Genomic DNA, 60,948 nt, shown 5'->3' on the forward strand with positions numbered 1-60,948 from the left:
TAATTAAAATATCCATTATAATAAGTAAATTAATTTTAATTATTTAATTAAAATTTCAGATTGTAAATAAAAGAAAGTGGTATAGGATTAGGAAGGGTTTCTAAGTATGTCTAGAAGAATCAATGAAGAACAACGAGTAAAAGTCGATTATGGGGATCAACCATGGATGATTTTTATGAGAAAGAGATTAAAAGAATAATGATTTAACCGAGAATAATTGTAGGGCGGTCAATGACCATGATCTGGCATCTATAGTAATAATAAAAAAATAGTTTTCAATAAAATAAATTATAATATTTTAATTAATTTATTTTAATGTAATTAAAAAAATTCAAAAAAAAAGTTAGACGAATGGGGTGAGGCAGGGCGAGCATAGGAAATTCGCATACTCATCTCACCTTGCCCCACCCCGTTAAATTTTTTTAGTCGGACGGTGATGAAAATTATTTTAAATAAACGAAACAAGGTTGGAATAAGGGCAACCCTTTCCGAATTCACGATATAACCATGATATAAAAGTATGTTTCGATCTTTAATATTATTATTCAATTACTCCAAACTTGCCTTGCATATAATTTGTGCATCTCCAAAAACATCATCTTAATAGGTCAACTTGGCGATAAAAAATAACAGTAATTTCTAGGGATTTCCCAAATGCATGTGTCTCATTCAAATGAGGTTGTAGGCAAAAGTGTAGGAAGTTTTCTGCCCTTTGATTCTTAATTTGGCTTCTCTAGGTTGGTTCAGTACATCAACTAAGAATATTATTCTACAAGCACCTTCATTTATAAAGCATAACAAGGTATTTGTTCTATATTTCCAAGTGATGCAGTTGTCAATGTGAACATTAATCATGAAAGATGTTCGCATTTGTGGAGCTGAGAAGTGTTGAAGTAAAGCTATGGCACTGGGTATGATCAGACTAAAATTATCTAAGATCTCAAGCCATTCTTTTGCTTCCTTGTTTGATAATTGACATTAGTATTCAACTCTATGACCACCAACTACATTTAGATAGAAGAACTGAACTGAACAGAACAGAGAGACTTATTAGAGTAAAATGACCATCTCAGCTCTACCTTACTCCTTTCAAACTCTAGTAACTTTTGGTTATGCGGTGTATCAAATAGGCTTCAACAAGAACAAGTATGAGAGTCAGGCTGCTTACAGATTATGCTCCAACAACTGGATCAACCCTTCAGCCAGGTCAAGAAACGTCTTCAGTTTTGGGCAATCAAACTTCATTTCAAGGCTGCTCCCAACCTCCAAAAATGGATCCACCAGCCCAACGAACCTCTCCAGCTTCCTCATCTCATCCAAAAGAGAACCCTCCTCAGGAAACCCCTCAATCACTAATTTCTTTTCAGACAAGGCGTCTAGCTTGGTGTTGTTCCCTGGAAGCATTTCTCTGAGTTTTTCACAGCAAGAGGTAACAAACTACCTGAGGCACAGAAGAGCTTTAGTGATGGATTCAGTGAAGAGCTTGAAGAGTGAATTTAATTTGGCTTTCATCCATGTGTAAGCTTCTACTATTTTGTTCCAGACACACACTACAATGCTTTGTTTTGCTAGGACTCCCTCTCCCTCCATTGCTAATCACACACACACACTTCTAACCTTCACTTTGTTCTCTCTCAGATTTGAGCTTGGTGAAGTTGATTGTGATGGCATCCAACCCTTTATATAAAGGCTGTTAATGAAAGTCTGGGAATGCCAAAAGGTGCCTTCAATTAATGGTCACACACATGGCATAACCAAAGGTTTGTGTTTCATTTTGTCCATGTAATTTGCTACAATTTTCTAGGCAAAGTTAGTGATTCCGAAAAAAATTGTCTAGGAAAAATGAAAGGATACAAGTATTGCAAACCCTGATGCAACCGAAAATTTATGATGAATTTCATTATCTACTAGGTTAAAATTAATGTTTCTCAAAACTTATTCTTTTAACCTAGGATTTTAGTTTTTTATTGTATCATAATGAAAACTATTCTACAAACCATGGTGAAGTTTTAATGATGATTTTAGTTTCTCATTCTTTTCCGCAAACCTCTCCCATTATATAACCATGGCATAAAACTAGGTTTCAATCTTATGGTAGCCCAATTGATCAGGGCAAATACTGGGAAATGTGATCCCAATAAGTGACACATGGTTTTGAGTTCAAATCCTAGCATATTTACCTGGTGCTAGTTGTTATGAGACGATAAATACCTCAAGTTTTAGGTTCCATGGAGAGTCATAAGGATTTGACCATGAAAAGTTCCTCAATTATTAAAAAAATATATATATTTCGATCTTTAGTATTTTTTTTCAGTTAGTCCAAACTTGTCTTGCATATTATTTTTGCATCTCCAAGTCAACTTGGAGATTTGTATTTTGTATTAATTTCTGTAAATTTCTCTTAATTCTCGCTTGCTAATGCAAGTTTTACTTTTCCCCCTTACTAAGAATATTTCTAATTCACAGGTCTAATCCCACATCCTCATGTAAGGCGCCTTCTATCAGGAACTGGATTGAGCAAGGGCCTCATGTTGGACAAATCTTCTTGTCTTTGTGCTTAGCCATTCATTATTGCAATAAGTTCTTTTAGATCCTTTTAACTGTTGGAATTAATTGATCTTTTGGCTATGATATATACTTTCAACTTGGGATTAAAACCTTGAAACTGAGCTATTGCAGGGTATGAGTTACACAAAATACAATTTCAGATGTATTTTTTTAAGAATGGGTTGAGCAAATAATACAGAAAATTAGATCAGGTAGAAATGAACATTTCATTGCTATGAGATTAATACTTACAGAGGATGAAAAATCCTTCTCAAGGTACACAATGTGTTGTACAAAATCTAATCAGAAGAAAGAAAGTCAGTCCACACAGCTCTAGAAATCAAAACTAACTGCACAAATGAAGATGGTTATGATGTCAATTCAAAAATCGCATTAGGGTTTAATGAAGGATATAGAAATGGAATAGTTGCCCTGAGCGTGACAATTGAGAAGCCAAGGCCAACTGGGTTGGCCACCTGAAAAAATTTTGGCCTAAAAATTTCCTTCACATCCTTCATTATGATTGATTCAGGAGTGTGCTTGTATTCAATACCCTCAAGCCCTCGATAAATGAAAGGATAAACTTAGTGAAGGCATAAGTGCCTGCATTTGGTGCAGCAGATCATCGTCAGAATTTACCTGGGCTTGGCCTCTTCAGTAGGTTCATTTGTCCTCATGCATCTGCCATGTAAACCAAATTAATCAAACTACAAAATGATTAAATGTACAGGAATATATGAGATTTAATGAACTAACAGTGTAATGTAGTTAATTTTTCTGAATTTAAGATCAGACCCAGTAACCATGTCAAACATCAAAGTATTAATCAACTGCTTGCATCCCAGTTCATGCATCAACGTAGTGAAGCTAAGACTGCTAATCTTGAGCTTTAAAGTACAGTCAAGCCGATTGCTTGGCCACTTGAAAACCCTCACTCTAAAAGTTGTGGGTTCCATGCCAAATTGCTTGCATACCATAACAAAACAAGGTAAAATCAATTGGGAACTAACCATAATAGCTGTTCCTATTGCAGGATATCTGTTTATTTCTCTTTTGCAGCAGCAGGGTTCCGACCAAACTGGATAATCATTGGCTTGCCTTTGAAAACGTATCCATTCACTACATTCTGAACCATAGATTAAAATTGCTAATAAATGAGCAGTTCACTACATTTTGAGACCAAAGATTATAATTGCATGATAAATGAGTACTTTATAACCACTACAGTCAAACTGGCAAAAAAGTACAGGGAATAGAGACATCTACTTTAATGGTCAAGACTTCAAACAAAACTTCATAAACTGCTCTTATTTAGCAAAATCTCATATCATTTCTGCAATCACTCAATAAGAAGAGGTTGGCATCAACGAGATGGAGGTGGATTAAGATAAATATTACAAGGGTGGACATGCTAAAAATACTAAAGAAGGGTTTGAACCACCATATCTCTTATGAGATCAAGAACAGTGAGCGGGTTCTATTGCACAAATATATTGCAAACAAACCCAGGATGTTACTGATTGATTAGCCTTTCTATGGCTTGAGTTTGGAATCTGAGTTGGCAGTTGGATCCAAATTTTATTGACAATAGGGATTCTGAGTACAGGGGAAGATCAGATAAGAAAGCTGTTAGCAAAGTAGAAAGAAGAAAAAAAATTCTGCTAAGAAAAGGGTAGTTTCACAGGTAAAAAGTTGCTAGCAAAGTCAGAGCAAAGATACTTAGATGTCATTGCTTCTTAACTACATCAATCTGGTTGTCATTCACGTACGGGGGATATAAAGCAATGAAAACATGGAAAGACCAATGGAGTAAAACAAAATTCGATTTATTTATCAATGATTGGACTAGCAAGATCCTCAGATGCAGTTTCCTGCTTGCAATTTTAGTCAAGAATAAAGCACATAAGAATGGACTAAGTTACTAACCACAACAAAGTACAGCACATCACAATTTGACATATTCTGAAAGATAGAATTGGCATATCCAGTTTCATTAGTGTAGACACATACCAAAGCATGATGAGCAAGTTCAACTGATGGAAATGTCACAAAAGCTTGGCCCCTCATTCTTCCCTCCTGAAATCCAAAAGGTGCAATTACTTCCAGATTCAAATATTACGCAATTATAGTATTTTGATTTGGCTGAAAATGTTGATCAACCAACAAATTGCAACTATTTGTCAATATGATCATATTTCATGCCCCAAGACTAGGTTTAATCAAATGAAATCTCTCAATGAAAAGGCTCTCTTAACATTGAATTCTTTTAATAGAGTCATACAGATGCTCAAGGTTCTCATTCATACACAATGATAGCAAATGAAACCATTCATTAGCAACCTCTGTTGTCTCGGCCTGACATATACCAAGGCACTCCCATATATCCTCCCAGTAGCATTCACAAAGTTAAAATAAGAGATGATTATTTTCCTTAGTTATAACACTGTAATTACAGAAGCCTATGTCTATGTATGACACTACTTGTAAATAATCACAATCTCCCCCTTCATACACTATCCATATAGGACTTTGATCACATCAAACTGTGTACAGAAAAAAAAGGCCTTCTTAACATGTGCTCCTTTTGATGTTTTCACCCATATACACCCACATAAACACAGTTCTTGAAAATGAAAGCTTCAAAATGTAATCATGTAACAACTACCAGCATTCTTCTCTCATCCTAACATATTAAATAAAACCATATACTAAGGCACTCTCACATATCCTCTCAGTAGCATTCACCGAGTTAGATGTTTGTTAGCATGCTAGTTTGCCTCGATCCAAAGTTACAGCACTGCTAGGACAGAAGCCTCATGTCTTATGTAGGAATCTATTCATGTAATCACAGTCTCTCATGGGCTTAGATGCATCTATATAGGATTTTTCTCAACTGTAATCATATCTAGAAAAGAAAAGCCCATCATTTGCAGGAAGACTTAACCTATCCCAATCCAGTACAATACTCTGTTTAGGCCTCCAAGGATGCTTACCTAACTGGAAAACACTTGCGATACAACCCAGGCTATATCCAGAGTGAAAAAGCATTATTTCTGTACAAGATTCTAATACCTATTATCTAGTCACCCATCTTCACTATGTTTGCCGAATCCATGGCTCCACTTGGCTATAGACCTCTGTGAAGGATGGTGGATCATGACCAGGACTGCCAATGCTAACATCCTTAGGTGAGTAGCTCCCCTTGTGTGCTTCAGTGCTTATGGAAGGAGGGAAACCATAAAAACTTTTAGGACAAGGTGTCACAGTCAGTAAGTTATCTCCTTGGAAGGATTTCAGAATGCATAGGGTTATCCTAGCTATTCTGGGGGAGAATTTTTGTTTTCTCATAATTCTCTCAATGTCCATCACCAACAACTTTTCTGGAATCACGCCATGCAATATTTTGAGGGACTGGATTTCATCATCCCCCAATATAAAAGTGATAGAGATTAGGGTGCAGCAGCCAACCCCTTTGAAGCTCAATTTCAACAGAGATTTGGATGCAGTAGACCCCCCTGCCTGAAGTACCCTGATGCTCGATTATGATGGCTGCTCCCTGGTTAACCCAAGTCAAATGGGGGACAGCAGCCTCATACAGGATCACCCTACCTTTTCTATCAAAGCAAGCACAGCTATCAATGAAAGATCCCTTCATAATCAGAGGGCTTGAAAATTGCAAGAGCTAGGAGTTAAGGGAAACTCAGCCAGTCTTTACTTAGGTGGCTAATGGATGGAGAGAATCACGGCAATACATTATTGGGTGCATAGGATTGCGAATCTCACAAGCGTGTTAGGTTGTTCAGCCTTCTACCAGTCACCAGATTGGTTCATCAATAGGCTGACAGACTAGCCAAGAGAGGAGTCATCTCTCCTTTTGTCTCCATGGGGGATCCTGTACCCCCATTGGGTTTTCAGTTTAGGGACATATGGGGATTGTACGTAACTACATTCTCTTTCTGAACAATATCTCATCCTTCTCTGCGAATCTATATAATATAATTACATTTATAATTTCCAACCAAGGGATAAAAATAAAGAGCTTCAATGACATGACAGTGATACTTTTTTAAGTTTTAAATGTGATTTTAAGAATAAACTCAAACATCAATTTCAAACAAAGATATAAAAAGCTTGATCTATGGTTAGAAATTAATCAAGAGACTTCACCTGCATCAACTTCACACTAAGACCAGATTTAGCAGCATCCACACTTCCAAATAATGATCCTGAAGTACATTACATTCAAGACAAATCAACCAGAACCATCTTTGTACGAAAAAATATGCAAAGAATAAAAAAGGACTTCAAAATTACAGTTTCATAGAACTTTTGGTCTCTTTTATAAGGACCAAAAAGATTTAGCTAAAATGGTCATACAAGATTTTTAAAAATAAATAAATAAATAAATAAAAATAAAAGAAGGGGTCAATCAGATTTAGCACAAGTCAATTTTGAAACTCACCAAATATGAAATAGAAGTCATCTACAACCACATCTTTTGCCAAGTTCTTTATGTACAACACAGGAGCAGGATTCCCAGCCGCATAGTTCTGTATGGTCCAAGAAAACATCTTATTAATTACTCAACAAGTATGATATATGCACCTAAACTGAATCTTGCTTTTTTCAAATATGCTTCATTCATAATTAATGATTCCTTAAAATGTTTTTTTTTTTTTTAATAAGCAAGAAAAAAAAGGTAAATGCATATTTGTGAGGTGGTTAGGCATCTTTTTAAAATTCCTGCAGCCAACCCACCCTCAAACAGTACAGGCATTGTTGTGTGCAAAAAGTACTGACATCCGCTAAGATTAGAAAATTTGAAAACACCAGAATTCATATCAATTTAGGAAAATTATCAAACAGAATAAACTCATAAGAAAAATGAACTTGAGCATTTCCAGATGATGCTAACAGAAAAGGAAATGGCAATGAATAACTACAATATTATGACAAAATCATGTAAAAGCTCCCAAAAACATGTTGAAAAACTATGTTAAGATCTTGCCATACTATCTTCTTTTAGGAACTTTATATCAAGTAAAGCATAAATAAGTTTCCTGCAATTACTTTTTGAAAAATTAAGTTGACAAAGTTTTGATCTAGCAAGCAAATGGGTTAGGTTTCAGAAAATCAGTAAATTTGATTCATGCTTTGTACGTATTTCTTTCAAGGGATAATTGCATTTAAACTTTTCAATTCCAATACCTTAAACATTGGAAGTGATAAGATTTCCTCTGGAGGCAACTTTCCACTTTTTAATTCTTCCAAGGTTGCATAATGTTTGAGATCAAAATCCTCTTTCTCAGAATCCTCCGATTCTTTCATGATGCTACATTCATCTTTATGTTCAGTGATTACCTTGGGGGCAATTTTGATCTGCAACCAACCAAAGAGACATCAAAAAATGGTAAAGAGAAAAGACCATCTGGCAACTCACTTCTCTCAAAAGGGAAGGGTTATAACCTGCAACACAGGGTTCTTCTTTTTTATCATTGGAATCTCTTTAGGGACCAAGGTGGCAGGTTTCACTCCAACAGCCTCATGAGCCACATCTTTATCAACTCCAGGGCCTGCAATAGCTTCTCGTTTGACACGCTTTCGACCAGGTTTTGTTTCTCTTGGAGGCCCAGGAGAATAGGCTTTGCCATCAACCTCCTGAAAACATGTGGACAAGAAAGTATCAAAATCGGCTAGAATCTTGGAAGAGATATTAAAAAACACTCAATTAATTTTTGTTTACTAGATAAATAATATCCTATACAAGCATGATGATCATGCAATAAGAATACAAAGGAGAAGGAAATTCAAACAGAACACCACCAGCCACTGAATCTCATAAAATGTGGCCAAGAAAAATAAACACGCTTCCAGTTCTAAAGCTCTAGTGTTTGGATGGAGTAATTTATTTTGTATACATACAAAAAAAAAAAATATATATATATATATATATATGTGTGTGTGTGTGTGTGTGTGTGTGTGTGTGTGTGTGTGTGTGTGCACGAGTGTAACTAAGGCATGTCCCTTGTGAATCTTAGCAATGAAGCAGCAAGAGATCACCTCATCTGATGATTCCATTTCAGACTCGCCACTAGATAGGTCTTCCAAGTTAGGTCTTGCAGCTTCAGGGGGTGGAGGTGGTGTTGGCGGGGCAGGTACTGGAGGTGGTATAGGTGGGGTGGGCAAGGCCATACGAAATGGAGCTGGAATGTTCATTTTATTCATCAAGTGCAACACCTACAATTAAAAAGCTCGGTAATATAAAGAAAAAATAATTAATATATATATTTGTAGATGATTATATTAAAACCAACTAATGGATAATGATTATTTAACAAGGAAGAGAATTTCCATTCCATTTTTTTAGTAGCTTTTGTGTGAGATTAGAGCCAACCTGTACATAGAAGCGAGGAACAGCAATTAGAGCATTTACAATGTTGGTCAGAATATTTCCATCTGGATGGCTTTACCTTAGCAGTTTATCAAGAGTGTTGGGATGTGATAAAAGAGGATCTTATGAGGGTGTTTTTTGAGTTCCACACTAAAGGGGTAATAAATCAAAGCACAAATGCGACTTTCATTGCTATGGTGCCTAAGAAAAGCCAAACTTTCAAAATCTCAGATTATAGACCTATTAGTTTGGTTACAAGTTTATATAAGATAATTGCTAAGGTCTTATCAGGGCGGTTACGTAAAGTTCTTCATGAAACAATCTTTGGCTCGCAAGGAGCCTTTGTGGAAGGGAGACAAATATTGGATGCTGTATTGATAGCCAATGAAGTGGTGGATGAGAAAAGAAGGTCAGGAGAGGAAGGGGTAGTTTTCAAAATTGATTTTGAGAAGGCCTATGATCATGTGGAGTGGGGCTTTTTAGATCATGTGCTTCAAAGGAAGGGGTTTAGCCAGAAATGGAGAGCTTGGATGAGGGGTTGTTTATCTTCTTCTAGTTTTGCTATCCTAGTTAATGGGAATGCAAAGGGTTGGGTTAAGGCCTCTAGAGGATTGAGACAGGGAGATCCTCTTTCTCCTTTCCTTTTTACTCTAGTAGCAGATGTTCTAAGTAGGTTGATGATTAGAGCTGAGGAAGCTGGGATAACTGAGGGTTTCCTTGTGGGGAGGGATAGGACTAGAGTGTCCTTGCTACAGTTTGCTGATGATACCATATTTTTCTCTAAAGCCTCTTTGGATCTTCTTCAAAACCTTAAGATTATCCTTTTGGTTTTTGGGCAAGTATCTGGTTTAAAAATCAACTTAGAAAAAAGCACCATTTCAGGTATCAACACTAGGCAGGAAATGTTGTCCAGTTTGGCTTTGGTTTTGGAGTGCAGAGTGTCAGAGTGGCCTTTGTCTTATTTAGGCCTCCCTTTAGGAGGGAACCCAAAGACAATAGGATTTTGGGATCCAGTGGTTGAGAGAATTTCGAGGAGGCTGGATGGGTGGAAAAAGACCTATTTGTCTTTGGGTGGGAGGATTACTCTAATTCAGTCTTGTCTGTCTCATATCCCTAGCTATTTCCTTTCCCTCTTCAAAATCCCTGTATCTATAGCTTCAAAGATTGAGAAGATGCAAAGGGATTTTCTTTGGTCTGGGGTCGGGGAAGGGAAGAGAGATCACCTTATCAGATGGGAGGTTGTCAGTAGACCAAGGGAGATGGGAGGTTTGGGCTTTGGGAAGACTTCTATGAGAAATAGTGCCCTCTTAGGGAAATGGCTTTGGAGGTTTCCTAGAGAAAGGAGCGGTCTTTGGCATAAGGTTATTGCGAGTATATATGGGACACATCCTAATGGATGGGACGCCAACATGGTGGTTAGATGGTCTCACAGATGTCCTTGGAAGGCTATTGCTCAAGTTTTTCAAGAGTTCTCCCCTTTTGTTCGCCTAGTGGTGGGCAATGGGGAGAGAATTCAGTTTTGGGAAGATCTTTGGTGGGGAAACCAAACTTTGTGTGCTCAATTTGCTGAACTCTACAGAGTTAGTTCTGTGAGAAACCTTACTGTCTCAAATGTCCTTGGCAACTCCTTTCCATTGTCTTGGAATTTTAACTTTCGCCGCAATCTAACGGATTCAGAAATTGATCTCCTTCAGAGATTAATGTCCTCCCTTCATTCTGTGCTTCTTTCCCCTTCCTCATCAGACTCAAGAGCGTGGTCTTTGTCTTCGTCAGGTTCGTTTTCAGTGAAATCTTTTTTCTATGCCTTGTCAAAAGATTCAAATCCTTTAATGTTCCTTCCGGCCAAGTTTTTATGGAGCTCAAAAGTCCCTTCAAAGGTTAAGGCCCTCGCTTGGTTAGTAGCACATGGGAAGGTAAACACTAATGACAAGTTGCAATTGAGAAGACCCTACAAAGCCCTCTGTCCTCAATGGTGCATTCTTTGCAAAAGAAATGGAGAGTCGATTGATCATCTTTTTCTTCATTGTCCCGTCACCATTGGACTTTGGCACAGGTTGTTCAATCTAGTAGGTGTGATTTGGGTCCCTCCAAGGAGCATTGAGGATATGTTGGTTATTTCCTTTAGAGGCTTGGGGAACTCAGTAAGAGGCAAGATTCTTTGGCAAATTGCTTGCCTTACTTTGATTTGGATGGTGTGGCAAGAAAGGAATAATAGAATCTTTGAGGATAAAGGGAGAACGGAAGAGGTGGTGTGGGATTTGATTTGGTTTTACTCTTCTCTATGGGCTTCTTGTACTGAAGCTTTTAGAGGAGTTCCTCTAAGCATCCTTCAAATCAATTGGATTGGGGTTTGCGTTTAAAGAGTTTGAAGTTTGTTGGGTTTTCTCTTGTTTTTAGATTACTATTGTTGGGTGTTCTCCTTGGTTATTGTGTAGGAAGGACCTCTCATCCTTCCCTTGGTTTTTTTTTTCTCTTTCTTTTGTCTCTTTTTTCTCTTCTGTATTTGTTCTTTTATTAATATAATCTTCTTCGTTTCTGATAAAAAAAAAGAATATTTCCATCTGGTGGGGGGTAAGCGTACCTATAAGATAAGCATGTCACTTCATTTTTTTATCAGATACAAGCAGGTTACTTTATGTAAACCAGACAGGAAATCTCTGTGCCAACGAAGAAGGAATTATTGCCAAACAAGAACGAGAAGATAAACAACACAGATAGTCTTTTATTTGTAAAAAATAAAAATAAAAATAAAAAATATATAGAAACACCGGATGGTAAATTTTGGCAACCCAAAATTTGAGGTAATTGAATTACAAAACAGCTCGTACTTCAAAAGCCTAGGGCATCCCTCACCCACTCTCATGGATCACTCTTAGTAGAGCTTTTTCTTATTTTATTTTGTTACCAAACACTGCACTAATGCTTCTCATGTTAATATAAAGTAGAACAGGACCTACTACAGTTCTCACAAAAAAATATGTAGAGGAAGAATTTAGAATATATATATATATATATATATATATATATATAGAGAGAGAGAGAGAGAGAGAGAGAGAGAGATTACTCTCTTTTACTTTTTAACATAATCCCTCTGCTAATGGTGTTCATCAGTTATGCCCTTTTATGTTGATTTTTTCACGTGATAAAATATACTTGCGTTTGCATATGAAATTTCACATGAAGCACACACATGGGTCTCTACCAACCAGAAAGATGACGCCCCAGTTGATATCCTAAAAAGGTACATCCAAGATGAAGAAAGAGCTCATGGAGAACATATAAGAATTCTCTATTTATAACCCCATTTCACGTATTATAGATAAGGGTGCTAAAAAGAAATAGACACTAAAAATAGTGAGAGAAAAAAACACATACTCAAGGTGGGGAGGAAATGGGTAATCAATGCCGAGTCTTGCAGCGATGGGTTCACTAGCAGGTAAGGAGCTTGACTTCAATCCTTCACCGAGATCTCTGGCCATGGTAAAATCCTTTATTAAAGATGCAGGTTTAGTAAGATCCTTGCCAAATAGAGCTTCACTTTTTTGTTTATCATCCTCAGTTGGCTTATTTGCTCTCTCCACTAACAAAACTTTACCAAGAAACCTCAGCCTAGCCAAACATAAGAAGACAATACAAGATATACAAAATAAGGCTCTTGTGATTAAAGAACAAGGAAATCTAATAAAAAGAACTGTGAGATAAGTACCCATTTAATTGGCGTAGTGCTTGAGAAGCCAACATTTCACTCTTGAAATCCACAAATGCACAGTTCCTCAATCTGCACCAAAACAAGAAAGATTATGAAAGCTGCATATACTCTCTCTCTCGCATACACACACACGCACATACATGCATACATACACAAAAGAATTCTTGAAGAATACAAAACCAGAGCCTATTACTCACCACATAAAAAAAAAAAATTACTTATAGTATGCTTGGCCCGAATCAGTAATTTTTTTTTTTTTTTTTTGTTTTACACCGCACAACTCTTCCTCAACCAGGTTTGGGCAGAATAGTAGAGCAAGAAAAATATTAGTAGGATAGCAAAAATTTGCTCCTTAGTCCTTATCATTAATTGACTAGTTGTAAATAGCTCTAAGGCTATGGAATAAAGGATTATCTCAAAGCTACACCAAGGTATTAACAGTGATTCTCAAATATTGCAAGATAGAATGCAATACAATGAGATAGAACGCAAGAGGAACTAAGACATGGGGCAAGTTACCTAATGTTAACAGTCGAAGCAAGTCCTTTCAATCTAAACTAAAGAAATTAAAATAAATTAAATCTCCCCAAGTAGAACTCAAACCTACAACCAATTAATAGTAGACCACTAAGTTACCAAGGAACAACAGGAGATTAGATCTCATACAGTTCAATTCCAATTCTCAACCCCTGATGAATATCAGCATGAAGGTTCCTTCGAAACTCTCGGAACTTCTTTGTTGTGGCCCCATTCCATGCCTTATTTCATAGGAAACCTCAAAGTGGCTCTAATTCATATATTCCAATCTCATTCATTTAATATCCCTTTGGTGTAATTGACATAAGAGATGTCATTTCTACTAGAAATTGCAATAGAAAAGAAAAAAAGGGGAAGGTTTGCAACGATTTTGAAATTTTTTTCCAATAGTTAAGTTGGCATCATGGTTCAAAGTCGCGGAATCAGCCATCAACTTGGAGGGTCTCAAGACACATCGATCTCGACTTCTCGGCTCAATATCGGGTGATATGCAAAATAAGATTGTTAAAAAGTTTTTAAAATTATAAAAATATTATGAAAATTTTTAGAAAAAATAATATAATTAAATAAGCTTTAAAAAAGTAATAAAATAAAATTTTCTCATATTTAACATTATTTAAATCGTTATAAAGTTTTCGTAGAATGTGATTTATGATAATGATAAGAATTGAAAATTAGTTTATTTCAAATACAATGATATTTTTACTAAAAGACATATAATTCAATTATTAATTCCATTTTTAGTTTCAATTAAATGATTACAACACTTTCTATTTAAATATAAATAGAAAACTATATTTATCAAACAAAGTAGAATATATTATTAATTAAATGATTTTAATATATTATTATAATAATAAATTAAATGGTATCAATATATTGTTAATGATAAATCAATACACCATATATGCTACCATTACGATATAAAATAATACATTACTTAAACTAATATAATTTATACCACACCATTAACATATAAAATAATTAAACTATTATCATATAAAATAATAGATTATAAAATATGATAATATATTACCTCAAACTAATGCAATTCATACTACACTTTTTCTTTTTTTTTGATAGGCAAATAAGAGGATGTACTATAAAAGCCTAGAAAGGCGAGAATAGTACACACGAAGTACACAAAACGCCCAAGGAACTAGGCCAAAAAGAAAAACCTTTCTTCTATCTAGACAAAAGCCATTCTATAAAGTCAAACAAGGACAAAGAATGAGACTCTAAATATACCCTACCCCAATTCACAAAAGTGTACAAAAAAAAAGAGTTTTAGACTACACTTAATCACTTAATGATTCATACCACATTAACATATAAAATGATAAACAATTCATACAAAATGACACATCTCTACCCTTTCTTTAAATCACCAATTCACACAATGCACACCTACTCACCCACACCATAGGGGGATAGACACACCATAGGAAGAGAGACGAGGGCAAATAAAAGAGAAAGGAGGAAATCACCATGACACCAAAGACCAAAAACAGAGAGAGGAGAGGGCAGATGCAGCAATTGCCATGCATGTTAATGGAGGAAATCAATATCATGTTGAGAGAGACTCAGTCATGGGTAAGGTCGATTTCTTTCCTCTTCATCATGCGTCAAGGGTCTTGAATCTTGAAAAGCTTTTATTTTTGAAGGCAATCTCTAATTTTTCAGAGATTTCTTAGCTTTGGTGAGAAACAGTATTTTCAAAGGCATTGGTGAGGCTCGCTTCAGGGTGCGCCTTGAGGCAAAGCGTTCCCAAAACAAGTTGAAATGTTCACAAAAGTGCTAGACTCCTAAAAGGTGCACACCTTGGAGTCGAAGAGTATCTAAGGTGCATTTCCAATGCCCCTTCAACGCATTAGTGCTTGAAGCATAGGCCTCGGACGTGCTTTTGTTGCTGCGACAAAACCAAAAAAAAAAAAATACAAAAAGGGTTGTCTTCAACCAAAAGAGCCTATGGAAAGTGCAATCAATGGAGAAAACACAAAAAAAAAAAAAAAAAAAAAAACCCTAATTCTTAATTCACTGTCGGTGAACTGTGGCAATAGCTCAATCTCGTGTAGATAACTTCGACATCTCTCCATTGATCCAACGAGATCTCCCGATATGGTCCTCGACTCTTTCTTTCCTTCGTTCTCAGCTCTTCCTTCTTCTCCCTTTTCCTTCTCCATTCGTTTCTTCTCTCCAATTCCAATATCTTTTCTTCTCCCAAATTAGTTTTATATTTTATTTTTCATTTTATATTGCACTTTTTTTTTTTTTGTTTCACACATATTAGTTTTTTCCTTATCTTTTTGTTTTGGTTTGGTTTTTCAAAAAGCATTCTTGATCTCTTTGTTTAATGAAGTTGGCCTCCTCCCCCCCCCCCCCCCCCTTTTTCTATTTAAAAAATTAGAAAAACACTATTTTCTTTTTCTATAATTGATTTTATAGTAAATAGTAAAAAAATTTAGATAATTGATTTTTCGAAATAGTAAAAAAAATTAGATAATTGAATTTATTTTACTTTGTAATTTTCTTTAGTTATTAATTTTTTTCAAACAACAAAAAAATTAGCAAAAAAAATTAGACAATCAATTTAATATTTAAATTATTTAGAATATGAATTTGTAGACTTTGAACTTCATTATATAATTGAAATTTTATTATTTTATATTCTAAAAAAGGATATGAAATTAATTTGAGATTTAATAGCAAAAATTTGCATAATTCAATTATAATTTAAAATTTTTATACATTTTAAATTATATTTTAATATTTATTAATTCTGAAAATGATGGTCTCAAAAGGCTTATACCTCGCCTCAAGGATACGAAAACACTTCGCCTTACGCTTTTGCCTTTAAAAACTTTGGTGAGAAAAATAATTTATTTGGGTAACTCAGACGGTTCAACAAAGTCAACTTAGAATATGGATCGAGTCAACCGAGTTTAAACGAGTCTTGATCGAGTTTGAGTTTGAGTTTGAGATGGTATTGGGTATCGTACTCGACACCGAAAGGGTTGAGGCAAATATGACTCAGCCAAGTCTTACTTTGAACCATGGCTAGTATCCTCATGCATGAGATGCACAATTAGTCACTATGGTTGGACTCTATTCTACATTTTTTAGCACATTCTCAATAGGACCCTCTTATCTCTTCCTTCTCCATGTTCAACTTATGGAAGAAGGAAAAGAAGAAATGCAAGATGCAGTGACCAATATTTTACCACAGCTCAAGCTCTAGCATATCAATAGGGACTGATATACAACTGCAATGGTACAATACTATGCCCTGCTTGGGCTTTGTGTAAATTTTTACAAAATGATTGGAAACCACCCCCATCCAACTTAATTAAATCTATAAGTTCTAAATTGGTGCTACCCCATAAACCTGAAAATGAAAATAATCACAGGACTGTGGTTTTGTAGCAGAAATGAGAACTACTTTATCCGTCATTCTTGAGGCATTAAAAAAGGGCAAACACTTCAACTACTGAAATGATCTAAAACTAAAAGTTTCGTTGTTTTCATTTTCTAAAAAAAGAAAACTTCTCTGAATTTCAGTCTCCACTACCAAGTAACAACCCCGTACTTTCATATACACAAACCCATTAAATATTTCCCTAGAAAATTTAAAAACTCGAATATTTCACTAAAAACCCATGAATAATAAACTATAAAATCAAAAAAATCAAACTTGCTCATAATTTTTTTTCATTCATTCCTTGTTTATATTTTCAAATTCGAAGAAATGCTAAAAAGGAACTAGAAAATTAGCGGGAAACATATGAAAACTCATACATGGAAAACGATTCGTACCTTCCAGAAGTGGAAGGACGGACAGAAGAAGCGCCATAGCTGGAGAAGAGGCGAGACAGGGTGTCCTGAGGAATGGCTTCGGGGAGATGCCGAATCAAAAGCGTCGCCGCCGATTTTTCTGCTTCAAAACTCTGCGTTCTAGGGCCTAACATGGGTTGCGAAGCCATTAGAGCTTCAATAGCACTTGCTTCCCTTCTTCAAACCTAGGGTTTCGGACTGGTGCTCAAAACGCTGCGTTTTGGACAATTTACAGATCTTGTGATGGAGCAACGGAGAAGACTAGTTAAACCATATTTTCAGAAAAATAAATAAATAAATACATTAGGTCATGTTTGGTTCAAGAAATATTATGGAAAGAAAAAAAAATATTAAAGAAAATTGATTTTTGTTTGATTGTTTTATGAAAAAACAGTAAAGAAAATTAAATATAAGTAAAATTAATTTGAAATTTATATCTTTTAAAATTATTTAATTTTTATATAATAGATAAAAATAAATGAAATTAATATAAAAATAATTTATTAACTTTTTTTTTTTTTCTATTTTTCTTCCCCGTATTTTCTTGATTTCCCATTGCCCTTTTTGAATATCATTATTTTTATAAGATTATTTTATTGAAATCATGAAATAATCCCGAATTTGTAAAAATAACTTCTCAAATATTTAAACTTTGAAAGTAATTTATTTTTTACATAAATATTCTTCTATATTCATATTATTTTCATATAAATTTTAAAAATAAATTTATAAAAAAAAAGTCATTTTTTATGCTAAAATACAAGAATGAATCCATTTGTAATTTTTGAATTATTTTCTCTCTTTTAATCAATTAACTCTTATTTATATCTAATTTCATTATTTTATATCTTAAATTATATTGATATATGCTATTGTTCAACAATTTAGGACTTGTTCTGTTTTTTGGAACAGTGTTTTGTTCTCTAGAACAAATGAACAAGAAAACACATTTGATAACAAAAAACTATTTTTTATTTTAAAAAATAAAAAATAAAGTGTTTTCAGATAACATCTTTTAAATTTCTTTTTATTGTTTTCACTTTAAAAAATTATTATAATTATCCAAGTATATAGAATAATTAAAAATAAAGCATTAGATATAAATTTTATTTTTAAAAATTTTAAAAATAAATTTTAAAAAAATATTTAAAGTTCCTAAACAAACTTTTATTTTACAAAATATTATAAAACAATTTTTAAAAACCATTTTTAAAAATTGATTTTCATGATTCTTTTCAAAAACAATTATCAAATACGACCTAAGATTTCACCAGTGACTTGAATAGACCAAATTCAAAATTTGATATAATATTAAATTTAATGTCATTGTTCTTTAATGTTTTGTATGTAACAAAACACCAAAAAACAATTTTTAAAAAACTATCATCAAAAACGGTTTTTTAGAACTGTTTTAAAAAACAGTTACCAAATAGAACCTTAGACTTCACCAATAATTTGAATGAACCAAATTCAAAATTTTAAAGTTTAATTAGGAATTGAAAGTCAAGTACAAACTATAATATTAAATTCAATATAATCTTTTCTCACATATAAATTATAATTTCTACTTGACTTTCAACATCTAACTAAACTTTAAAAACAAGGCTTCTTATCACAATGGTCTTTCCATTTTTTGTAATTTGGAAAGTTCTTTTCCTCTCTTTGAAATTTTGAAATTTCCATCCTTGATGAAGAAAGTGTTTTGGCCATAAATTTCTTCTACTCCAAACATAATTGATTTAGGACTCTTTCCCATTATTCCTTGGCTTATAAGTCTTTTATCATAAATTTTTTTATATTAAAAAAATATCTTTTTAATAGTATCTTGACAGGTGACATAAAAATAAAAAAAGGAAGTTTCATTGTGTTACGTTAGAAGTCACCAATAAACCTAAAGAAGCAACATCCTCCACCATACCAAACCATGATCTAGATATGAGTCATGGGGCCAAGCCAATCAACATGCCCTCAAAAAGAATCACCTATAGGAAGAACAGGGATAGGAACCCTGAATTTACACCATTCTGGAATATAGAAAATAATTTAATCTCAAAGTATCAAATTATAATAAATAAATTAAAATTAAAGAGTTGCAGAAACAACCTACTACAACCAAGTCCCCTGATCAGGCAAGCCAGTTGAGGGGGAGGATCATCAGCCTTCATGGTCTTGTTCTGAGAAGCAACCCAAAGCTCCATAGACTAAGTCGAAACCATATCAATTCTCTGCAGTTTCGTGTTTTCTTCTGGGTACACCAACCTGAAAAGTCAAAATGTATAATATTAAAGACTTCTTTAAGAAACCAACCAAAGCTCCAAAAAGAAATATAGAACCACATATATAAATTATGACTTGTTCAAGTATTTAACCAAAGCCCCAGAATCAAATCTCAAGTCTAAAAAAAAGCCTAAACTCCATTGTTGCACCTTTCATTGGTTTCTGCTGCTTGCTGTTCTCTGGAACTTCTGAATGGTGATGATTTTGATCTTCATCTTTGAAGCTTTGATATACCTCTCATATGTCATTGCTCACAATACCGTTTATGGTTTGCTTAAGATCATAATTTGGTTTTCTGGTCCTGTTTTCCGTCTTCTCTTCTCCATAGTCACTAAGTACCCAAGCTTGGCGCTTCTCCTAGTCACATTTTGGATTCATCGAAAACCAGTGTGGATTTTTCTAGTTCAATCATGGGTTTCAGTTAAATCACTTATTAGGCAGCCATTGAGCTTCACATCTACGCGTCTTTCTAAACGGGTGGTTCCTTGCTTGATCTGGTTGTGGCATCTTTTCGTTTGTCTAAGCTTCTATCCACGTTTTGGTCAGGGAAGGAAGGTTCCCAAACAGATCAAGTTAAAGCTTGCAGTTGACAAGGAAAGGAACCGGGTTTTATTTGCAGAATCAGATAAAGATTTCGTAGACATTCTCTTTAGTTTTCTCACCTTGCCAATTGGGACTATCATAAGATTGGCTGAGAGAAGATCGGGTATTGGATGCATGGATTACTTGTATAAAAGTGTTGAGGCTCTAGATGAACAGTTTCTCGAAACAAAAGCATGCAAGACTATGCTGCTCAATCCCAGAAGTGCCTATGAAGTTCACTGTAGGAACTTGGCTCTCAAGATTGATGGTACAGAGCCTGCTAAGCACTACACATGCTCAAAGATGTTTTGCTCAACCAAAGCTCAGAAAATGGAAGGTTTCCGTTTGGCAAGTATGGTCAAGAATTCAGTATGCAGTTGCGGACGAGCAATGGATAAGGAAGTATTTCTAGAATACCAAGAGAATGTCACAGATGGAGATGGGGTATTCATGAAGGGAACAAGAAGGTTTACAATAACGGACAATTTGCACATCACACCCATTTCTATGTCACATAGCCTTGCAATGTTTCAGAAGCTCAGACTGGAAAGTGGAAATGGCATTGAAGCACTGACTGTGACTGTTGATGAGGAAGAGGTACTTCTAAAACTCAGCACCTAACTATATATCCTGAAAAAGAGTAAACTAATTGGCTTTTTAAACTATGTTTGGTTCCTGAAAAGTATTAAGGAAGCAAAAAAATGTTTTTCTTATGTTTTGATGTCATTGAATAATGTGAGAAAAAAAAAATACTAAAAAAAGATGAGGGAAAATGTTAAAAGATTTCTCCCCATTTTCCTTAGATAAAGGTGGGGAAAGTTTGGAAAAAATTCATTCTTTTAACAATTTAATCTTCTTTCTTTCAACTTTTCCATAGAAAACCTAACAAGCTTACTGTTTTCTTTCCTTCCTTCAAAATTTTTGAAAACCAAACCTAGCCTTAATGTTCCAAACAGAACCTTAGAGGTTACTGAAGCTTAATCTACACTCAGATTCTAACTCATGGATGATTGAATTTTTCATTATCACTTATTCTAATAAATCTTTTTTCACCCAAGTCCTATAAATGAGATTTGATTGTAACTCTCTCTTATAATTGGTATGATATATGTTCTTTTGTTGTTTATCTTGAATTAGGTTTTGTATCTACTCAAGCGTTCACTAGTATCCAAGACCCCAATGACAGAGTCATTCTTGTCCAATGAAGAGAACACAGAAAATGCAGCATCATCCAGCAGATCTAACCACCATGAAACAAGATCACAAAGACCATCTCATAAGTTTAGGAAGATGAAGGTAAAGCTCCTTATAGACAAGTCCAGCAGGAGGGTGTTATGCCTAGAAGCTAAAGAAGACTTTGTGAACCTGGTTCTGAGCTTCCTCACGTTCCCTCTAGGTTCTATAATTAAACTGTTAAGGGGACATTCTTCATTGGGTTGCATGGACAACTTGTATAGAAGTGTGGGAAGCTCAAAATTGGAGGATTGTTTCAAGTCTACCAAATGCAAGGAGATGCTTCTTAGTCCCAAGCTTCCAATGGATTTCAGTTTGAATCAATCGCTACCAATCAGAGAGGAGGATCCAGCAACCTACAGAAGTTATAAGTGTTCTGATTGCTTCAGGAAAAATATGGTTTGTTTGTATCCCTGGCATGAAAAACTCTGCTTTATGAATCCTAAACTTCCTGGTCAGGCAGTAAGTGGAGGAGGATTCATAAAGAAGGAAACCTTACTACTGATCAACGATGACCTAACAATTCAACCACTATCACCTATCAATGGCATCCTTGATCTTGACAAGCTTAGAGTCCTTGTGAGCAACTCAGAGGAGCATGAGGTTGAAGTAGGAGAAGAGGAGGTAAATCTAAATCTCTTTTCTCCACAAACATTCATATATACATATAAGCATCTCCATCAGGCCAAGTCAGGTCAGGCTTCCTTTGCATTGAAAGCCCATGGGGCCAGCCTCCTTTCAAAATTCATAATCTAATTTGTGCTTTGTGGGACTCAACCCATGCCTATCCCTTGGAAAGGTACGAATCAGCCTCTTTTTTTGTTTTTGTTTTTGTTTTATTTCTTCCATTAATTTATATCTATACATATTCTGTCTAGACTTTTTTTTTTTAAAAAAAGACGCTTTTGCAGACCTAGGCTTACATGTAGGCTTGAATGCAGGCCTCAGTCTGTTTTTCTTCCTCAAGTCCAACATTCAAAAAAAATAGTTACTATTCACAATGGTAACTTGCCAATGTATATATATATATAGACACACACACACATCACTTTCTTCCAAAATTTTCACCAAAACATCCACAAATCAATTCTCATTACTTTGCTTTTGCATTAAATTTGTTGGCAATACAAGTAATGGAAAAAACTGGAAGAAATTGAATTATCGATGGTTTCAGAGCACCAAATTTGCTTGGAGCTTTTGCTTTGATTTAGGATTAGGTGTTGAATATAATATTGATAGCCGCCTTTTGAAGGTCCATCTAAATCACAACAAACAAGTCATACTTCTACATGTGGCTCAACTAATGAAATGCAACAAAATAGGAAGTTTACTTCAAATATAAGAAACTATATGAACAGGGTAGAGATTCCTCAAGAAAACAACAAAAAGGAAATGAAAGCAAAATGTAAAATTTGTAATAAACTTCTTGGCGGTGCCTCATGATGATTGAATTAAATAAAATAAATAATGATGATTTTATTTCTTCTACAACTTTTTTAGTCTTTTTTCATTATTAAAATGAATAATAGCTAACCATTCATTTATAGCTTCTAGTTTAATAGGCCAAAAAATTAAAGATATTTCACCCTGATATTTTGTCAATTTTTCTATCATCACAAATATTATATCATCGGATATTTCTCATTACACGAGATGAATATTAGTTATTTGGATAACGACTTGATGAAATGTTGGATAATATATACTACAAAAAAATACCCATTGAAATATGAAAAACTTCAAAAAGATCTCTTAAAAGGTTGGCAATGTACCAATCAAATTCAGATAATGCATCAATGACCTTCACAATCTTTGCTAACCAATTTGATTTCAAAAAAGTTCTACCACTTATATATTTTGTAATTACCTTTTAAAGTTTATACATAGAATTCTACATTGTAGGCATGTCTAAGTTTATATTTTTTCTTCTCATATTTAACATTTTACAACATTCAAAGTATAATTCATGTCTTGCTTGAGAGCTATTAACACTTTATATAATGCCTCTAATTTTTTTTGTAAAAAATCATCTACAACCACTTTTATTTCATCTTTCACATGTAAATTTAAAATACGCATACAATAGACATGAAATAATTTAGCATGGTCAACTAGTAATTGCAAATAACGTTTCAGTCTTTCTACTGCCGTGTCATTGTTAGCAGCTTTATTGAAGGTTATTGTAAATATAATAATTAAAATATAATAACTAAATAAAAAGAAAGATGTTCTTAAATTGGAGAAATCAAAGAAGAAATTCCAAGCAAATTCAATACTCTGAAACCACCGGTAATTCAATTTCTTCAATCACGCTACACTTGTAACACCAACAAATTGAATATAAAAACAAAGCAATGAGAATTGATTTATGGATGTTTTAGTGAAAATTTTGGAAGAAAGTGATATAGGTGTGTGTGCATATGTATAGACAGAGAGAGAATTTTTTGCCTTCAATCGCATTACACTTGTGTCACCGGCAAGTTGAATACAAAAACAAAGCAATGAGAATTGATTTGTGAATGTTTTTATGAGAATTTTGGAAGAAAGTGATGTATGTATGCATATAAGTAGACAGATAGATTGACAGAAGAATTTTTTAACATTGGCAAGAATTTTTTAAAATATTTTTTGAATGTTAGACTTGAGGAAGAACAAGAAGTTGGGTCCTGCATTTAAGCCTGCATGTACACCTGCAAAAGTAGGCCTTTTTTTTTTCTTAAAAGTCTAGACAGAATATGTGTATATATATATATATATATATTCTGATAATAAAAAAAAAAAACATGTACATACATAGACTAATGGAAGACATATTAAAAAGGAAAAAAATCAAGCCATCTCTAGAAGATAGGCATGGGTTCAAGTCCCACAAAGCCAAAATTTTTGAAATGTTATAAATTTGGAAAGTGGGGCTAGGTTGAGGCTGGGATTGTCAATGAGCCCTACATCAAAGGAAGCCTGGCCCAACTCATTGACCATTGAACCTGGGATTCAGGATTTCAAGCCGACCCAGCCTGATGGAGATGCTTATAGGTGATAGCCTGCTAACAAACATTCTATTGCTTATAATATTTTTAGTAAGACACTTTTACGATACTTGCTGTGGAAAGAAATACTTTAATGATATCAACTAATATTGGGTCATTCACTGTGAATGACAGAAAATAAGACTGTAAAATCTTAGTTTTAAAACTCTATTCATAACGAACCTTGGTCTTCTATCTTTACATTTATACATGTCAAAGAAAACCTCAAGATTACACGTAGACATCCTTTATGGGCTTATTAAAATTATGCATTAAGCTAACTAAAACCTTTAAAATTTTAATTTTATCATGGATAGCCTAGTGTTTAATATCATAAAATTATTTTTTTGTTCTAATAGTATAAAGCAAAGTAATAACACAAAGCTCAACTTCTAAGTTTTAGGATCATTACTATTGATTATAGTAACAGATAGTAATAAACAATAAAATGATGGTTTTTGTAGTATTTACGAGGCTTTACCTGTTAGAACTAATTTTTGTGAATTCAAGAACCAATTTTTTTAGATGTCATTAATTTTTGGCATTGATAACTTTATAAACAATTTATTCAACAAGAAGCCAATGGATAGAGTGGTAGAGCCAGGCCCTAGGAGGGATGGGTTGGATAGGGTTCCTACCTCCAACATTCTTGGACAAAATGGCTACTTTGGAACATCAAGCCTATACATGCATAGTTTGATATAATAAATATAAATTTAAACAATAATTGTATGAAAAAAGATAATAAAACTACAAATCAATAAGCTTCTCTTTTATTCCAATAGTGTAAAACTAAAATCAAAGTTCAGTTTGATTCATAGCCCTTCTCAGGATCAAACCAGTGCATTCATTGGTACAATACATATAAATTTTTAAGAATTACATGTAAAAAGATTCATAATGAAAACAAAGATTACTAAATTCACCTTAATTCATAACATGCAAGGTTTGAACAATAATCACATAAAAAAGGGTCTAAGTTAAAATTATAAACCCATAACTTCACCTCAATTTATGTGTGTGTGTGTGCCCTTATTGTCGATCACAAAGTTGTGGTTAATGATAATATGCAAGGGTGCATTTACAGTCCATAGTCCAAAAACTTCTATCAAATTTGCTACATAAACACCTACTACTCTAGCAGGTTACCATTGAAATAGTGTTTGCTACTATACTCCAACAATTCGATCCTAACAAACACTCTTGTTTTTTTGTTTGTGAGTGAGTCTTTAAGTTCTTCTTTGTTATAATATGAGTAATATTTTTAAAACAGAAAACCTTCCATTTTAAATCATAATACTTGACAACTATGAGCAATAAAATAATATAGTGATTATAGCAGCATATGTAGATATGTCCATAGCCCAAGAAAAGAAAGCAAGACAGAACAAAAGAAAACAAAAACATAAACACAAACATAAACCAAAAAAAAAGGAAGAATTAGCCAAAAACACTAAATTTTGCATCCACTTAAAGAGAGGATCACTGGATTCCCCAATAAATCATGGTCCGTTAACATCCTGTTCCTTTTAAAGACTAATTTGAAGATTGGTTATGCAGGCTTTAATTCTCCTCAAGGCTGCTTTAATCTCCAAAAGTGTTCTGAATCATGTCTTCAAACCAAATGACCTGGAATAAATGGTAGGCTAATGCTGCTCAAGTGTATCCCAGCATGGAAAAGGCCAGCATTATTTGGGATTGGCTGGGTGTCTTCAGCTCTGTCTGGTTGACAACCTAGAGAATAAAGATTGGGAGCTCATTTTTTGAATTTCATTGATAATTCCGGAGGTTGACCATTGATCCTTGTTAGGGCTTTTGTTGGTTTTTAGCTGGGTTCTACTTGTTGGTTTTTCTCTTCTTTTTTTTTTTTCTGTTTTTCCCTCAGGGTTTTTCTGTACATTTTTGGTGTTCTCAAATTGTGCCCTGACTTGATTAGACAAGTTCAAACTCATTATTTCTTACTAAATATTTTGTATTTTATTAATGTAATTGTGGACTCGCATTTTCACGTGCATCCCCACTCGTCGGCGAGACTCATTTTTATTGGTGAAAAATTAGTTTTGGAAAAGTTGGAGTCGCCACTTATTTTATTTTATTTTAAAAGGGAAAATAAAACAAGAAAGAAAACCCTAAAGAAGCGACTTCATAGTTTTTGGAAAAACGTGTCTTTGAAAAACCCAAGTTTAGGTCCGGGGATCAGGTTACCTATTAGGAAGGTACCTTTAAAAAGTAGCACCCCTCTAAGCCCTCCAAAGGTCTCTACTAACTAAGTTGAGGGAAATGGAGCAATTAATTGGTTGATTATAGATACCTAGGTTGGCTAAGGTGATTTCAGTACTGGCATACCGAAAAAGAGAAATCAGATCACAATTGCAAAGGAAAGTTTGAATGTGTACCTGGACTGCTTTTCAAGCGCTATCATAAAACATCAAAGTTAATATAGAAATATAGTACACAACATGCATTTTATCCAAGCAAATCTAACATACATCTAAGCACCCAAGGATGGAATCAGACATAGATATGGCTCACAACAACATGCAAGTTCATAAAATTCCAAAAAGCAAATGATAAAGAGCATACCTGAATAGCAAGCATAATTTATAAAATTCCTCCAAAAATGCTAGAGTGGTTAGGATAAGCATAAATTATATAACATATTCATTATGTCTAATATACAATACCAAAGTCAAAATTGAGCCAAGATAAGTCAAATGACCCCAAAAATAAATAACAAATTCAGGCAAAATACAAGATCATCAGCATACAGTTAGTAAAGAGAGCATCATAAAACAATTTCTAAAAAAATATCTTGGAGTGGAATTTAATCACAAAAAATTTCAGGAAACAACTCCTACACATCTAGAACAAGATACCAAAAGCCAAACACTCATTCGAATGACAAATTTCAGCAAAGACACCCAAAAGTTCCAAAAGGTCCAGATTAGGTAAAAATAAATAGTGACATGCATAAATGAATTTTTAAAAAATAATAAGTGATCACAAAAAATCATACAAAAAATCACACACATAGTTCAAAGTGTTTATATCACATAAAAAATGAATCTAGGATCGGATAGTATTCAAAAAAAATTTTAGAACACTCAAGCTAATCAGATGTCAAGAATCCAACATGTACAGTAGGTACGAATTTGAAAAATCATATCTCCCTCAAAGAAGCATATTTTTTAATAGTTTATAAATCTAAGATCAATTTCAAGAAGCCTAGAATTAAGGAAAAATATAGAATCAAATTTAAAAAGTCATCTGTTATTTTATTTCTGCAAAAAGATCTTGGGTGTCCAGAACTGGGTGAAAATAGAGCCCCCTTAAAGACTCATTTATATCTTCTATTCCAGAATTGTTTTCTAACTCAAATGAAACTTTAAATTCAAGTTCAAGGAATGAAGAAAGTCATACAAGTTTTGAAATTTTTTAAAAAAATATTCTGAAGTTGCTGAAATGAATTTTGAAACTAAATGGTCAATGGTTGAGTGAAAACTGGCAACAAGGAAAAAAAAGTTTTGAATTTTTTTTTGTGTGGGGGTTCCATCAAGTTTTTGTTCATGCAATGTAATCAAATTCCCCACTGCTATACCTCTTTGAGTATCTGAACTTGGAGAAGGGCAATGTCACTATAGATGGTGCTGAATCATCTTCAGTCTTTAACCGGTATCAATTCCAATCAAAACCATGCGATCTACTCGTGTAGTGCTTTCAAAATCATTTTCCGGCTCTCCTCTGCAAACTATTGTTTGACTATGGTAATGCTGCTTGTGTCCTAGAACCATTTGCATAGGCAAAAATAAAGCCCGATGCAGTTCCAGTGTACAGGTGGCTAATTCATCTCTAGTTTCTCACTCACTGTCACCAACTTTTAGACAATGAATGAATGACAGCGAATGCATTTCATGATGCTCTGTACATCTGGACTATCAAAGGATGCCAGATCTGGGGATTCAGAATTGATAAAACTTGAAAGGAAGACCAATACGGACTGAGGAAACCAAACCTACAGCCAAGGAAATAGGGGCAAACCAGATAGATAATGCATGGTTTCCTGACTGAGCTGTGGATGCCATTGTGGGTGTCTTCCCAAGCATGCATGTTGTTTGTTTATCTCTCACCTGTTTTGACTGATAAAGATCCCACCTTGCAAGAATAGAATGGGCGTCTGGGTGGAAAACAGAAAGAACACTCATTATGTTGACAAGTACACCCATTGGGTGAGCAGCATGGACCATGGTCTGTATGATATCTAAAATTACCCGTGGAACAGCTGAGAACTCTAAGAAGATGCAAAATGAAAGGTCCCCTCTATTCTCCTTCTCTGCTCCTCATGGCCCTCGCTTTCCTGTTTCCCTCTCTCTCTTTGTTCCCCTTCAATATGTGCTGAAAGTCCTTGCTTTGAAAACTTCTCCTATATCTTTTAGCCTCCTGACAAACCCATCTGCCCGTGCTTTTTGTAGCAATTGGCAGCCCTTCTACCTGAGGAGTCTTCCTCCTTCTCTGCCTCATCGGCCAAAAAATTCCTTTTAAATTTCAAAAAAAAAAAAAACCAATTCATGCCTATCACGTAAAGAGTCCTACATTTTCCAAAAACTTCTCCATTGGTAGATTTTTCTATAAAAACTTCAAATTATTAAATTAAATAAATGATAAATAAAATAATAAATAAATCGAAGAATGATAAAATAATAATCATAGATAAATGAATAAATAACAAGATAATGAACAAAATAATAATAAAAATAACTAAATAACTAAATAACTAAATAAATAAAAGTGATTTATAACAATAAAAATAAATAAATAAATAATATAACAACTGATTAAATAAAAGTGATTGATAATAATAATAAAAACAAAAATAAATAAATAAGTAAATGAGATAAATGAGCCATGCAACCATACAAGTCACGCTAAGAATGTCTAATGAGTCAAGTGTGCCTAAGTGAACCTAGACGGGCCTAAGGTGTCTAAATGGGCCTAAGGTAGTGCCTAATGGGCCGGGTATACCTATACGGGCCTAGGGTGGGACTAGGTGGGCCTAACTAAATCTAACCTAAAGTGCACCTAAGTGAAGCCTAATCTAAACTTGAAGGGTAGCCAAGGTCATAATGTGGAGTCGGATAAACCCCTCAACAAAAGTCTCCAAAGTGGCTCAGAAAAGATAAGCTACATGAGTAGTATTGGGTCATCAAAGAACTACTGTGGAGCATTGGCAGTGAACTTAAAAAAAAAAAAATGTACTAAAGGGACAAAATAGAGGGTCTACAGTAATTTATGTTATACCTTATACATCCTTCACTCATTGGCTTAGTAACTCTATATGTTAAATAATTTTTTGTCCATAAACCAAATAAGTTGTGTTGTTCTGTGTTTGGGCTGAGCAGGAATTGCTTGACTCAAGATGACAAGGTTTAGATGATAAGCCCAGGACCAATAAAAACTCCATATTTTAAAATTAAACAGTTTATTTTATTTTATTTTATTATATATTGCATACACTTTACCTCCGATACAAAAGACTTCATTGGCTTGATAAGATGTATGGTCTTTCACGATTCAGAGAACCATTTTACAAGCTATTATTCTTAAAGACTATCATTTAGTCTCCTCTGAAGGAAAAATTTTAGCAAAATGTGAAATTTGATCCAAAAGAAATTCAATGTCTACAAATTCACCAGCAACAACTCTCTTTAACTAGGTTCCCGGTTCCACCTTGAGGACCTTGCTCTACTGATGAGGAATAAAACCCTGGGATTTATTCACAAAAATGAAAGACAATGGTAGGTGGTTTCATTGTTTTCTTCCTAAATGTGGTTCTATAAGAAACCCAAGGGATGATTACCAAGGATTTATCTTTTTCTTTTATCTTCATTGATCTCTCATAGCATTATATAACACCCAAAAATAAAAACCTCTTACATAATGCTGGAAATCTAAAGGTCATCACCTTAAAACCCAATTAAGCATTTTACATATTGTCATTGCAGAATATGACCTCTAATTTGTCTTGATTTTGATGGTAAGGTCTAGGGTTGGAGTAAATCTAGAGTTCAAACATCCAAATATTTTGCATCTATAGCAGAGACAAAAAAATGTTGAAATAAATACTACTATTCGAGCACATATTCTTGTTTATGAAAAAATGTTGAACTTTTATGTTATACATAAGTGGATAATTCCTTGACAAAGAATTTTTCTTGGGAAACAATTGGAAACTATTTTATTAAAATATTGTTTTTTGAAAATATTGCCAAACAGACCCTTAGTATTTAACAATTGCAAGTTTAATACAACTATTCGAGCGCATATTATTGTTTATGAAATAAATAATAAATTAGACATATACATAGTGTTTGAAAAATCGGAATTTATCGCCAAACTATCAGTGAAAAATCGGTTATAGGTGATGGCCGAAATGAAATCGGCCACCAATAATCAATTGGGCGAAAAATCTGCAAAATCATCAATATATTAGCAGCAAAGCGAAATATCGAGGATAAAATTGAGAGTGGGACAACATGCGCATGGGGGATTGGGGACAGCGACATCAAAAGATCTTGAATAGTTTCATATTTTTAAGAAGCAAAAATGACAAAAACACATTTGATTATCAATTATTTTCAAAACAAGTTGTTCAAGATCTTGGATCACTTTTCCTGCTCTAAATCTTTATATCCTTCTCCTTCAAGTTGCTCTGAAATGCAAGTTAAAAGTCAAAAAATTCACAAAGTGTTTGAGCTATAAATTTATGGGATCTTTGTTAGAACTCTGATTGTCATTTCAATGAGTTACTACAATTTTGTTGATTGTTAGCTTCATTTATACCACATTTCCATATGACGAGATAAAAAAAATATTACAAATAGGGATCAACTATTAGGGTTATTGAAGATAATCCAGTTTTGACCCGCTTAATATCTAATAAGGTTTTTGGGTTCTCGATGATAAGGGGTTGAATGTGAATTCAATTATGAAAGATAGTTTTTTGTTTTTGGCCCTTTTATTTTTTATTTTTAACGTATATTTATGCACAAAAATAGTATAATATTCTTAGTTTTCTTTATATCAGAAACAAAAGATATATTAATTATGAAGATTTCAAGAGAAGAACAAGGAATCCTCCTCACAAATACAAAAATCTAATCAAAAGCCACAATGAACTACTCCACCATATAAGGAGATCTATCTAAAAAAAATATAGACCACACACAGATGTCATCTCCTCAAGTTCGGGCTACGCTCCTCTCATTGCTCATCCAACCCTTTTTGCCTATATACATATTGCAAATTGAGAAGAAGACAATATTCTTAGTTGATGAACTGAACCAACCTAGAGAATCATCTTGTAAAATTAACAAAGAAACAGAAGATGACATCTCAGAATTGTAATGAAACATTTGATACTGCAACTATAACAAGTAGCTCGAGGAATAGCTGAAATTCATCAGGTGTAGGTCGTGTTTGGAACAAAAGAATCAGGAAGGATGCAGTAACCCAGTACCTGGAAGGTGCTTTACATAAGGATGTAGAGGATCGTGAAGGATACAGTAACCCAGTACCTGATAGAAGGCGCCTTACACAAGGATGTTTGGAATCATGAAGTTTGTTCATGCTTGTGGAAAATCGAGAAAATCAAGAAGATGGTTGAAAGTCAAAGGAAATAGTGGAAATGCACGCCAAAAGGAAAAATGGCAACAAAAGATTATTGAAATCTGGATTCTATTGCCTAAAGAAAGTCCGAAGATGATTCTTTAAAATCCGAGTTATTTGGATGAAGGTGATTTTGAAAACATAATTCAAAACATGTAAAATCACGGGGAAAACAAGAGGGGTGCAGAAGGAATAGGGTAGTGTGCACCAGAGTGGCCATGTCGGAATGAGGCTTGGGGGTCTGGCTGTGACTGCATTGCTGGTGGTTGTGTGAAGAGACCTCTGTGCATTGCAGACATGACTGGAAAAGAACTGACCGTATTCATTTCAGAGTCCATGTTCATTGGGTTTGAGTGTATAATTTTGATCAGTAAAGGCATTCCAACCCAACTCTAGCTTCCCAGAATCACAACTTGCATTGCTAGCAGGAAATTGTGGTGAAGCAATTAAAACCCAGTTCCAGATCTGATTCCCTTACTGCCACTCATTCTGGAGTTTCAAGTCTTTGCTCAGAAGTTCAACTGATTCATCTATTTTCTCACAGTTCACTTCTGGATTCTTCTGTAGCTTAGTTTCTATGTTTTCCTGCTCATCATGAGCTCCATCTTTTACCTCTTCAGCAGTCTTAACCAGTTATCTGCAGCCTGCATAAGGGAGCTCTCTGATTGATGCTCACTTCCATTAATCAAAGATGTAATTGTGGCAAGAGCGTCAGTTTCTGATCCTGGATACCACTGTATTCAAACAGAGCTCTCAACTCTATCTAGCGTTGTTGATGTCGTCATTAAAACCGACTTGATGGCAGCAAGGCTCCATTAAAGATGCTTTTCTTGACGTCTCTAGCGCTACACGGTGCCCCAAGTTGTAGCTCAAAAGGCCCGGGTTCAAAGACCTTACTGCCACTGGTAGCTACTTGGTTCAAGGGTTCCAATAGATTTAGAGTCATCAGTACCGTTTTTGGTAGTTCCCAATTTTATGAAGGAAATGCCATCTGGCCAGAGAAAATCTTGGACCTACAGAATTCCTTGAGCAACTTCTCCCCCTTGACTGAGTAATTGAATTTGCCTCAAAAGCCAGTTATCAATAGCCATTTCCATTATTGGCTGCAAGGATTCTCATTAAACACAAATGGCTTTCTCCCAAATTCAGAATGAAGACCCTTTTCTGAGAATGGTTTTTCTGCTTTCTCTAGATTATTATCAGTATGGGAAGAACTATTCTGTATTATATGGCCATCAACATTGCTTGACCCTCCACAAGGACTAGCTTGGGTTGCATTAAAACCATTCTGGATATCTCCCATTGTGGCAAGAAGTGGCACCTAACGAAAAATCAGAGCCAAAAGGTCCTTGTGCAGTCCAGAAAATCAGCTTCTTTATTTGCTTTCAGACCATAGGAAAGTGACATCTGGTCGTCTGTCACACCCCAGGACAGAGATGTTTGATAGAGCTGAGTTTGCCATGAGTAAGGAGGTCTCATTGCTATAAAACGATTGGGAACATCACCAAATTCAGACTCTGATGTATCAATACTGAGAGAAAGTGCATTACTAGTCCTTTCTGCTAAAGTGGCTTCCTTATTTGCAGCAGAACCAGAGGAAGTACAGTCTGGATCAAATTCTGTCCTGAATATGAGCCTAATCATTTGGGTCAACATTGCCTTTGATGCTGCTCGGTTTATAGGACTTTTGAGAATAGTGCTATCAGATGATGAATTATCAACTCAACTGCATACCGTATTCAGAATGCCTATAAACAGTGGTGCATTTCTACAGGTAATTAGATGCTTCATTATTTCTACTGATGAATATAGTTGGAAATAGGACAGCTTCTTATCCTGAGTAACACTTCCAGAAAAAGTTCAGGCTCCTGTAATTATCTACTTCTTCACCTTTTCAAACAACAACAAAGTTAATTCTTCTACTTCGCCTTCATCTAATATAAAAGCCACCGTATCATGTTCAGAAGAAAAATCCACTGCCACAACAATCAATCCAAAGCTAGCACTACCATCCCCAGTTTCTCTGCTGCATTCGCCAATAGGCAAGGATCCACCAATCTCATGTTCCATATTACTCAAATCAGTACTCAACTTCACATTCCCCTCCTCAACAACAGGAACAACTGAATCAAAGTTATGAATACCACTCTGCCTGGAGACTGCATTTTAAATGTGTATTTGAGTAGACTCGGATGGAGTGGAAATTGGAACACAGTCTCCAGCATTTATATCTTCTCCATGAACTCCAATTGCACAGTTTACATTTTCAGTTGTATGTGATTCCCCATGAAATTCAGCTGAAGAAGATACCCCAAGCTTACTAGAAATATCTCCCTCGTGATGGCTTCCACTTCCATCACAATTACCTTCAGAAAGTTTATTGGTTTCCTCAGATAACAGAGACGTGTCCAAGTGACTGGTTGAAATCTCACTATTCAATTGGTTCCCACTTTCCAACAAATCATCCTTTTTCTTCACAAAACTGCTCTTTCCATAAGTCAGCTGCACATGAGAATCTATCTTCTGCTCTAATATGGCACAATTTTCTGCATTTCTGTTGCTGACCTCAACAGCATGCCCTGAAAAACTACTCTCACCTTTTGAAGCAATGGGTGAGCCCCCATGCATATTACCTGTAAATTGATTAACCATTTCTGTGTCTTTTGACAAGACCAATTCTTCACATTTGCTCTCCTGAACAGATTCCTTTACACCCTCGCTGCATCCTTCCACAACATTCAGTTCAGAATCACCCTTCACGATCATACTAGAAGGTCCCTCCACATTACTAGTACAAGTTTCAACAGCATTTCCTTCTCCCCTAGATTCTTCGGAGTCCAAATAGAGAGGGAGCTCCAAGTTACCAGCACCACTGTCAACTAAATTTCCCTCCAGAACTTTATCATTCATTTGGTCCTCCTTGCTCAAAACATTGTGCTCCTCTCCATCCACATCATTATCTTTTGATAAGGCATCTCCACTACCATGACTAATATCATTTATATGATCTGGAGGAGCCTTTTGATTGTTCAACTCCTCAGCACTTGTGATGACATCATGCATAGAGGTGATTATATTATCAACTTGCATCCCAGAAGCAGAAAAATCGTCCTGAGTATTGTTATTCAGGGATTCATTAACCAAAGTATCAATTTCCCTTTGATTTGCATCATCATCTTTGCTTTCAATTAACATATTTCCCTCAGTGACAGGTAAGTCAGTTGAACTTCTGTAAGCCAATGAGTCACTTTCATGAGTTTGTGACGTATCCTCAATCTGAGGTAGTTCTTTTCCTGCATCGTTTAGAACAGAAAAACTTCCCAGAAACTCATCTGGGCATATTGTAGGTCCTGAATCTATAACATTACCCATGTTAGAAAGATTGCTATTATCTGGTTTCAGATTATGCTCCATTTGCTTGGTTATGCTTCCCAACTCATCACAGGCACCTGAGTCCTTGACAGTAGTTTGACCTGGAATAATTTCTTCCTCCCCAACAGATTTTAATAGCATTTCAACAGATTCCGAGGATGTGGCCTCAGACCAAACATTGGTCCGCCTGGAAATAGAGCAAGATTCTGCAGCACTTGAACTAAACTCTATCCCACTACTTCCCTGAGAGAAATCCTCAATCCACTGGTTGTCTTCTTCACTTTCAATGCCAAGAAAAAACCTCAGTTTCAACCAAACTATCAAACCTTAGATGCCCCTGGAGGCTGTCATCAAAATCAAACTTGGGAAGAGCATATGGCCCTAAAACAGGAGGAAATTTGGCACTCCCTTCACCAGCTAACCAAAGATTTTGGCTTTGAAAATCATTGTCATCATAATCCATGGGTGTATCCCAGAAGTAAGTCTAGGACGCTACCTCCAGTTTCCCCAGTTCACTACAATACCTCGGAATCAACTATCCAATATTTGAGCTTTCATCCATTAACACAAAAAAATCCTTAGAAAATTAGATAGGTTGTAGTGGAATTCACGGAGACATAAAAGTAGAATCACCAGAAACACCGAACATACTGAGATTGCTGCACACTTCATCCCTCATATCAACACTTCCATCATTCCCCAATGTACACCCAAATACAAAGACAAAGATTCGAACACCGTGCAGGAAAAGGAATAAAGAACAAATAAAAGCGAAGTAAAACTTGGAGAAGGAAAGAGCAGAAGATGTCAATCAGTAAACATAAATAGATCCACTTCAAATATTAATCCATGGGCTAAGAATAGAGGGAACAATGCAGAATAGGATTTAAATGAAAACAGAGCATGATCAAATTCAGGCATGGAGTCATAAATTTCAGAAAACATCAATGACACATTAAAGAATCAAAATCAAAATAGGGTAAAGAAGTAAACGACCAATCTCAACAGGACAACTTGTGGCCCTTAACGTCCACACCAAATGGCAAAATCTAAACATTCAGAAACGGCCAAATGGAGGAATTGAATATGGGTAAGAACACCGAGAGTAACAAGAAGTGTACCTGGATAGTCTTGGCTGCAATCACTCCTTTCCCACTCCTGCTGAAGGGGGGGGGGGGGGATGTGGGGTGTTCAAGGTGGGTGAGGGAAGGTTATGGAGTGGGGGCATGGAAAGCTATTAAGAAAGGGTGGGAGGGTATTAAAAGCAGGTTTTGTTTCATAGTTAGGAATGAGAAAAGGATAAAATTTTGAAAAGATATTTGGTGCAACAATTTACCCTTGGAAGAAGCCTTCCTAAGTTTATAGCTTCAAACAAAGATAGTTGGGTAGCATACACATGAGGGGCAAGTGAGGGAATGGGGTGATTTGAGTTCCTGTTTTTCTAGGCAGCTCAATGATTGGGGTCTTATGTAGGTGGAGTCATTCTTTCGAAAGCTCCTTGCCTTGTACTTCCTCATTTATCACATCCCAACACTTCTAACACATTGCAATGGTGAAACCATCCAGCTTGAGGGCTTTTTCGTTATCCAACTGAAAAACGGAAAAATGTACTTCCTCTTCTGAGAAGGGGCAGTCCAGCCAAGCAACACTCTCTCCTGATATGAGAGACCAATCGAAACCTTTTATTCTCCAAAAGTCGCCTGGGGGCTTGGAGTATAGCTTTCTAAAAAGATGCATTATCTTCTTTGAAATGTGCTATTAAAATTTATGAAATACACAACCATGATATTCATTTTCTAGCTAACATCCAACATGCTCTTAAAATGTAGAATACACACCATAAAAGATGTCAATTCACACTGCTAGTTGCATCATACTAAAAGCAAGTTTCTTAATCATTCTCACTTCTCACTCATAACTACCTCCATTGTTGGTGTTGTCAACTCGAGTACATTAAGAATGTCTAGAAGGTGGAACGGGAAACTTGGCAAAGAAACACTGATATATTACTATCATGAACCTGCTGCCCCCACTTTCAAAGGCCTTGAAGCAACAAGAGCTTTGTTGGTAAAAATAATTGGGAGAAATATTATCCTCCTAATAATCTTGTAGCCATTTTAACTAAAAATATCCATTGTTGAATGGGGAAAGAAGGATGAATAAGTCTCAATGAATTAAGGCCCAACAAAGGGTTTTGAAAACAACTTCAGCTTTTATATAAAGCTATGAGCCTAGAGTAGAACTATATAAGGCTGCTTTACTTGAAAAGCAAAAGAATAATTTCAAAATGTTGTGCAGAAGAATGCAATGAAAAGTAAGGATGATGATGCTAAACAAACAAAATCCTACCTTTTGAGGAAACAGGGGAGGAGAGGCAGTTTATAATTTTTCCTTTCTTACCTTTTTCTTAGCAACCAAACAGATTATGAATGGATCATAATATGAAATATTTCCTAAGGTAATGTCCCTGCTCTCTCACATGAGGCCTGGGAGGCCCTCGAGATCGCTGAAGGAACCGATGCTCACATCCGTGGAAGCCACCAAATGAAAAAAAGTTAAAACAAACAACACCAACAACAACAAAGCCGATTCTCTCACCATTTCATCCAATAAAAACAATAAAATAAAAAATAAAAAATGGAAAGAGTAACCTTACCAATATCAGTATCGTTGCTGAGGAGGACTTCAAGAGAGTTCTGGAGAACGACTATTCTTTACTCTCATGTGTCTACGCAAGGCTTCACTATCTCAACCTGTTCCTTCTCCATTGCCAATTTTCCCATTCTTGGAAAGAATCAGAAAGATTATTCAAAAATCAGAATAATTGTTTTGGAGATCAAACCAAGAACAAATGAATATCATAAAAACAAAATGCCCTCATTCCATAAATTTGTTTTTTATTTGTTACAGAAATCTATTTATCAAAACCCTAATTAAGAAATGTAATTGAAAAAGAAATAACTCTATAAAGACTAGCAAATTGAGAGCACAAAGTTTGGTTACCCCACCAAAGATCTTCCCAAAAACGAATTCTCTCCCCATTCCCCACCACTAGGCGGATAAAAGGGGAGAAATCCTAGAAAACTTGAGCAATAGCCTTCCAAGGACATCTATGTGACCATCTAACCACCATGTTGGCATCCCATCCATTAGGATGTGTTCTATAAATACTTGCAATAACCTTATGCCAAAGACCTTTTCTTTCTCTAGGGAACCTCCAGAGCCATTTCCCTAAGAGAGCAATATTTCTCAAAGAAGTCTTCTCGAAACCTAAACCTCCCAACTCCTTTGGCCTACAAACAACATCCCATCTGATAAGATGATCTTTCTTCCCTTGGAAGGCTATTAGATTCAAAGTGGTAAAATTAAAAATATAAAAACAAAGATCTTTACAGGATGATCAACACTGCAGGAACATCACAATGTAGTCAACCCCTTTGGTATGGCAATAAATAAAAAGTAATTGACAACACGAAATTGAGTTTCAAGATAAAAAGGCCAAACCCATCAACAGCCATTGTGAAGGATCATCACCCTATATATGATTCTTCTGAAAAGCAACCTGAAGCTCTAAAGTCTGAGTCAAACTACATCATTTCTTTGCAGTTTAATGCTTTTTTGGTAATCCAATGCTCCTGACTTCTTCAAGACAGATCACAAGGCTATAAAGTCAAACTTATATCATTGATGACTTCTTCAAGAAAGCAACCAAAACTCCAAACGAAAACTATATAAACCCTAAAGAAATATGTATTATATAAATATATATATATATATATATATATATATATTATAACTCTTGACTTCTTCCGATTTCTAACCTAAGCACCAAAATCAAATAAAAATCATCGTTTATTAATTATTTCATTTTTTGGTACATCTCTCATGAGCTCACATTGGTGGGTGATTTTCAGAAACTTCAGAATGATGATAATTTTGATGTTCGTCTTCGAAATTTTTAAACCCTTCCTTTATCTTTTTCCATTCCTCATGATATTTTTATATGTTATTCTGAACGTTATTATTGTTGGTTCAGCTCAGATAATAATTTGGTTTTGTGGTTTCATTTTACATCTTCTGTTCTCCCTAATTACTAAGCACCTGATCGTGACCTTTCTCATAGTCACATTTTGTCTTCTGCACAAACTGGTTTGGGATTTTCTAGTTCAATCGTGTTTGGATTGAATCAATCATCAGGCAACCACTAGTCTGCCCATCCAAGCTTTGTGAATGGATTGGCCCTTTCTTATTCTGGTTCTGGCATCATTTCAGTTGCATAAGCTCCAATCCAAGGCTTCATCGGGCAAGAGAGACTCCTAAACAGATTAGTCTCAAGATAGCAATTGACAAGGAAAAGAACCAAGTTTTATTTGCAGAATCTGATATAGATTTTGTAGATGTTCTCTTCAGTTTTCTCACCTTGCCAATGGGAACTATTCTAAGATTGGCTGACAAGAAATCAGGTGTGGGATGCATGGATTACTTATAACGTTGAGGCTCTTGATGAACAATTTCTACAATCAAAAGAATGCAAGACCATGTTGCTCAATCCCAGAAGTGCTCACGACATTCATTGTAAGAACTTGGTTCTGAAGATTGATGATACAGAGCCTACTAAAATCTACATGTGCTCAAAACTGTTCTGCCCTATTAAAACTCCAAATAAGAAAGCTTACTGTTTGTCTAGTATGGTTGAGAATTCTAAATGTAGTTGTGGACAAGAAATGGATAAGGAAGTATTTCTAGAATACCAAGAGGGGATCATAGATGGAAATGGGGCATTCATGAAAGGAACATCAAGAATGTTTATGATCACAGATGATTTGCATATCACACCCGTTTCCATGTCAGATAGCCTTGCAGCGTTTCGGAAACTCAGATTGGAAAGCGGCAATGGCATTGAAGTAAGGACTGTAACAGTCGATGAAGAAGAGGTACTTTTAGAATGCACCACCTAAATGAATATTTACTAGAAAGGGTACATCGACTGGCTTCTTTTTGTCACCTTTTGAAAAAAGGCTGAAAATAGCTACCACAGAGGAATCTTATTTTAAATATTTTTCAGCATTTTCTTCATTAATTATATTCTAATTTATGGATGATTGAGTTTCTGATTATCACTAAGTCCAAAAAATTTATTTTCACCAAAATAAACGAGATTTGATAGCAACCATGTCCTCTTATAATCCTTACTATATATGTTCCTTTTGTTGTTTGTCTTGAGCTAGGTTTTGCATCTACTCAAGCATTCACTACTATCCAAGACTCCTATGACAGATACATTCTTATCGAATGAAGAGAATACAGAAAATGCAGCACCTTTTGAACCACTAAGCAGACCCAATCACCTTGAAAATAGGTTTAGGAAGATGAAGGTAAAGCTCCTTATCAACAAATCCAGCAGGAGGGTTTTATGCCTAGAAGCTAAAGAAGACTTTATGAACCTGGTGCTTAGCTTTCTTACATTGCCTCTTGGTTCTACAATAAGACTGTTAAGGGGACATTCTTCCCTGGGGAGTGTAGACAACTTGTATAAAAGTGTGGGAAGCTCGAAGATGGAGGATTTTTTCAATTCTACCAAAAGTAAGGATTTGCTTCTTAATCCTAAACTTCCACTGCATTTCAGTTTGAATGAACAGCTACCACTCAAAGATGAGGACCCAATAACCCATGAAAGCCGTAGATGTGCTGATTGCTTCAGGAAAAATATGGTTTACTTATATCCATGGGGTGAAAAGCTTTGCTTTTTGAACCCTAAACTTTCTGGTCAGGAAGCACGTGGAGGAGGATTCATTAAGAAGGAAACATTACTACTGATTAATGATGACCTAACAATTCAACCTTTATCTCCTATCAATGGCATCCTTGACCTTGACAAACTTAAAGTCCTTGTAAGCAACTCAGAGGAGCATGAGGTTGAAGTAGGGGAAAAGGAGGTACATCTGAATCTCTTTCTCCATAGACACCACACACACATATATATGCATTCAATTGTGTCTATCAAGATATATATATGCATTCAATTGCTAAACATTCCTCTATATACAATTCGTTTTTTTTTTTGATAAGCAAGCCTGGAATTTAATAACAAGAGGCTCTATATACAATTAGTTATTAAGAAAGTTTTACAATATTTACTTTGGAGAGATTTTAATAATACTAAATAATATCAGGTTCTTCATTCTTAATGATAGAAAAAAAGATTGTAGAAACTTAGATTGAAAATTCCATTCATAAAAACCTTGGCCTTCTATCTTTACCTTTAGTTTTATAATTGGATAATATATTGTGTTCAACATCTGAAAATAATTTTCCTTATTTTAAGCAGTATAAAGAAATGTTACAAAGATCAACTTCCGAGTTTTATGATTGTTAACTATTTATTTAGTAATTATAATAAAAGGTAGTAAGATACAATTAAATTATGATTATTGTAGATTTTATGAGGTTTTCCTTTGCTTGTTCAAAAACCAATTTTTTTTATTTATTTTTTTCATTTTTGGCTGTAGTAACTTAATCAGTAGTTTATTTCAATGTGAACCCAAAGCATATAGTGGCAAAACAGGGCCCTAGGAAGTGCACTTTGGATAGGTCCCCTACCTCCAATAATGTTGGGCAAAATGGCTACTCTGAAGAATCACACCTATGCATACACCTATTGATAAAATATAAATTTTTACTAATAATGCAGGTAGTAATTAAGAAATTAAAATCAGTAAGGTTCTTTTTCATTCCAATAGCTTAAAACTATAATCGAAGTTCGCTTTGGTTCATAGATGACCCTTTTTTTTTCTTGTTTCCGATAAGCATTTGGGTTCATGGCTGACTTAAAGAGAGAGGATTATGGATTCCCCAACAAATCCTGGTTCATTAATGAACAAATAAATATCCAGAAAGCACTAACTTTTCCCGAATTAACTGACAATACACCACAATTTACTATATCACTCTCATGTTTCTAGGGAATCTAGCTCATATAAATGCAATATAATGTAAATTTAGGTTTTGAAATTCAACCATCCACTCATTCCTATTGCAGACTAATTTGTACTTTTATTATGCAAGATTTAACTCTTCTCAAGGCTTCTTTAATCTTCAGGAGTGTTCTGAATCATGTGTTCAAACCAAATGATCTGGGACAAATGCTTGGCTAGTGAGTGCCCAAACGCTTCCCAGCATGTAAAAGGCCAGCATTGGCCTCACTCACTTGGGCTGTGTGCAGTCAACACCCTCAAGACTAATGAGAGGGAGTTTGTTGTCTTTTGGATCTTATAGATAATCTAAGGCAGTTAAGCCTCGGATCCTCATCAGTACTGTTTTTATTGGTTTTTTTGTTGGGTTCTATTTGTCTGTTTTTATTCTTTTTCCTTCTTCTCTGGGTTTTCTTTACACTTCTCATGCACTCAGGTTGTGCCTTCTGTTGCACTTCATCTTTGATTTCTTAGTTACTGAAACTTAACCTCTGGCTCAGACTAGCATGGACTCTATATTCCCAATAATATAATATAAGTATGCTTCTACATCCATCACTGAATTTGGCCTTGTGTTCAACGTTGAATTTTTTTTGCTCAAAACCAACCAACTGTTTTATTCCGAAGGCTCAATCTCTGAGCTGGAATTACCTAACTAAAGATGACACTTTTTCTGCCTGTAAGCCCTATACCAACAGGCAACAGAAACTCAATACTCTTCATCAACTAGTTTTGGTTTTATAATATACCATGTAACCATTTTACCTTCTATGAACATGGTTACATTGGTTCTATGATTATGTATATTCTTTTTGAAAACAGATAGATCTTATACATACTACTATAATTAAAGACTTTCTTAATATCCTCCAATGGGACAATTTTTAAATTTAGAAAATTCAGTATAAGTGAAATTTGAAGCAAAAGAAATTCACCATCAACAAGTTCACAAGCAGTAGCTTTGTTCAACTATGCTAACCCTGAACCTCTTGCTTAAGAGCCAATTAAGAATTTAGAAACTGACATTGCAGTGAGCTCTAATTGGTCATAATGTAGATGGTAAAGTGCTAGGAACTGTCAGGTAGGGGGTAAGCCTAGGGTTCAAATATCCAAATATTTGTGCATAACAAAGAAAAAATAAAAAGCTGAGGAGATATATCATTCGGCAATAAGGGCTTGTTAGGCAAGATGGTTCTAAAGCCAACTATTCCTCTGGTGTGTGCTCTGTGCTTGATCATTGGAGGCAATAAACAATTTAAGAAGGAAAGATGAAAAGCAGAAAATTCTGGTTTAGGGTTGAGGTTGAAGTCTTTTGAAATCTCAGTAGAGGTTGTCAAAGGTAGGGTGGAAGCTTAAGCTTGGAAAGGGGACATGGGTTCTCTAGTTGGATTAGATTTGGAGAAAGGTGTCTTTCGTTTGAGAGGCCATTTCCAAAGAGGAATGGAAAGAAGGGGGAAGTGGTACAGAGTCTACAGACTGCTGCTCCATAGTAATGAGCAGGGCAGTATCAGCTGTACTCGGTTTGCTTTGTGGAGGCATGGAGGTTCGCTTTGGGGTTCTCAGAAGGCAGGGGGTTTCTTGGGGGTTGAGTCATTCTAGCTAACAAGTTATGGAGAATGTGGGTGGTCTTTCCTGTCCCTGAAGCTGACCCTTTTACTAAGGTCCCCTCTGCAGAGAGCAGTTAGAAGGATACCAAAAAGGGAGGGTCCTTTGATGAGCTTGCGAGGAAGGCCCAATATAGGTAGGTACTGCAGTGTGGATACAGTTAGGGGAGAAGGAGTTGAGCAGTATGATGAAGGGGGCTGCAATGTTGTTTAGTGGGTAGGCTGGGGGATTTTCAGACCAAGCTCCAGATCTAATTTTGTTGAAGAGGTGGGGTGTATAGCTGAAACCAAAGAGGGCATGCATTTGGCCTTGTCAGGGAGCTCCCTTATCTTATTTGGATTTGAGGCAGTTTCTGATGCAGAGTTGGTCCCTAAACAGGGTTGAGAAAGTAAAAGAATAAAATTCTGTTTTAGATAGTGGAGTCCCAGAGGTGGGATACTGTGGGGAAGAAGTTCATACTAGAGAAGCTTGTGTGAGAGTAGTTGGGTTGTCATTGCATTTCTAGGATAGGGAGTTGTTCAAGTAGCTTAGGGACTTTTGGAGGGGGGTTGTGGCAGTGGATGAAGATACCATGAATCGCCAAAACTTATAGTGGGTAAGAGTCCTCGTGAAAACAATAGGGATAAAGGTGTTAGGACAATGCTGATGGCAATGGTGGTGGGCTGTTGGTGTTTTGCAATACAAGTTTGGTGGGAAATCACATGGTAACTATCCTTAAAATTATGTTGGATAAACTAAGCTAACCATACAAACTTCAATTGAGCTAAAGTAGCTAATAAATAGAATGGAAAAAATCAGAGCACATTTTATCCATATTCTCATGTCCTGAGATCTAGGAAGTAAAGGAATCTAACACTATACTTAGCTAGAAGCACACTAAAACCCGATATCTGTACCTGCATCCATGTAACATAGATGCACATACCCATTTCTCAATCGTTCATTTTTCATGTTGTCATTCATCTATCTCAACACTATCATCTTGGCTATGATCATTTCCAAACACAATTCCAAACCAAAATTCTCAAAACTCCATAATAATAACAAAAGGGTCTCGTGCCTTTGGTAAATTGAATCCCATTTTCAACCCTAGCCTTCCTCGTCTTTTACTAGTTGACCATAACAATATTTTCCTCCATTCTCTTCCTAGTTATCCTCATTTTCTTAGCAATCAAACAAATTATGAATGGATCAGAATATGACATATTTCGTAAGGTAATGTCTCTGTTCTCTCGCACGAGGCCTGGGAGGGCCTCGAGATTGCTGAAAGAACCGATGCACACGTCCGTGGAAGCCACCAAATGAAAAAAAAAGTAAAAACAAACAACACCAACAACAACAAAGCCGACCCTCTCACCATTTCATCCAATAAAAACAATAAAAAAAAAATCAAGAATGGAAAGAGTAACCTTACCGATATCAGTATCGTTGATGAGGACTTCAAGAGAGTTCTGGAGAACGACCATATAGTACTCTCATGTGTCTATGCAAGGCTTCACTATCTCAGCCATTCCTGCTCCACTGCCAATTTTCCCATTCTTGGAAAGAATCTGAAAGATTATTCAGAAATCAGAACAATTGTTTTGGAGATCAAACCAAGAACAAATAAATATCATAAAAAAAAAATGCCCCCATTCCAAAAATTTGTTTTTTATTTGTTACAAAAATCTATTTATCAAAACCCTAATTCACAAATAAAATTGAAAAAGAAAAACGCTAAACTCCAAAATCAAATTTAGGGAATCAGCCCACCCCACCCATGCACCCCCAGTTTCAAAAATCAAAACAATTGTATCAAAAATCAAAAACCCTATTACAAATCAAAGGAAAACAAATAAAACAAAAAAATCAATTAAAAAAATTTGTTTAACAAACCCTAATTTAGAAATAAAGTAGGAGAACAAAGAAAGAGACTCAAAAATCAAAATTAGGGAAACCTCCTATTTCAAGAAAGTGCTAAGGAAAAAAGAAAAATCACATTTTTGTGTTTGGCTTGGATGAAAAATGTGAAAGAAAATTCCAATAAAAAAAATGTGAAACAAAATCTCATATGATGAAAATTGGTAATTTAAGTTGAAAGAATATGGAGAGATTTTATCGAGCTTAAAAACATATTTTCTTCTTTCCCTGATACTTCCTAATACCCAAACAAAACCCTAACGGATTCGCCTTATATGAGGAAATGGCCCAGGATGCTCTGCTTTTGGTGAAGCTTTTTTCACTTCTGGCGTGCCAAAAGCATTCCAAAACTTGAGAGTCTCATCTCCTGCAGCAGTTGCCACTGTACGTCCATCTGGACTCTGCCAAAAGAGTTGATCAAGAATATTAGAACATATAAAGATTTGGTACTCAGAAACATTCACTAAACTAAGGTCCATTTTATTACCTGAGCCATGAAAAGAACTCTGGATGTATGACCAGTAAGCTCAGCAATCTTCACCATTGATGGATACATCCAGAGGGTCATTTGATTCTGCATAAAGCCGTGGGAGCTAAGCAACTCACGCTCGTTCTTGTTCCACAGCAGAGCACAGACTTGTGAGCCAGTGTCCACTGAGTTCAAGCATGCACCAGTGTGGGTGTTCCAAAACTTTATGCAACTATCACTCCCACCTCCTCCAGACGCCAGCAAATTGCGCTGAAAAGGGCACCAAGCAAGCGCTTTTACTGCAGCAGTGTGATCCTCAAGCCTGTGAAGCCACTGAGAACGTGAATGCATAGAGGCCATCGACCTATCCCATATGTAGAGTAAATTATCATTTCCTCCACTCGCTAACTGTTGGCCAGAGGTAGACCATTTCAGTCCACAAACCTCTTGCCGGTGTCCTCTAAAAGTTGCCACAATGTGCGAGTGCACTCTCACATCATTGTTAATGATCTGACCATCCATTCCCCCCGTTGTAAGGATGTGGTTTTTCCAATCTAGAGAACCAACTCGTGATTGGTGGCCACCTCTCAGAGTCCTCAGCTGCAGAATTGATAGAACATCACCGTATTAGGAAATCATCAACAAAAGACCATTCCAAAGGTTAAAACAAAGAAAAATTACATACCAGTCGATTAGTTGTAGAATCCCATAGCTGAACATCAGAACTGTTCAAGCCAATGGCAATATATTGTCCATCAGCAGCCCAACTCACACTTGTAACAGGGCCATTCTCATCATCAACAGTGACAAGCTCTGAGGCAGAACCATTTGAAGCATCCCACAAATATACGGTGTTTTGAAGAGCAAGTGCAAGGACATTGCTGCTACCCCAATCCATTAAGTTCAAGCAAAAATCATCTATAATATTAGGAGCATCCAATGTCCTCTCAGGAGTCTGTTGCATCCGATCAAATCAAAAAACAATAACAAAAGGAAAAAAAAAATCAGATAAAGTAAAGCTTAACAATCATATATCTAAAACAAGTAGAGATCGAATCAGTCAGTAAATATCATAAACTCCATTTTATTGACCTAATCTGAATTTGTCCAACCTGGGGAATACGTCGCACAGGCTTTGAGGGCTTGGATTGATGAACAGAAGAATAGAATTCATCTGGTATCAATTTTACTGGAGTAGGTGGTTTGTTCTTAAAGGCGAGGATGCGAGAGCGATTCATGTTGAATGTCTCAGCCAGTAGTTTCAAGTAGGCCTCTTTGGATTGAGACCTGACATCACTTTGGTTCTCTTTGCCTTTCCCCCTTTTAGTCAACATGTAATGGGCAAAGTCGAAGTCCATTGCTGATCTGTTTGGAATGAATCTGTCCAACTGAAAAGCAACAAAGAACCATTAAATCAAATATTCAAAACAGAAATCATTCTAATATGCATGTTTAGCAGAAATCATTCGACAAAATAAATATCATAAAAACAAAATGGCCCCATACAGAAGTCCATTTTTTTCTTACATTTTCCCATCTTTGAAGAAATTCAAAACAGAAATCATTCTACTATGCATGTTTAGCAGAAATCATTCGACAAAATAAATATCATAAAAACAAAATGGCCCCATGCAGAAATCCATTTTTTTTTCTTACATTTTCCCATCTCTGAAGAAATTCAAAACAGAAATCATTCTAATATGCATGTTTAGCAGAAATCATTCGACAAAATAAATATCATAAAAACAAAATGGCCCCATACAGAAATCCATTTTTTTTTCTTACATTTTCCCATCTCTGAAGAAACTGCACCTGTTGAGGGCAAGAATTCAAAGACCCTGCATCCATAACATTTAATGAGAACCAAAGACCAGACTTTAAAAAAAAATCAAAACCCTAAATTGGAGCGATTTCGCTGAAATCTAAACGAGAAGCATTTAATTAAAATCAAATTGTGAATCAATGAAAGCGGTTAAGGGTTGGGGAGGGTTTCACCTCTGGAGAGGCGTGCAAGGAGGAGAACCGAAAGGGGGTCAGCCATCGATGATCGATTGCGGGGGATCGATTGCAGGGGAGAGAGGGAGAGAGATTGCGGGGAGCGATGAGCAGGGCCTGGATTTTTCCAACGGTAAGTGCGGGAGAGAAATTGAAAGAAAAGAAATTGCGGGACTTTGTAACGGTAGCCAGCTCGCAGCGGGGATCGATTGCGGGGATCGATTGCGGGGGATCGATTGCAGGGGAGCGAGAGAGAGATTGCGGGGAGCGATGAGCAGGGCCTGGATTTTTCCAACGGTAAGTGCGGGAGAGAAATTGAAAGAAAAGAAATTGCGGGACTTTGTAACGGTAGCCAGCTCGCAGCGGGGATCGATTGCAGGGGAGCGATGAGCTGTGCTTGGAATTTTCCAACGGTAAGTGCGGGAGAGAAATTGAAAGAAAAGAAAGTGCGGGATTTGTAACGGTAGCCAGCTTGAAAAGGTGAAACTCAGGCAGCTGCCTCTAAGGCCCGGCCCAGCGGGATAAATTGGGTTAGGACAGGCTTTGGTTCCCCGGCCCATACCGGTCCGGTTTGCCCCAACCCATTTCAAGCCTAAATTTCAGTTTTAAACTTCAAAAGCAAGGGGGGAAAATGGTGAAGAAAAAAAAAAAAAAAAACACCGAGTGTAGTTGATTGACAGCAAAATGTGAGTTGCTCTCAACCCTGAAAATCTTTCCTTTTTCTCTGAGGTAAAATCCCTAGTTTTTTATTTTATTTTTTCCTCTCAGCCCTAAAAACACAATGTTTCCTTTTTAACATGGATCGGCTTTCCCTACCCAAATTCCATCTTGGTCCAGAAGTGAAGAATATATCAAAATTTTCAATTCAATCCCCATAAAAGAATGCATCCTCATAGACTTGAAAGACATAGGTTTATTTACTGTTTTATTGAACACAGGGTCAGGTCAAGTGTCAGACATATAGGAGCTATGGTTGCAATATTCCCATGAAAGTCTATTGGTTTACATTTCTTTGTAGTTCTAGGATGGCTTTCAGGCTTTTGGGAACACAAAGGGAATTTTCAATTCAATCCCCTTGAAGGCATCTTGATTGCATTAGTTCAATGCAGAGGTGAAGGGAAGACAAACTATAATGGAATGATTCTCAATTTGTACATTGTGTTTGCTTTCCTATTGTTGACCTTAATTCTGAAATTACTTATTTTGAGTTATATGTGAGACCATTGCATGATGTAATGCCAATGGCTGTGGGAAGCCATTCTCGTTAGGTTTTCTGGATTTTATTTGTCATGGTCAATCCATGATAGATGAGTCTAAGATCATATTTGGGAGGACTCATGGGAGATGATCAAATTTTGTGCTCCACCATCTAGCTTCTAGCGCTTTTTTCTAGTAAGTCCAAATTGTGAAACTTTGATTTAGTAGAAACCTCAATGAGGCAAATTGAAGACTTCAATTGGGACATTTCATTACTGAAAAGTATTTTTTGATCCCCTTTTATCTTGGTAAGAGATGTTGATTTGGAAATTTTAGGCGCATTCCCCGTAAATTCTTTGACCTAGGATGGTGTGGGGTTACCTCTATCCCCCATTAGCTTAGGCTTTTAGAAGCGTATGTGGTCCCACATCATCCTTCTTGTTCCTTGGAACGACTTGCAAAATATCTTCCCTCTAACCAAACTTATTTGGAAGTGGAGAACTTCTTTTCAGGTGAAAAATTTTGCTTGGTTAGTGACTAATAGGATTAAAATTTGCTTTAGATAAGGGACATCATACAAAGCCCTCAGCTTGAACAGATGAGTTTTATGAAGAGGGTTTGAAGAGACAGTTGAACATCTCTTTCTTTATTACCTCTTCACATAAGTTGTGGCAATCTCTTAGCATTTGGACATTATATGGGAATTATCCCTTTTTACTTTCCTTAACATTCAAATCCTTGAGAGGAATCCATTCTTTGAAGTACAGTGGAGTCATTGCTTCTAGTGATGATAATCAAAATGGTGATGTCATTTCATGAAAATCCTAATGATATTGGTGTAAAACCAAAGGCATGTCACAAGACTCTTACTGCAAAACAGACTCGTTTCAAATTGTAAGGATAACAAAATGGACTCATTCAAATCCTATGTAATACATGATGAACTGGTTTCTTTTTCCTATATGTTCACATTTTTTCTCAATCTATTTAAAATGTTGTAAAATATTAATTTAATCCCCTATCATCCTGGTGGGAGATGTTGATCTGGAAATTTTAAAAACATTCTCCTTTAAATCCTTCTTTTCGTTCTTTGAAGGACTGTCAACCAACTTCTGTCTAACAAAACTTAGTTGGAAGTCAAAAGCCCTTTTTCAAGTGAAAGATTTTGCTTGGTTTGTGGTTGATAGGAAAATGAATTTAAAATTTGCTTTGACGAGGGACAGCTTACAAATCCCTCAACTCAAACAGGTAATTTCTATGAAATGGTTGCAGAGACAACTGAAGATCTCTTTCTTCATTGTCTCTCCGCATAAACTTATGCCAACATTTTAGCATTTTATGGGAGTTGTCCCATTGTACTCCCCTTAGTATTTAAATCCCTAAAAGACAAATCTATCCTTTGAAATATAGTGGAGCATTGCTTCTAATGATGGTAAGGAACTAGGAGATATCATTTCATGAAAATCCTAATGATAATTAAAAAAACAAAGACATTTCAAAAGACTACAAGTGCAACAGATAGTTGTTTCAAATGGTAAGGACGAAAAAAGGGATTTATTCACATCCTATCTGATACATAATGGAATGGTTTCTTTTCCTATATGCCCTCATTTTCCCTTAATCTATCATCCTAAAGTCTTGATGTGTAAAGTTTTGATTTCTTTTCTTGTGTGTTTTTTTTCCCATTCTGTTGCAGCTTACATTTATGTATTTGCTGTTTCTATAGGACAAACATGAAAAGATAAGGGAGGTAACCCAGACACTGGCCTTTGAGAAGCAACAAGCTCAAATCTATAAAAGGTACATGGAAATGGTTATTGTGTACATTGAAGACTATGATAGGAGTATATCAAAGACCATTGAACTTACAGTAAATAATTTGAAAGAGATGGAGAACAGAGAGCAGTAATGTCATAGACAAATTGAGAGTGATTCGAAGCTCATTTTGTTATTGAAAAACCAAATCAGGATGGTATGCAAAATGATGTTTGATGGGTAGCTTATTATTTTGATTGTTTTGTAGGTATGCCTTTGTTCCAAATTCAAGAGGATCAAGGCAGTTTTTATAGCATGAATATCTTCATCAACATGCATTTTATTTTTTCTTTATGTGACTCTCCTCCTTGGAACACGTGGTTGATTGAAAAATTGGCTTGGCCAAACTCAATATGTGAACCTTTAAGCCAATATTTATGCTAACGAATAATACATAGGATTGTTTAAGGGTCGTTTTGACCAAGGTTTAAAGTATCGGTCAAGTCTAGTATGAGTGTGGTATTTGATACCATATTAAACAAAGAGTTGGCCACGAATCAGTTAAACTCGATAGAATTGGTCAAGATTCTAAGTTAACTCAGGTGAATAATTTGAGTTGCCAAAAAATTCCCTAGTTCAACTCTAAAATGAAAATTTATTCTTCCAAATCATGACAAAATAACACAACACAACAACCAAAACTAAGAAATCTTTGCAAATTAGTGATTCTCTTCAAAAGGAAAGGTTTTTTACAACCCGTGATGAAGAAGATGACACCAGTGAAGCCTTTGAAAAGTTTTTCAGTCCCCATGACTGTTTTTGAGGTATATAAGAAGAGGAGGTTGAGGGCATTTCATCGCTAACCTCACAACAGATGGACTATGGTGCTTTCATGTCAATGGTGTCATTGTGGTGATTGGTGAGAAATATTAGATTCCTCATCCTCCATTGATGATGATCCTAGGTGTTGGTCTCTCATTTCTATGCTTTGTTGTATGCTGTAGAGAAATTCTGTGTTTGCCAAACTAGGGTGCTCCTCTCTCTCTTGTGGTGCGGGTTTGAGAATTAGGGATTTGAATTTAAGGGAGTAATGTATTCTATCATTGGTTTAAATGCTAATATATGTAATACAAATGGTATTGTATTAATGTGTTATTTTATCATTTTAGATGCTAATGTGTGGTATAAATTGTAACTTTTCATTTTTTTTTATTTGATTTTTGTAATTAAAGAGTAGGGTTTGTCATCAATTTCAGTATCAAAAATTCTCTAAATAATTCTAATTTTCATAATATTTTGTGTTATTAATTTTTTAAACTTATTTAATTGTATTTTTTTTTAATTTTTATCTATCTTATTTTGCACATCGTTTGATATGGATTCAAGATGTTGAGACCAATGTGCTTCAAGACCCTCTAAGTCAATAATCGCGACCGCGACTTTGGTTCATGATCTTGATATACCATGTATATTGAATCTTCTATCTTTTTTTTTTCTTTCTTTTTTTGAATTTATTTTCTTAGCAATTCAGTACAAGCTCATTTTAGGATCTCAATAGACATTTGCCTTCTTATCTATGATCCATTTTAGTGTTTTGAGTTTGTAATCAAGATGCAACTTTTGCACTACTTTCTCATTTTGTGCAAAAAAGAAAAGAACATACTATGAGCTAAAACTCTTGCTAGACTTGGATACCTAGTTTCCATAGACTCCTAAGACCTTATGACTTAAAACTATGAGGTTCCTATTTCAACTCTGTGAAAGTTAGGGTTACTTAATGAGTAAAACAATCTAGGTTTTCTTTTGCAAGAAGGAAAACAATGGTAGGCTAGAAAAAGAAATCCAACATGGACATGAGCATGATGTTTGTTTAGATTAATTATCCAACTTTAGTAGAATATGAAAAATTTATCCTAGTCATGCTAGTCAGTTGCATGTTCAGTAGGAGATGGTTAGTGTGAGTGCTTTTTGGCACATTTGATTGGAGGTTGTTGGCAGATCGGAGGGTTGGCCGCGTCCATTAATTCCCCTTGTGCTCGCCGTGGGCGCTTGGGTGAATGCATTATAGGCTAGGGTATGCGCATTTCCTAACAGCAATTGCTTTTAGGAGAGTTAGTAGTGCCTGAGGTCCTACAAGTGGTATCAGAGCCGAAGTCACGGGTTCGAACCCCAAAGGTGTCGCTGGGGGGGAGATTGTTGGCAGATCGGAGGGTTGGCTGTGTCCATCAACTCCCCTTGTGTTCGTCGTGGGCGCTTGGGTGAATGCACTATAAGGTTATGGTATACGTCTTTCCTAACAACAATTGCTTTAGGAGAGTTGGTAGCGCCTGAGGTCCTACAGAGGTGATTGATATGCTCGATATGACATCTTACATGAATAAACAAGAAATTAAGTCCGATGCAATTAACCTAGTTTATCGCAAGTAATTGATAATACACATGGTGTTGCTCCCCCTATATTCTAACTCCCAATTGTATGAAACATTGTGAAAATATTTTGAATAATCCCATGTTGACAACATAACTTTTCTTTCTTGTTTTTTTTTCCCTTAAATACGCCTTCTCAAGATCCAAATTTATTTTCAAGTTGCACATTGATGTTGGAGCTCCATATAACACATTCTAAGATGGCTAGGGCCCAGAATTTCAGAATAGTAAACTGATTTGCTTATTTTCTTACATTCTTATTTCTTTTACTTTCCTCATCTAAGTTCTTTTAAACTCTTCTATGAGTTACTTAGGAATTCCATTAGTCACTCATTTTGTGCTTTGGCATGTCTAGTATCCCTATCTATAGTAACAATAGAGTTCCTACTAAATTTAGAAGGCATGATTATGCAACAGTAGTGGGAAATGAAGATAATATTAATGGTGCAATATTTATGAGTGCAGTTACTTTGGAAGGTTTCTATAGAACTTATATTGAAAAGGTTAAGAATGCCAAATTGAAATATCATACACAACAAGTTCTGTTTGACCCCTAAATATTTTGTGTTCCACTTGCTTTCTTAGACTGCTTTCCTTGAGGTGGTTTTCTAAATTTTTGCCAATACAAATGTTACCTCTTCAGGACTTAGGTAAAGCTACATTTTTTAGCAAAATTTTATTGTAATATGATGATTACATGTGTTTCTTTTGTTTTTTAGGTATGAATAATACTAATGACATGTTCCAATAACCAAATTCTGCTCAAATGGCATTAGTCTCAGTAGCCCCCTCTTTTTAAGAAAAAAATAGGAATTTATAGAAAAGCGCCAATATGAGTTTGAAACCAACAATACATAGTGTGGAACAAGAAGCTCCAAAGGAAATGGAAAATGAAGAGGCCAAAACAGGAGGTAGTTACAACATTTGGCTTATTTGAAGGCCAATCAACCTTAGACTAACATATGTTTCACCATCTTATATGAGACCAAGCATATCTACATAAGATCAATTTGATTGTTTGAGTTTAAATCATGTGACTTGTAATAATACCCTTTATGGGACAATGCTTGTCTCAGGAGTTAAAGCTATCACAAGCTTGTGTGACCATCTTAAAAATTTTATTGGACACTATTGCTTGTAGGTGCCATGAGTTACAAAAATGTTGTACAGTAATTAATAGTTATTTTTGTGCTATAATTGTTTTTAAATATACCATTTGTGTAATAGTTATTATCTTACCTATATAAAATATGGTAAGAGAATGAGATTTTTTTTTTTTTTGTTTGGTTCTTTTGGATAATAGATCTATTTCTATGTAATCATTACAATAATGCTCAATGTAATATATGTGTGTGTGTCCATATATGTGCAAGTATTATAGTGATTAATAATTATTTAATTTGAAATAATTATTTTAAGTATTCCATTTTTATACCATATATGTTGTATAGAATGTGGCATTTTGAAAGAAAAAAAATATAGTCATAACTTTAGTTTTTGACATGAATACAATTTTTCTGTAATAATTATCATAGTAAATTAGTAATTAATGTCATAATAATAAAAGTTACTTCTTTTGAGCATTGGTTATTCTTAAATATAATATCAAGATAGAATTTCTTATATACAAGGTTTTTTTTTTTTAAAGAAACAAGCCAATACACACTATTATAACCAATGTTACAATAATAAGATGGTAAATTTATGGATGTCTTACATAGTAAGTAATAGTTATTTTGGAATAATAACAAATCTAAATTTGGTATTTATATATCATTTCTTTGTGAATCATTATGGAGATGGGTACCTATGGAAGAAAAAGGTGGACAAATACTTTTTAAAATAATTAATATAATAACAAAAAGATAATAATTATTGTATTGTTTTTTTATAATAATTACTTTAAAATAGCATTTGGCTACAATCTTTTATGGCAAAAAACAATGGATGACTATTATAATTATTACTCCAATCTGTATTACTATTATAGTGGATGTGATATCCAGTATTTATAACTAAACAATAATTGTTTTTTGAGACTTATTTCTAGAGAAAAAGAGAAAGTACATAGACACTTACTATTGAGAGATAAAGATAGGTTTGGGACAAAAAGTCTTGAATTGCATATTGATTGTGAAGCTAGAATTTTCAAAATAGTACGAATTCTCAGTTAGTTTCTCTAACTTTTCTTTTCTTTCATTTTTATTCTATTATAATTTGTTTAATATAATGAAAATTTGGGTTTGCAGCCATGATATGTTAATTTAAGTGTTAGTTGATTCTCTATTTGATTGTTGAAGAGCTTAAGAAAAGAAGAAAATTAAAGTTTGAATCTTTATGTTACGTTATTTTGTTTAGATTGAGAAAAAAAGGAAAGGAATATGAAAATTATTTTGTCAAAAGTTATATCTTTTTCCTCCCTGCAGTGAATTGGTGTATCAAGCTTTTTGGATAGAATTTCATGTGGGTAATGTGTATTTTGGTTTGCGCTTCAAAAGTTTGAAGAATGTAGGGGTTTCTCTTTGTTTTTAGAGTTATATTGCTGGGAATTTTCTCCTTTGTTCAGTTTGTGTAGGAAGGACCTCTCATCCTTCCCTTGGTTTCTTCTCTTTCTTTGCACCTTTTCTTTCTCTTGTATCTTTTCTTCTACCAATATATTTTCTTCGTTTATGATAAAAAAAAAAAATGTGTATTTTGGTTTGTTAAATCATTCTTGTTAGTTTTGACTTTTGAGTGTGTTTAGTTTTTCTTTATTTTTGTTATAATATTTGAAATTGGGAATCATGAAATGCATGTAGAATTTCATGTAGCTAAAAAAAATTATTAGATGGGCTCAAAATGAATAGTGATTTAGGTCTGTTTGGCTGTTGAGTTGTTGGATTCATAGATAAGGAAAAGAAAATTTAATCTTTATCCGTCTATTTAGCTCCTATAAAGAATGAGAGAAAACTCCTTAACAAATAAAACAATTTAAAACAATTTTCTTTTCTTTCATTCTTTCCAAGAAATTATTAAATGAAAAATGTTGATCAAGCCTTCAACAATTATTCAACCATGTAAAGCATTTTGCTTCCACAGGGTGTAAACAAAAACAAATTCTCTTGTCGGTTTATTTTTTCTTTTTAGAGGAAAAAGTCTTTATCTTCCCATTTGTCCACATAGATAACTAAAGAACTAGAGTTTTATAGTTTTCTTTTTATTTTTCCCCTGCAACCTTTTCATTTTGGTCTGAAAATCATTAATTTATTGTTTTCATTGTAGTGGATTTTGGGGCCACGAACGATGTTGGTGGTGAGGTGGTGGGGAATTCTGTTAATATGGAGGGTGACCAGCATGGAAGTTTTGTTGAAGCGATAGCTCAACAAGGTGAGGATGATAATTTAGATCAATATTCTTCAGGAAGAGAAATAGTTCTTGGAGATGAACCTTATGTGGGTCAGGAGTTTGACTTTGAAGCTGCAGCTTACGCTTTTTATAAGGCATATGCGAAGTGGGTAGGTTTCATCATTCGTGCAAGCAGGCTTTCTAGATTGAAGGATCATAGATCTGAAACTCGCATGATGCTGGTTTGTACTAGGGAGGGTTTCAGATTGTGTGACAAGCATGAAAGTGCTCTAGAAAACAAGGAAGAGAGAAAGGCTGGTTGCAAGGCAAAACTTGTAATGAAGAAAATGATTTCTGGTAAATGGGTTGTCCAGAAATTTATCAAGAAACACAATCACACTATGGCTCCTATAAAGGGTCAAAGAGATTTGATCTATGATCAATATCTGGTAAGTTTTATCTCCATTATTTAAATCATGTTCATTAATATAAAATCTTCAGCTTAAATTGTAAAAGAAATCATTATGGAATTTCAGAGAACCACATAAACCTTTGAAAAGGAAATTATTTTTCCTTAGTGTTAACTTCATTCTAAAAATTTTAATGAAGGATTTAATAGCTCATAAGTTCTATTTCCAAACATTAGGAGAAAAAGTTGCAAGAGTTTTTCTTGGTCTCAAGTTATCTATGTTGGACTGTGCGTGCAACTGTGCATGCGTATGCATAGTTGTGCATTCATGTTTGAACACCTATGTACTAGTGGGTGCATATTTGTTAATATTTTGTGATGTTTATGATAGATGTGCTATAACTGCCTTGGTAATGTTGCTATTCTACAAATAAATAAATAAATAATAAAATTTAAAAAAAAATTGTGAAAAGTTGATTTTGCACTAATGATTATACTTGAAAGGACACCATAGGCTCAACACCCTAACCTTGAGGGGTAGTTCAGTTGGTTCGACCTTAGGTTTGCTCCCCAATGGTCACCAGTTTGAGTCCCCTCAAGGCCACTGGAGGTTTACCAGGTCGTTAACTTTAGGGCCCCGTGGGATTAGTCGAGGTGCGCATAAGCTAGCCCCAATATCCACGATTATCAAAAAAAAAAAAAAAAACCATAGGCTCAACACCCTGATATAGGTAATAACCAAATGGGCAGTATCCACTTGACATGAATAAGTTGTGATCACTTGAGAGTATTTATTTATTTATGTTTGTTATAATTAGTTTCATATTGCATTGTTTATTGTCCTTGAAGATGCTCTTTAGGCTTAACATTGTAATGATGTCACTTATGTCGGCCAAGTTGGGAGAAAGCCTTTAAAGTGTCTTATATACACATAATGCACCTTATTGGTAAGCACAACCCTTGATTGACTCTTATGGATGAAGATTCAAAAAAATGGGAATAAACTGTATGCATGTCAAAACCATTTTAGCTATTTTGAGAAGAAACGAGCCCACCCATGTGTAGGAAACAAGTGTTAAGCAGTAAAAAATTTGGATCCCTATGAAGATTTAATTTTCCATTTAGAACAGACGATTGAAAAGGACTCCAATATCTAACCTTATTTTGTTGATTAATTTGATTAAATTTGTTGATTAATTTTCATTCTCTTTTTCTATTTTTTTGATTAATTTCCATTCTTTTCAGACTAATTTGTTTTTATTTTTCATGGTACAAACTAAACAGTCTTCCAAGCTACTACTAAAGACTGTTTTTTACTGTATGGGATTACTAAAAACATATACTCTCCAATAGGTCGGACCCAATATTGTGATTAGATGGTCACATCATTGCCCATGAAAAGATATTTCCTAGGGGCTTCCTTGATTTTTCATAATACAGTTGATTTTTAGTTGGTGATATCACTTAATAGACCAAGTGGTTCTCTAATTTTGTTTTGCTACCAAATAACATATAGATTTGGGAAATCTCCTTGGTTGGCACTGGTCAAATAAAAACATATAGACTGCACAGTCACGACTTTGAAACATGTTTTGAAGTAAGACATCTAGCTTTTGTTACCACGTCATATTGATTCATTATTCCCATCCTCCCTCTCATTCTATGTTTGCCCTTTATTTCCTTATCTCTAAAAAAATATCTGAAATATACACTTGCCTTCTACTTTAGTGGGCCCATTGGATGTTCATGAAGTTTGAATTGCCATCTTTTTTTTCTTTTTTTTTCATGTGATGCTGAATCCACTGTTTTATGATATTTTAATTTAGGATACGACAATATTTCCAATGTTTATTGTTGTTCTTGTTGATGAATCCATTGCCTTATCATTTGAAAGAATCTATTAATTATAGATTGCTTAGGCTCTTTGTACGTGTAAAACTAAGTTGAAAACTTGAAAGGGACTAAATCCGATCAACATATTGTTGTGTTATGATTGAGTGATTGCCTTGCCTTGAATTGTTGTAAAGAATTGAGAGACGCTATTTCATGAAAATCTTAAAATGTTGGTAAAAAAATTAGAGTTGTTTCATGAACACCTAAGTGCAACATGGACCTATTTTTTCAACGGTTAGAAGAACAAATGCACGTTTTAATCCTTATTAGATTTAATGGAATGATTTCATTTTCATCGAACTTCCACATTTGATGTTGGTATTTCAACCCTTTTTTGTTCATTGCAACTTACCTTCTTTTATGCTTTTGCTTTTGTAGGATGAACATGAAAAAATAAGGGAACTAACCCAGTCACTGGCCTTTGAGAAGAGACGAGCAGCAGCATATAAAAGGTATCTGACAATGGTTATTGGTTATATTGAGGAGTATAATGAGAGGATGTCGAAGACGATGAACAAAGCCACTGAGAATGTGGGAGAGATTGAAGTTAAAGAACAGGAAAATCATTAGATAGTTTCAATACAATTTGAAGAAGATTTGTTTTTTTTAATATATAGATAAAACCTGGAAATGGTATGCAGAATGCTGTTATAAGTTTGTTTGTTGTTGTTGTTGTTTTTTTTTTGGCAAAAGCAAATTGTGATTGTAATGTTGGCATAAATTTGTTCCAATCTTCATTCCAGTTGTGGCGGTTATACTACATTTGTTGTCCAAAGAGCTTGTTGTAGATCCTCTATTTTGTTCTAGTAGCAAATGCTTTTTTACGTGTTTTCCTCCGCTCGTTGTTACCTTGTATCCGTCCCAACGGTGGTCCATTGCTACTCATTTGGTACTATTTTGTCCTACCTCATCTAAGGCAAAGCATTAAACTTCTTGTCCTTTATATGGGACACACACCTTTGAGAGTGATTTTCTACATTTCTCTCCACTTTTCTTTCACCTTATGTACATATATATATCAACATATCTGCTCCAAAGGTAATTCTATGAACCTTAATTTGGGTTTGTTAACATTAGATTTTGCATATTTTATTAATGTTTATTTTCTTTATCTAAATTATGTTAGATATAGACATGACATACAATCCAATTATTATATGTTTTTATGATTAGATAGATAGAATTGTTTATTTGATTACTACTATCAATACCATTCGGCGATCTTCACTTGTTTCCTATATCAAAGCTATGGATAAAAGAAGTCACCATCAAATAGCCCACCCCGCTAAAGTACCAATGGTATGCTCTTCTGACAAAAAGAAATTGGTTTGCGCCTAAATTGAAGTGATAAGATTAGTGGTTGATCTTTAGGTAGCTTCTTATGCATGAGTGTCAAAAACAAGATATTTTTTAGTTTGGTCTGTCAACATTTGGTTACTTTTTTTAGTAAGTATTGAAAACGTCATAAGTAATGTAATGTCACATATATATTTTTAAATCTCATTATTTGTATATTAATTGTATTTATTTGTAATTTTATATATATACATATAGAGAGAGAGAGAGAGATATTTGATTACTACTATCAATACCATTCCAATGGTGAACTTCACTTGTTTCCTAGATTAAAGCAGTGGATGAAAAAAGTCACTATCAAATAGCCTAACCTGCTATAGTACCAATGGTGTGCTCTTCTACCAAAAAAAAAAAAAAAAAATAGTTTGCACCTAAATTGAAGTGATGAGATTAGTAGTCAATCTTTAGTAGACTTCTTATGCACTATTATCAAAAACAATATTTTTTTGAGTTCACTCCATTGACGTTTGGTTACTTTTTT

The 60,948-nt window shown here is 35.0% G+C and overlaps 4 protein-coding genes across 4 annotated transcripts; 2 read left to right on the plus strand and 2 right to left on the minus strand.

Annotated features, from left to right (window-relative positions):
• Positions 1-914: 914 nt before the first annotated feature.
• Positions 915-17,392, minus strand: LOC100247346 (U11/U12 small nuclear ribonucleoprotein 65 kDa protein). Its single transcript, XM_059737152.1, is given in 13 exon segments — positions 915-1,441; positions 2,800-3,228; positions 3,558-3,673; positions 4,558-4,623; positions 6,715-6,773; positions 7,010-7,097; positions 7,756-7,926; positions 8,014-8,205; positions 8,608-8,784; positions 8,942-9,017; positions 12,308-12,547; positions 12,645-12,716; positions 16,998-17,392. Coding segments are annotated over 11 exon segments (1,392 nt in total). The 5' UTR covers positions 17,165-17,392; the 3' UTR covers positions 915-1,441; positions 2,800-3,228; positions 3,558-3,589.
• A 1,461-nt stretch (positions 17,393-18,853) lies between these two features.
• LOC100243941 (cell division cycle 20.2, cofactor of APC complex) lies at positions 18,854-48,565 on the minus strand. Its single transcript, XM_059737153.1, has 9 exons — positions 48,107-48,565; positions 47,897-47,949; positions 47,224-47,499; positions 46,797-47,066; positions 46,130-46,711; positions 45,158-46,043; positions 37,824-37,951; positions 19,119-19,274; positions 18,854-19,039 (listed from the first exon to the last, which is right to left on the minus strand). Exons 1-6 carry the CDS (start codon positions 48,150-48,152, stop codon positions 45,900-45,902), a joined length of 1,371 nt encoding a protein of 456 aa, XP_059593136.1. The 5' UTR covers positions 48,153-48,565; the 3' UTR covers positions 18,854-19,039; positions 19,119-19,274; positions 37,824-37,951; positions 45,158-45,899.
• Positions 19,281-26,146, plus strand: LOC104879454 (uncharacterized). The gene is made up of 3 exons (XM_010652283.3): positions 19,281-20,471; positions 21,012-21,731; positions 25,694-26,146. Exons 1-3 carry the CDS (start codon positions 19,485-19,487, stop codon positions 25,769-25,771), a joined length of 1,785 nt encoding a protein of 594 aa, XP_010650585.1. The 5' UTR covers positions 19,281-19,484; the 3' UTR covers positions 25,772-26,146.
• A 5,752-nt stretch (positions 48,566-54,317) lies between the features above and the next one.
• LOC100266266 (protein FAR1-RELATED SEQUENCE 5-like) lies at positions 54,318-59,782 on the plus strand. The gene is made up of 3 exons (XM_059737114.1): positions 54,318-54,396; positions 56,747-57,258; positions 59,490-59,782. Exons 1-3 carry the CDS (start codon positions 54,318-54,320, stop codon positions 59,679-59,681), a joined length of 783 nt encoding a protein of 260 aa, XP_059593097.1. The 3' UTR covers positions 59,682-59,782.
• Positions 59,783-60,948: the final 1,166 nt, after the last annotated feature.

The sequence above is a fragment of the Vitis vinifera genome, chromosome 5 (assembly GCF_030704535.1).
Source record: "Vitis vinifera cultivar Pinot Noir 40024 chromosome 5, ASM3070453v1".
In the NCBI taxonomy this organism is placed as follows: domain Eukaryota; kingdom Viridiplantae; phylum Streptophyta; class Magnoliopsida; order Vitales; family Vitaceae; genus Vitis; species Vitis vinifera.

Bases quoted from the DNA above. Each gene is read 5' to 3' on its own strand.
- LOC100243941 (XM_059737153.1), bottom strand. From the start codon at position 48,152: ATGGCTGACCCCCTTTCGGTTCTCCTCCTTGCACGCCTCTCCAGAG. The intron at 47,950-48,106 runs GTGAAACCCTCC...TTATGGATGCAG, and splicing joins CCTTGCACGCCTCTCCAGAG to GGTCTTTGAATTCTTGCCCT. The intron at 46,712-46,796 runs GTATGTAATTTT...TCAATTCTGCAG, and splicing joins ATTCTACAACTAATCGACTG to CTGAGGACTCTGAGAGGTGG.
- LOC104879454 (XM_010652283.3), top strand. From the start codon at position 19,485: ATGGTGATGATTTTGATCTTCATCTTTGAAGCTTTGATATACCTCTCA. The intron at 20,472-21,011 runs GTACTTCTAAAA...ATCTTGAATTAG, and splicing joins TGACTGTTGATGAGGAAGAG to GTTTTGTATCTACTCAAGCG. The intron at 21,732-25,693 runs GTAAATCTAAAT...TTGGTTATGCAG, and splicing joins TTGAAGTAGGAGAAGAGGAG to GCTTTAATTCTCCTCAAGGC.
- LOC100266266 (XM_059737114.1), top strand. From the start codon at position 54,318: ATGAGTTTGAAACCAACAATACATAGTGTGGAACAAGAAGCTCCAAAG. The intron at 54,397-56,746 runs GTAGTTACAACA...TTTTCATTGTAG, and splicing joins TGAAGAGGCCAAAACAGGAG to TGGATTTTGGGGCCACGAAC. The intron at 57,259-59,489 runs GTAAGTTTTATC...TTGCTTTTGTAG, and splicing joins TGATCTATGATCAATATCTG to GATGAACATGAAAAAATAAG.